Here is a 70,552-nt window from a genome sequence, read left to right on the forward strand (position 1 = left end):
TTGTCAATTTAGTTCTTATAGTTTTAAATATTAGCCAATTACGTCCCCCCGTCTAACGGCATCCAACTATGCCGTTAGTTTAAGGGGTATTTTTGTCTTTCTCCTGTTTATTTTTAGTTAATGGTCATTTTCGTCCCTGTGGTTTGATGTTTTTGCTACTTCAGTCCAAAGTTTGAAATTTTTTCAATTTTATGTTTAATTTAATTCAATTTTTTTTGTCTATAACCCCTAAGGGCATAATCCAAGCCCAAAACCATTGAGCATCGACCAAAACAGGTCTACATTTACTTTGTCGACAACAATAATTATACCCCCCCCCATTCGTATTTAGTTTCTAGGCATTTCCTAAACTCTCCCCCATGGTGGAATTTATTGGTAAAGTGATCAAGGTAATTCCCTGAAGCCGTACTATACCGATAAAACTAAAATCGTTTCTTTGGTTAATGCATAATAGTTAGGGTTTAGAGATTAACATATCCTAGCAAGTATCTTGGTCAAAAGCAACACCAGGAGGTCGAATATCCCGCATTTTCATGTTTGCTCAAGAAATCGATGCACTAGATCATATGTGTGTTCTTCAAATCATGGTGTTGTTCTTGAATTCTTCAAATCGACAACTCTAGGGTTGAACTCGGCGAATTCAAGAACAATACCACGATTTGAAGAACACACATGCGATTTAGTGCATCGATTTCTTGAGCAAACATGAAAATGCGGGATATTCGACCTCCTGATGTTGATTTCGACCCAGATGTTTGCTACGATATGTTAATCTCTAAATCCTAACTATTATGCATTAATCAAAGAAACGATTTTAGTTTTTTTGGTATAGTTTGGTTCTAGGGAATTACCCTGACCACTTTACCACTGAATTTCATCATGGGCTGAAGTAGCAAAAAAAAAATCTGAATTAAATTAAACATAAAATTGAAAAATTTTCAAACTTTGGACTGAAGTAGCAAAAACATCAAACCACAGGGACAAAAATGACCATTAACTAAAAATAAACAAGAGAAAGACAAAAATACCCCCTAAACTAACGACATAATTGGATGTCGTTAGACGGGGGGACGTAATTGGCTAATTTTTAAAACTATAAGAACTAAATTAACAAAATTTCAAACTTTGGACTCAAATAACGAAAGTAGCAAACCACAGGGACGAAAATGGCCATTAACTCTTTATATAAATTAATGAGTATGTAGTATGGAATACTAGAACCACTATCCAATATAGGATAAAATGGAGATTGATGAGCAACCGGCATCGGAATTGATGTGAAATAAAAGATAGAAGGAGATAAAGCATCCAAATAGAAAGATTTATTTGGTTTTAATCAAAACTACGTATTTTTGAGTGGTTTCGCGTCTAAGTTGTATATGTGACAGCCTCATATTCACTTTCCCCATTGTATATACATGTATTGCAGTTATGTAACTGCATCGTAGTGTAATTACACTACATTATAATTACACTTTCCCCATTGTTACAGTATTTGGTTCTTACAATTAGCACATTAATTTAATTTGCAAATAATCCAAACTCTTATATACCAAATACCACTATTTTTGTAAATATTTTTTCCTCCAAACCTATTTTTGTTTAATTATTGAATGTTTCTAAAGGATAATACTTTCTGCTGTCACATTATTTGTAATGAAATAGTCCAATTAATTAATGCTAATTAATTTTGTAATATTAAATATAAAGATATCAAAAGATTACATGGGTTATAATGATAATATGATTAGGGTTTAATTCTGTCTTTTTTTTACTATATATGTGATATGATGCTTAATCTCATTTCCAAGTTCATTTCACGGCTGCTGCCGCTTGACAAGATGAGATATAAGTGTCCATGTAAATAGTTCTCGTTTATGTTCTTCATTTCTTTATCGATTTTGAATTATAATCTTTTTATACATGTTTCAAAATAGCCGCTAGCTTGTTTTCAAAAGTGGACGATCTGTGGTTTTCTTTTGGCTTTATATTTGATAAAATTTCATTTTTGGTGTTCACCGTATGGATTTCATTTTGGTATTTGCTGAATATAAACATCAGTTTTTTTTTTTTTGGTTTTTTTAATTCACCCTTAAGGGTTTTGTGTTTGGAATGTGTTCTGACCAATTTTTATGTTTGAATTGTGTGTTGTCTAAATATAGATCTCTGTCTCCGATCTATGACGATCGGATCATATCATTATGACATGTTGATTGTTCATAGAGGCGCTTGTACGTGTAAGGTATGCGAAAATGGTTTTTCTTGTTAAATATTTTTCTGGATTCTGAATGTTTTCTATCTCTTCTATCAGGAATGAAAATTGTTGTTTTGGAAAATGTTTTTTATCTTATATTATTTTATTTTGTTGCAATGTAGATGTTCTAAATCATAGAAGAGAAAACTCTAATTTTTGTTGGTTTTGTTTTCTAATTTTAGTTCTTTCCTGCCATTTTCAACGCGCTAGAGATGCATTTAAGGCTAAATCTGTTGGATGCTCCTAGAGATACAGGGCTGATGTTTATGCAAACACTTCATCTGCGGTTAGAGGCGCTTGTACGTGTCAGGTATGCTAAAAGAGTAACATGTCTATTCTTGTTGAATATTCTTTTGGATTATGAATGCTTTTAAGTGTTAAACATTAGTTTTATCATATACTTGTTTAGTGTTGCTAGTTACCACATTAACCTAATTTGTGCCATTCGTCAACAGGTTGTTAAGATTGCGGGGAGTATAAATAAAACCGTTTTGTCCAGAACCACCATATGTGGAAGTGGATGGTGCCTCATCATCTTCCTCCGAGGTGATGTTTGTTTGTAAGTCCTAAAGAGCTGAGATTAATTTGGCCGAAATGATAATTGTAACATGTTGGTTGTTCATAGTGTTCTTGTAAAACTGTGATTGTAACATGTTGATTGTTCGGTGCTTTTTATTTACCCTTTAATTTGAGGCTGATAATAGTAATATTTTGTTGTACCTTTTGTTTTATTCATTAAGTATGATATATTGATGACTTCGAAAACAAAATAATTGCCTGCAACTTACAATATATTAAGACCCAATCATTGGCAATAACTATATAAGACCATGAATTTCACCACCATAAACAAACTAAAACACTAAAAGACTAAACTATTCCAATGGTCATGGTTTAATAGCGGAATAGGTCATGGTTTAATAGCAAGGGCAAAGAGGATATCAATTGACAAGGATCTACTAAAGAAAATGATGAATAATTATCCCCAATTATTCCTCACTTGATCAATTTTGCAAATAAATTTCTTTTTAAGGGGTGGAGTTGTAATACCCAGAAAAGTTCAAAAACCCTCCTCCGTCACTTTTCTTACAGGTGACAAATGATGATTCATTCCATTCATGTTCTTTGTTTATTATTGTATTATGGTTATTTGGGGATCTGGTTATAGTTTGTTAGATCGTTAATAGTCATGTGTGTATGCGATACACTGGATATGCTTAAGGTGCTACAAACACCCTTGGGGCTCATTTGTCCTTGTTGAATCTTTAAAAACCGAGGTTCTGATACTAATTGTTGGGATTTGATGTTCAAAATCACCATTGATTCGATTATATTAGAAAAATATGCAATGGAAGTAAATCAGTAAGATTAATCAATAAGAACACAATGCATTCATAGCAAAACAAGGATCACATATTAACATAAAAAAAATAAATTTGTACACAACGAGCAACTCCCCCTCAACAGATGAATACTAGCTAATCTTGAAAGAGAGCCTAATTAGTTTGTTTTTAAATGCTCACTACTCCAATAGTCCAAATCCAATTTGTGTGACTCGGTGACTGAATTTTTGTTTAAAAACCATCTCTAAAGGAAGATTCCTTCCATGTTTTGAAACACATTTATAATAACTAGGATATATCCCGCGTAATACATGAGTGGTTAAAATATAAAACAAAAAAGTTAAATTTAATAATAAACGTAATAACATACCTTAAGGATTCATAAGATATAAACAATGATAAATAAAATTTTTTAAATTTATAAATATCTAAAAACCTCATTTAATACCACATTTAAAGTTACATTTGTAACTTTATTAGTAATTCTATAAATGATAATAGTGTTAGTTGACATCCTATTTGACTACTTTAGTTAAATGACATGTGAAAGAATAGCTTTGCTTTAAATAGTATAGGTATATTTGATTTATAAATTTCTAGTTTATTTATACAAACTAGAATTAGTTTTTTCTTTATATAAAAATTCATGCATTCAGAAGTGAATTGTAGCTTCATGGTTATGCTTGATCATCAAATCTCAATTTTGCATCCTTAGCTTTTGTCATTGTTAAAACGATATTGCGTTTACCAGTTTTAATTGATTTTCATCAAAATGAACATGAATTACACATTCACTTTAGTATTTAACGTATACGTTTGAACTTTTGACATCATCAAAATAAATATTTTATAATGAGCAATATGCATCACACGAGTGAATAAGAAGAATTGTATATCAGATTTAACCGTACATGGCTCGCCACCCCCCACCCCCATGCGGGGAAAAATCATGCATTGCGAATAATTAATGTGTCCATAAATTTATGTCCGCTAGTGACTCTCACTATTATATGTGTTACGATATAGTGAATCTATCCATTCGCTAGGGTTTTGGTCCATTAATTTGTAATCCATGCAACTCAATTTGCTACTAGTGCACACTTACTACCTATAGACTTACTGCATACTAATGTAACCGCGTAGTGGCGAGCACTTTTGATCGCAAAAAAACATTCAACCAAACGTTGTGAATTTATCTATATAGAAAGATCAATGGTTTTTTACGTAGGTTTTTCTCGGGTATACTCATTCTTTGTTTCTCTATGAATTATTTGATAAAAGATTTTGAAGGTACCATAATAATAATTTAATCAGAAATTGATCCACACACGATTCAAGGACATATCAAGGCATTGCCAGATAATAAAAGGTACACTCTCGATATTATTTTCTTCTTGGGTTGTTTTTTTAACGACAAATTTCTTTTAATCCTTGTCACCTTTAAGACTTGAACCCAACCCTCCGAAACTCATGTGTTTAAAGGTTCACCAACCTCATTAATTGGTTACATCTTATTGAGTATGTAAACGAAGAATAAAATTGTCCAATAATGACAAATGTTGTATATCAGAATCCTCGTATAATTTTATTGCTCGAACATAATAAAGTGATATATATATATAATATGAATGTATGATGACAAGAAATTCAATTTTCAAGGTAGTTAAATTAAATAATTAACTTTATTCATTAATTACCATTATATTATTTTTTACATTCAATTTCAAATTAGAAGTATACTTCGGGTTTAATCCACGTTCTTATCTGTATATATATAAGATGCTTAACTGCATGATCAAATGCCGCTGCCATTATCACAGGTTTAATTAGTAAGTATTTTTCTTTTATCTTCTGTAGTTATGTATCAAGCTGATTTGTGTTGGATTATAATATTTTCAGACATGTTTCAAATTAGCGCACTTGTTTTCGAAAGTCTATATTTCATTTTGATGTTAACAAAAATTAATGTAATTTTATGGGTTCCGAATTTGATGTGGATAAATCTTACTTTGACGATTTTGTGTTTTGAACATGTTCTAATCATTTTTATTATTTTTGAACTTGTTATATTATTTGTTTCTTGCAGTATACCTTGATCTATCTCAATTGCACACATATAACAAACTAAGGACACCAAAATGGCACCGGAAAAAGAGCAACCAGATCCAAATCCTTGCCCAGTCTGTAGAAAGAATTTGTGCCATCCTAAGGCAGTAAATGGCCATTTGAGGATGCATACGCCTGCAGAGTTCTAGCAGTACTGACGTTTCGGATGAGGATGTGCAAGTGCCAGAAACGTCTAAGAAGTTCAAGACCCCCAATCTCAACAAGCCACCTCCGAGGGAGGACGATGATGATCAATGATCTTCTTGTTTGCCTTTTTTTTGCAATGTATTTTCTTTTGTGCCTTACCCGAGCTTGTAGTTGTAATTCGTGTCCCCTTTTTTTCAGACGTTAAGCTTTCAGGTAATAATGTAATGTAGTGTTGTTGAATTGTTATCTTATATGTCGATCAAACGTTTTAGTTTCAATATATAAGCAATGATAGTTATTATAATCTCATGTGCAAAAAGATCATTAAAATACTAAAAGAGACAGTCAATCAGTATTATCAATATACGTTTGTGATTGTCTTACTGAGAGCTTGCACTTAAGAAAAAAAAAATAGGAATGAAGAATTGGACAGTTTACATCTCAATGTTGTGAAATAAAAGAGTTGCTAATATTCAGATGTCTTTCTATTATCTGTTAATTAACAATGATATTTGTAATAGGAAAACCTGAAAAGGTAGTTTTTTCGGATCTTGTTAATGTAAAGGTCAGGGTTGCCTTCTTGGTTCCTATTATGGTAAACAGTTTTTTAACAGGTTGCGAGTTTTTGTGTGAAGGGCAGTTCAACCTTTTTGGATTCTTTGTTATAACGACACTCCAGATTTGCATAACACAAAATTGGGTATTTAGGTGAAGAACAATCAAAGGGTAGAACTGAATTCCTAGTGATCAAATTAGGTAAAGAACTATAGTACTTTCCAAATAAACCATTACAAATAATTAGGCTTTTTTTCTAATCTTTGTTATAACGACACTGCAGATAGATTGCTTGGCACGAGTTATATATAGCAATCTGTCTTGGCAAAAATCGATCGCTTCAAAACTAGAGTCCACTCGCTAAAAAAATCATAGATTCTCAATTACTTACACAAGGCACAAATAAAATTTCTAAGGATTGACAGATAGATATATAAATAACAGATGTGGATGCAACAACAAATCCTATTTCTACCAAAATTTGCAATTCCCTTGACTTATGCAGCATCATATTTTCCCTCAGGGTAGTTTTCCAAAATATATTAACCATGTTATAACTGCAAAGTAATAACACGATAATGTGTCTATATATAATAATTGTTTGTAGAATACACAAGATTAAAAACCTGCATAATTAAAAAATTAAATGAATACCATTTCAAGATTCAGGTGATATATTGTAATTATTTAGACTAAACATTGATATTACTATTAATATTATTATTATTTGTGTATGCTAGCTGAGTATGTAATTATCGTATAAAAGACTAACATTTAGAACCGACGGTTAGCACAAACACCAACAAAAGGGGGGTGTTTGTTTAGACGGCGTCAGTTCATATACTATTAGAAGGATCGATGTAAAAGATTTGTAGCGTGTGGTTTAATATATGTTAAGTCTAGTTCGTATGTTATTATATTTCCAGAATTACATAATCAAAGATATTCAATCTTTTCGTATTTTTATTTTATCACTTCTGTAGATTCCAGATAATTATTGCGAATCCAATAATCAAAGATAAACATTTAGAACAAAGAAGATGGGATTGGTCCTAAAAACATAATTTAATTAATTGAACCAGACTGATCGACTAGCAGATGTTTACAATATAGATCAGCATTATATATATATACCGATAATACATGTCCACGAAATGCTTCACCAAGTGTCACGACCCTAATCTAAACACCGTATCAATTCAGTTATATATGTTAAATATTGAACTTGTTTAAAGTATGTTATTAATTATATATATATATATCTATACTTGTGTAACATTCGAATAATCGTGTTATCATATGCAATAAATTAGGATATGCAACACTTCATCCGTGACAACATAATTTCATTCTGTTAAATGTCTATTACACGATACAAAAGATTGCAAAAGAGCTTAAAAAAAAACCTAAACGAATACCATTTCAAGGTTCAGGTGATACACTGGAATTATTTAAACTAAACATTATTGTTATTTGTGCATGCTAAGTATGTAACTATCATATAGTAGCTTAAACGACTGATCATAGTTAAAACCGACGGTTAACACAACCACCAATCGAAGGCCGGGATGTGTTGGTTTGGATGATGTCGGTTTATATTCTATTATTAAACTTATGCCTTAAACTAATGTTATGTACACTTATGATATATGTATAAGAGTGGCAAATGGGTTGGGTTGGGTCAAAATGGGTCATGGGTCGGAACGGGTTAGGGTTGAAATGAGTTAGGGTCGGAATGGGTCAACTAAAAAAAAGGGTTGTTTTGGTTTGGGTCGGAACGGGTTATGGTCAAAAGGTTCGGGTCAGAACGGGTCCGGTCGGAATGGGTCAAGGTCGGAACGGGTCAAAACGGGTTTCGAAACCTAAACCGAACTCGTTCCAATCCAAAACCCGTTTCAACCCGAGCTTGCCCCTTTTCCTTAAGACACTAACCCACATCGACCCATTTCTTTAAATTTGTCGACCCATTTTGACCCGAAAATAAGATGGTGGAATTTCAAGTGACCCATTTTGACCCATCTTATTAAAATCTATGACTCAAACCAACCCATATGATTTTTAAAACAATCCAAATTGACCCATTTGAAATTGTATGGGTCAAGATTGCCACCTCTATATATGTATTGTTATGTAATACACTTAAACTAGTGTATTTATACCAGTGTATTTATGTATTTATACCAGTGTATTTATACATTGTATCGAAATGAAATAGATTGTTATATTTTATCAATCATTGTTATCTTGTTTGTGTTTTTGTATCTATTCTTAACATTTACTATATAAAATATATTTTTTTTATCTATTCTTAACATTTACTATCAGTGTTATCTTGTTCGTGTGTTACTATATTTCCACAATAACAAAAATGAAACCCTATTCAATCTTTCCATATTTTCATTTATCACAACCTGCTCATTTGTAGAACTTCTCGATACTCAACTAGGGATGGCAACGGGGCGGTTTCGGGGCGGGGAATGCCAATCCCATACCCGCCCCGGTTTATAAAACTCATTACCAAAACCGTCTAAAAACCCGCGGGGACTAAACGGGGAATCCCCATCGGGGATTCGGGGAAAACCGCGGGTATTCGGGGAACCCGTCTAGCATAAATGGTTTTTAAACGGGCTAAATTCCCCGTGGGGATCCCCATTTAACCGTCGGGTTCACCGTTTAAAACCCGATTGTAAGAAAATGATACAAAATTACAATACAATATTAATACACAAAAAGTTCAATATCCAAACACATTACACATACAAAAGACATTATTAATACATAAAAATGTTTATTTCTCCCATCACAACGGAAATTAACTTCATGATTGATCCTTCTTACACGTCCATACCGCACCCATTCAACCATTCAAACACTTGTCACGCCGGATTGCTATGATAATCAAACATTAACATATTAATTGGAAACTATATAAGAATCAATGTTAAACCATATTAAAATGTAAACGATAAACCATATATATATGTATTACCTCAATACCATCGTCACAATCATATTCAATAGTTTGGCAATATGCCTCGGATTCTTCTGAACAAGTTGCTATATTCATATCACAAAAGTCAAAAGTTTATATAGTAGCTAAGTTAAAAATAAAAAATAAAATGTTTGTTTACCTTTGATTTCATTCAACAACCAACTTTGGGCGCACATTAACGCTTCCAATGTTTTTGGATGAAGACGGCTACGATGTGGACTTACCAATCTACCACTTGTACTAAAAGCGGACTCGGAAGCAACGGTAGATATTGGAATCGCCAATATATCTCGAGCAATCTTTTGCAACCTTGGGTACTTGACACCATTTGTTTTCCACCAAGCTAAAAGGTCAATCTCAGTTTCTTTTATCCAAACTTTCTCTTGTAGATACAAATCAAGCTCCGTTGTGACACCTAATATATAAATAAAGTTAATACAATTAATGAATAAAGTTAAATTAATGTAAATAATAAGTCATACCCGAATATAAAAATTATATTTAATAAATAATATATTATATATAAATATAAAAATTATATTTAATTAAACGGGTTTTAAACGGGTATACGGGGCGGGTATACGGGGCGGGTACAGGCTATACCATACCCGCCCCGAACCCGATTAACTTAAACGGGGAAAACCCGAACCCGGACCCGTCCCCGATTAAGTGTCCCCGAACCCGCCCCGTTCGGGGCGGGTTTCGGTTTTCCCCATCGGGTTTGGGTTTTTTTGCCATCCCTATACTCAACACGTGCGAAGGTTAAGGATCCAAAGGTACGTTCAAGAAGCAGTCACATGGAAGGAAATTTCAAGTTCGTTTTCCGGCAGTCTCAAACATTGTGGATCGCATTCCAGTTCAGAAAGTACTTGATCAAATGGAATCAAAAGACTAGAAGGACAAGCAAATCGTTGGACATACATCATAATCGAAGGGAAAGAAAGAACATGATTTTAAAAACAAAGATATGAGGCAAAACGAATTTGTGTTGTCATCTTGAATTCGTGTTTAGTAGAGTTCTTGAAGCTTTGTATTTTTTTATTGAATTGCTTAAGATCATCCAAATATATTCATATAACTCCTTCGATACGAGCATCCTCAACTCGTTTTCTAAAAATATGTGAGTGAGATTTTCAAATTATATGGTATGGTTATGAATGGCTGTGAGTAGAGGAGAGAGAAAATGTTATATCGAAAAGTTAAATTTAGGGTTTCATTGTTCATACCATATAAACTTTTTAATATATTATGAAAGTGATTGTGAGTGGAAGCGAGAAAATATAATGATAAAGGCATAAAAAATGTTATTTAATTGAACAGAAGAGAAAAAATTACAGTGATTTTTAGTGTAGTTATATAATATATATTGATATATTATAGGGAATGGGCAAAGAATGCTCTAAGATCCTTATGTTTATCAGGCCCTACGTCTATATCCAGCCCAACCATCCACCGAGCCACTTTTTCATTTATCTAAATGTTGTCTCTCTTTTTTTTTTCATTCTGTTTCCACTGGTTTTATATTTTTAGTTAACTAGTATTGAGAACCGGCGCGTTACAGCTGACCCATAATCATATGCGTAATTTAGGTATTGCATACTAATCATATACTAATACACGAATTTATGTTGATACATTTATCTATTGTATGTATCGTTAAAACATCCATTATGATAGAACTATTTTTTTAACTTACATTGATGCTAAAACAATTAGTTTGCCTACATGAATATGGATATATTAGTGTAATAGTGTAGTCCATGAATATGGATGGGGCCCTGTGGGTAATTCTGTATGAAAAGTAAGAGAATGGATTGGAAAAAGCAAAAATATGATTTGTATATTAAGCATGAACACTTGTTCCTTCAAAAGGAATAGTAAAATTTGTGAGTGTAAAAATGTAGTGGTTAAGATGATAAAGCATTAACCATTGTATACTTGTATGTTATGCATTAAAGCATCCTGACCTGCAGAGTAGTAAACTTCTCTCACATCATTATTCTTCTTTTCAATATATAGCATAATGAAGCTTATGGTGGGCTTTTCTTTTGTGCACATGGGCAGTGCTATCTAGAAGGAAACTTTTTAATATAACCAATCAGCCTACTATGTACGATATTTGAAGGATTGAAGGAAAAACAATAGGCATTGTAATCTCATTTCATACTAGACTGTAAAAACATGTCTCATAGATACCTAGATACTAATTACTAGTTGGATGTCGGGACCCAGTTACACCCTGGAATTCTTAGAAGCATGTCATACATTCTAACTTATATCTATAACAAATTCAAAAAATATATGATAAATTGCGTATCCTATTACCTAATGAAAACAATAAAGTAAATTTTATCATGTATGGTTCATGTTTGCTAGTTTCAAATAATCGAATCGTGTAGCACCTGATATCGAACCGAACCCCAACCTTTTGTTTTCCCCAAATTATTTCCCATCCACACGTATTGGTCTGCACAATTGGTTCAATTCGATTATGTGGGGCTTAACAATAACCGAGTTCAGTTATAGAATATTGCTTAACCATAATCATAACCAAATAGTCTATTAGCAATCAATTCCAGCTAAGCACGGTTAATTGTCCAATGTGTTTTTTCATTATTGTTTTCGTTTGCTCCCGTTGAAAACGGTTTTGTTATAGTGTTCCAAGCACAATTATAAAGTTTCGAAGCTGAAATATGCTGGTTATAGACAGTTGCCACATGACAAATGATCGAAGCTGGAATAAGACCGACAATATAAAATTTGGAAAAACATAAACATTGATTTCAGCTAAAGTTAGTTAACGAGGACGCATTAATCATGACCATAAGTTTGTCCGGTTTTCCTCACCCGTGTCCACACCCATAATGGAAAGAGTACAACATCAAGTTGCATACCACTATCAGTGATTCAATCAAACGTATCTTTTCACACCCTGCACTTTCTATAAAGTATCAAGCAGCTGAGATCACTGCTTACTCCTTTTGTCTCAAATTACACAATAATAATACTAATTGCGACCTGTCGTGGCTAATTCTCATTCAAGTCCTTCAATTCGACGCCAATTTTGACTTCAAAACTCTGCGTACAAAGGTATTCTTTAACCTAACATACTTCAATCGAGTATTTAGCTGCTGATCCAGAATCCTTATTGAGTTTATTGTACAACTAAACCGAAATTTACGTGGTAAATAATATTATAACCTATTGTTATATTTGGTAATATTCGGATCTGATTTTTTTTTTTTTGAAATTATTATTACGATGTGGCGATGATGATTATTGTGTAATAAATAGGAAATAGGAAATGGATATATTACGATTGATTGATCGATTGCTGATACCTTGTTTGCTTTTATGTGGATTCAGTATATTAATCATGTCACGGAAGATGCTGAATGACGGTGATATTGGCTCTAGTGATGAGAATCAGTATGATTTTGATTTGTTTGTCATTGGTGCTGGTAGTGGTGGTGTTAGGGCTTCTAGGTTCTCAGCTCAGTATGGAGCTAAGGTATACATACATACATACCACTTATTATAGCTTAATTATGTAATAAATGTTATTTATTATTAATCTTGTTTTATAAATGTTATTGTAAGGTTGGGATTTGTGAGCTACCGTTTCATCCGGTCAGCTCGGAAACTATTGGAGGTGTAGGTGGAACGTAAGTTGTTAAATCTTTGTTTTGAATGGTGTCTTTAGTGGTGGATGTTATAACGTTTACACGTGTTGCAGGTGTGTGATTCGTGGGTGTGTTCCGAAGAAGATTCTGGTGTATGGAGCAAACTTTGGGCCTGAACTTGAGGTATATTGAGCTTCTTCTATAAAATTTATCTGTGCTAGTCGTAGTCTTGCCTTAGCGTGGTCTTGGCTTATGGTTTTTTTCAGGGGTGTGTATAGTTACGTGAAAGGGGGTTAGTGATACCTTACTTGTGCTGTTATTAATTTAATAAAACCGGTGTTTTATTCTTATAATCTATAATCTTTTTTTTTGGTTTTAGTCTATGTAATTTTGTGTTAGGCTCTTTTTTTAAAGGGTGTTTTAGGTAAATAGGACACACTGTGAAGGATGTTGTATATCTAAATGACACTAGTGCCCTTATTAATGACGAAGTTTATATTTCTCTAAATAAGTTTTCTGTATAAGTACAATGTTTATTGATAAATGGATATATTTATCTTTATTGAATAGATATAAATAGTCTTTGTTAGAGAGGAATCATATAAATATTTTACTCATCTCTGTTTCAACTCACGTAGGATGCAAGGGAGTATGGCTGGCAAGTGAATGACAAAGTTGATTTTGATTGGAAAAAGTTACTTCACAAAAAGGTTCGTTGTGGAAAGTTTCTGTTGTGCTTTTTTAATTCATGTTTTACCTCCCGTCATGAATTTTACATGGGTTAAATAAAGTTTCTGCATTTGTTATATAGCCATCGTGTTCAGTGTGTTTTTCTAACAAGAACCAATATGCACAATGGAACATTCATCTACAAACCTCTTAATATGTGGAAAAGCTAAATTATATTTGTCTCGTATAAAGATTATTGCAAGATATAATTGGTGAATCAAGTTAATATATTTAGTTTAAATTTTTCTAAACATTTTTTCTTTTGTATCTTAAATTTGTCATTTGAATCCCTTATCTAGAATGAATGAATGAAATGAAATTTGATGCTATTGTCATCCCTCACACATTGGAGCTTTTTTGTTCAGGTTTTTGTATATCTGCTCTGTATATGAATTTCTAGATACTTTATTCCATATTTCAGTTGTATTTATTTCATTCTTGAAAACTATTCTTTTTAGATATTCAGTGGCAAAAATGTTTTAATTCTTATGAATAGCATATGATAATGAAATGTGGTGATACAAAACTGACAATTTTCAGCCACATTGAAATGGGCTGGGTCAGTTTGACCCAAAACCCTTTCTACCTGTTTGCCATTTTGTGTTTTCATCATATATCTTTTTTATCGTAGACTGAGGAAATATTGAGGCTAAATGCGGTATACAAACGCTTACTCTCAAATGCGGGAGTCAAACTTTTTGAAGGCGAGGGAAGAATTGTGGGCCCCAATGAAGTGGAAGTTATACAGTTGGATGGCACCAAACTGTCCTACTCAGCAAAACATATACTGATAGCAACTGGTAGCAGAGCACAACGTCCTGATATTCCTGGACAGGTATAAACTTTAGGTAATATTATCAATGATTTCAGTTTATTATATCTTGCTCATTTTATAGGAGTTAGCTATAACATCTGATGAGGCTTTGAGCTTGGATGAGTTACCAAAGCGTGTTGTTGTACTTGGTGGAGGGTATGTTGACTTTTGATTTTGAGTTTTCTGTCATGCAGTTTCTGTATACAAGATGACAATTGTTGTATTTAATCAGGTATATTGCTGTTGAGTTTGCTTCAATATGGCGAGGGATGGGGTCCACCGTGAATCTATGTTTCAGGAAGGAACTGCCATTAAGGTAATATATATATTATATAAATAATTAACTTCATCTCCATGAAATATCAAACTGACATTTTTGGTGAAATTATGATTGCAGAGGTTTTGATGACGAAATGAGAGCTCTGGTTGCTAGAAATCTTGAAGGAAGAGGCATTATTTTGCACCCACAAACAAATTTGACACAGGTAATTTTTGTCTAATTATTTACTGATTATGTTTATATCTTTAAATGATTTAAATTAAGTGCATACGTTTCAGTTGGTCAAAACAGAGGATGGCATTAAAGTTACTACAGATCATGGTGAAGAACTCATGGCAGATGTTGTACTTTTCGCCACTGGTAATTTTAGACCTTCATACAAGATAGTTGTTAGTTAAAATTCAACCTTTTTATATAGTTTCTTTTAAAATACTACATGCTTCTAAATTGTAGCTGGTTGATTGGAATTGATCCCTAAATCCTATCCCAATTCTTACATTTAGGCATGTAAAAACCTGCACACACATAAATTTGGGTCAACCCTCACCCGAGCACGACCCAATTAACCCATTTATCAAAACAAAATTGACATAATGAGTAATATGAATAATTTTTTTGAAATTATTAGAAATCTTGAAAATTAATTGAAAATTACAAGTGTATCTGCAGAAAATGGAAAACAGAAAAATCACAAATAAAAATATAATTATAGTGTTTGTTGACCCGAAACCTTTTTTTTTTTTTTTGTATCGGGTTTGGGTCGTGTCAACAATTTTCGCCCTGTGTCTCGCTCATTTTTTGTTTGTGAGCATTCGTTCATTTAAGTTCGTTTATGTTAGTTAGTGTATGTTTTTAAGGTTGTTCATTGGCGTTCATTTGTATACATTAAAATCTTTAGGGCCCGTTACAGTTTGGTCTGGTCTTACGAAATTAAAATATCACTCATTCCAATTTACCGTAGTTTTATTAACTATTTTTCCAAACCCAACAGATTGATGTTCACGCTTACTTGAACTGGTGTTCGCTTAGTTATGTTCATTTATATTCGTGCAGTTATGCTCGTTCTTTTATGTTCGTGAACCATTTGTTTATACTATTAAGTATTAGCGAATGAGCATACACAAACACAATCATTTTTTAATAGACAAACACAAACAAGAAAAGAAAACCCTGTTCGTTTGACTGTTCATGTTCGATCGTTTGTCCGGTTAAACTTAAAAGAATGAACAGACATGAACTTTTCTTTTTGTTGGTCACAGGGCGGGCCCCAAATACAAAGAGATTAAATTTGCAAGCTGCTGGTGTTGAATTAGACAAAACAGGAGCGATAAAGGTTACCTTTTACTTCATTTCCCTGTGTTTATATTTTAATGTTGCTTGTAATGCAAGTAACAAGAAAACGATTGGTTTTGGATTAAAACAGTATGAAAAGGGTAAATTTGGAATTTTGCAGGTTAATGAGTATTCTCAAACCAATGTGCCTAGCATTTGGGCCATAGGTGATGTTACAAACCGGATGAATCTTACTCCCGTTGCTTTGATGGAAGGAACTATGCTTGCTGTATGTGATTTCAACTTTTACTCTGAAGTTACTGATTATGATTATTATTATTATTATTATTATTATTCCATTTTATATCTATAATACATTTAATACTTTTATTATTTTATCACGTACAGAAAACCGTCTTCGGTAACGAACCTAGCAAGCCTGACCATAGCAACGTACCCTGTGCCGTTTTCTGGTAACACACTATTTTTTTGAAGTTTCTTTTTATTTATTTATGTAAAGTCAGTTTTAATGTTTTTTTTTATTAAATTTATATTTTCCATTTCAGCATACCGCCTCTCTCTGTTGTTGGATTAAGTGAAGAACAGGCCATAGAGCAGGCTACTGGAGACATTTTAGTGTTCACATCAACGTTTAATCCAATGAAGAACACCATTTCTGGGTATGTAAATAATTATGTTAAATTGTTAATATTAATAATAATAATAATAATAATAATAATAATAATAATAATTAAGATTTAAGAAACAAAATGGGTTAAAGTGTAATCTCACTTGATCCAAAGACCATCTGTGAAAGACTAAAAGTAAACAGTGCTCATAGGGACCAAATCTGTAACTTTTAAACCATGAGGACGAAATCAATAATTTGGACCAAACCACAGGGTCCATCAATGTAGTTTACTTCTATATCATTCTACAAAATGGAGAAAGGTGTCTTTAGGGTCAACTATTAATGATATGCATTAAGTTTAAGTAGTAATCTGCATTTCTATATTTCCATAGACGACAAGAGAAGACACTGATGAAGCTTATCGTTAGTGCTGAGACCGATAAAGTTATCGGTGCCTCGATGTGCGGGCCCGATGCACCAGAAATCATGCAGGTAAATATAATTACTCTTAATCCTTTTGGTAAAATTTAAATGTAAACCTTTTAAATAATTTTTAAATTAAGACTGCTATTGCAATAATGTTTGTATTCACAATCGTGTATAAAGAAAAATTGTGTACATACTCTTTTTACCACTCGTAATGATGCTCATATTTTTGTTAGGGTGTTGCTATTGCAATCAAATGTGGAGCAACCAAGGCACAATTTGATAGCACGGTTAGCTTATGTGGATTTTATAATTTTTTGTTTCGTGATATTTTATTTGTCGTTTAATTGGAAAAGGTTGGTGCTTTTTCAGGTCGGGATACACCCATCAGCTGCAGAGGAGTTTGTTACAATGCGATCAGTTACAAGGCGTATTGCTGCTGCTGGTAAACGGAAGACCAATCTCTAAATTTGTTTTTTAGTTGGTTGGTTGTTCTTCGTACCTCACGTCGAGATGTGTGTAACATTATATTTTATTCATAAGTTGCAACATTGGTTGGTCAGTTGTTATGTACTATGTGCTTATAGATTTTTGAAATAGAACTGAATAATGAACGACGGTGGAAGATTAGTAGTTTTGGGTTTTAAAATGTTATATGTATCTATATACATGTTCTTTTACATTTTCATTAATGTTGTGTAAAATAAACCGGACATTAAACATTTAAAACGACTATGTTCAGTTTGATGGTTCGCATATAGTTTGGGCAAGACCCAGAAAACAGTTGATGTCATAATAATCAACAATGGAAAAGAAATAATGTTTTCATGGTCAATTGTAATACGCGTGTTGATTCCAATTCTAAGTATATAAAACACCGTACTTAGGCTATGGGGTATACGCAAAGGGTGGGTGCAAAGGGTGCCGATGTGGCATTGCGGATAGGGGTGAGCAAGATAAGGGTTAGACCCTTGAAACCCTTTTACCCGACTCGTAAAACCCTTAATTATACCCGAATATATAATATGGGTCGGGTAAAGGGTATTTAAATTTCACCTTAAAGGGTAAAAGGGTTTCAAGGGTCTGACCCTTTTTCAAACCCTTGACCCGTTTACTAGTTTCTAGATAGATATACATCAGATTTGCAATTAATCTGAAATGTAGGAGAGGTTTGTATTTTATATATGATTCATCATAAATTTCCCAACTACTAAGAAAAATAAAAATAAAAGGCCATACTACTGACTGGAAACATATATATATATATATATATGAAAATAACTGAATTATTCTCTATATGTAATTTGTGAATGTGAATATTTTTTTCATCGGTTCAAATGGTTGATAAACTTTAAAAGTTAGAGTTTACTGTGTTATTAAATGAAAATATAATTGTTCTAGGATTCATATATTAAAGTCATATATGAGATATGCAACTAGTAAATGCAGAAAATGAGTTGCAATTACTGTTTTAAAGGGTAAAGGGTTGGACCCCTGAAACCCTTATTTATACCCGACCCTTTTATTGTTTAGAGGGTAGGGTCTCGGGTCCACATTTCTTCCTAAAAGAGTAAAGGGTCAGAATATAATATTAGATAAAAAGATAGAGTCTTACCCTTTAAACAATCCTAATTGCGGATACGTACCGGGTCCAGGTCTACACAGGTCATGGTTTGTTATCTTGTTCCTTTTATTTATTTAGTTTGCGTGTATGCATTTCCTACCAAATAAATAAAAAGGTATTTGACTATTTGTTTATAGAGTTTGGTAGTTATTTACCAGATTCTATTTGAATGGTTAAGAAGCAGGTCATCTATAATACCAAATCAAATTGGTTTTGGTCCCACCTTACATATTCTTTTTTTTCACAACCTAAAATATAAATAACGAAGGTAAATAAAAATTCGTTAATTATATAAGAACCAAACAATACCACCTTTTCGACTTTTCATTATATTTCAATGGATGGTTATGTACTTACGTATCATTCCATGTATCTCAATTGCCTGTTGTTTGTTCAATGATCAAATGCTGCCGCGATAAACAAATCGAGTATTCACGTGCAACTAAACATGACACGTGTATTCATAGGTGCAACTAAACATGACATGTGTATTCATAGGTTGACAGGCATGCGAATATTTACACACCAATACTTTATAATTGCATATTTACAATAACAACAAAAATAAGAATGTGTTCAAATATGTTTAAAGTATAAAACTAATGCCCCTCTCTTTCAAAACTATGGTATAAAATACCAGACCAATTAAGTTATGGAATAAAACGTATTCTTTAACAAACAAATGTATGATATAAATGGATCACCTGTGGATCCACACCAATACTAACCCAGACACATTTTAAACTAAACCTGAACTCACGAATTTAGTGTTAGATTCGTGGTTAGAATTTCACACACCTGAATTAATGACTAAAAAGGTAATCCTTTTAATTCCTAAACATTTCTCATTTTAAAATTCTTTGGTTGCAATTAGACAATGTCATAAAGTAGGAAAGGTAGGTTACCTATGCACAACACCTCATGAAGCCCTGAGTTAGCTCAGTCAAACCAATCACCCTATATATAGAATCATAAATCCTCCATACTCTCTCAACCAAACCCTCAAATCTTCTTTCAAACCAAACTAAAAAAATAAAAAAAGAACACCAAAATCCCACAAAAACCCAAATGGCACAACATCAAAAAACCAACACAATATTTATGATCCTAGTGATCACAATGGCTGCCCTATATAGTGGCTCAATGGCTCAGTCTTCAGGTTGCACAAGCGCTCTAATTAGTTTGGCGCCATGCCTAAACTACATTTCGGGCAACACGTCGACACCATCATCAGGATGTTGTACCCAACTTTCTAGTGTGGTCCAGTCACAACCACAATGCTTGTGTCAAGTTCTTAATGGTGGTGGCTCGTCTTTGGGACTTAATATTAACCAAACTCAGGCTCTTGAGTTGCCTAATGCTTGCAATGTCCAAACACCACCAACCAGCCGATGCAATGGTAACTAAATATACTTTCATATTTATATAATTAGAAATTATATGAAAAAGTCACCTCAGACCCGAGAAATGTCAACGGGTGATTTTCTGGATTTTTTTTTCTAAAAGTCCATATATTAGTTGATTCAAAATTTATTTTTTTTTAAAATAGTTTTCATGTCAAAATGGGCGGATGTGTGGGTGGCCCTATTTGTACATAATGAAACGGCACAGTTCATTAGAAACACATGCTATTTAGAATAATATATTCGCGCAAGATTTACACACATCCTATGTTGATGTGGCGCATGATTGTTTTTTAAATACTTTGGCGCAAGATTCGCAAACATCATGCACCGATGTGGTGCAAGATTGGCTTTTTTTGGGACACTTGTCATCCTACTATCGGATGGACTTTTTGTAAAAAGAAAATCCAATGGCTATTTTGTTAATATTGTACGTCATGGGTTTTCTCGATTTTATTTTATTAATGTCTCAAATATGCTTAGAAATAATATTATTTTAGTAACAATCTAATTTTATGAACAATATTGTACTTTCCCGTATGAGTCGTTAAAAATAAACATGACCCAAATTAGTTTAGTCAAAATTGTCACCTCCAATTAAGAATTTCTTTTTCGTAAGTTGTCATTTTCAAAACCAACCAATTCAAATTTATGAACTTATTCATTGTTCTGTGTTTTAAAATTGTGCAGCTGCTTCTCCAACCGACTCTCCTTCAGGAACAACACCTACTTCTTCTCCAGGATCGCCTTCAGGTAAAGGAAGTGAAACAAACACTGTGCCATCGACTGATAATGGTTCTTCAGACGCTACAACAATAAGATTCACAACCATTCCTATAATATTTTCCGTATTCGTTGCCACATATGCCATGGGGATCTAAGTTATTTACAACTATCGCACACGTACATCATTATGTTATTGTTCATCATATTCACTCATTTTCCTTTGATACTCGTTTTTTGTTCTCTTGTTTTACTTTGTGAGATTATTTGAGGGGCATTCTATGTATGAAATTCTTTGTGACCAGTATTTGTATTGCTTTGGATAAATATATATGATATTTTTTGTACAATATTGTTATTGTGTATTTCATGTAAACACAGCCAGCATAGTTGCTAACTGCCATTCAAATATCATCAATCAAGAGGGCAATTGACTGATAAAACACAGATTAACAAAACATTGAACCTTCAATTACAATCTACTTATTATACTATTAAAGCAAAACAATGTTGCTACATGGCGTTTAACTAGGACTGCCACCTATGCTGTCAACTAACCCTCCAAGAATTAAAATATGACGTTTATTACCCTCAACATCTTATTAGTCTAGCGATACTCTTCTTCAAAGACTTGACCTCAAGGATCAAATTGAGTCGACGGGTTTTTCCACAATGTTGGGTTTTCTCCTTTATGGTGTCCTAGTATGAGTTAGACCTGGAACGTCAAATTAGTATGAATGGTTGAGATACTATTTTCGGAAGGCTCAATCAGCTATTGTGAACGGTTCCAAACTCTGAAAAAACAAAAAAAAAAAAAAAGAATTAAATAATAATTAATAAATTTTATAAATTTAAATAATATAATAAGTCTACACTAAAGTAAAAGTTGTATTTTATTTTATTTGATTGGAGTAGTTAATAGTTTGTTTAATTCTCAACAGGGGCGGATTTAAAGTGTAAACGGGTGGTTCCGAGTTTCGAAATAATAGTGTATTGATATATAGAAAATATTAGAGGAACCACCTTATAAATTAGAAAGGGACTACTCTATTTGTACTAAAACCATTGGACTAGCTGGTAAGTTGCTTGTTTTGTAAATGGAAGGTTAGGGGTTTGATTCCATGTAGCAGCAGAATTTTTAAATTTTATAAAGTAAGCCTTATATCAATTTAATATTTTATAAAGCACACACCTAATTCATTTGTTAAATATTTAATTGTTCTTGATGTAGTTATTTGTTAAATTTTAGTTTTAATTTGTTAGTTTGTAATGAACTTTACCCGAACCTCAAACCGACCCGGAATTTTTAATACCCGATTCTATGAAATTAAAGCAGATAAAAGTAGTGCACCACCTGCAAAAAATTTCTGGATCCGCCGCTTATTCTCAACCACTCCAATTCCCAAAACTAAATATACTATTACGTTGCTTTCTTTTACGAAACACCAAAGCATCCGATCTTGGTCTATTATTAAACCAACAAATTAATTGTTGTCTGTGCATTTGAAGGAAGGCAGAGAGAAGAAGAAGAAGAAGAAGAAGAAGAAGAAGAAGATGAATATATTCAGATTGGCAGGTGACATGACACATTTAATGAGTATTCTAGTGTTACTTCTCAAAATTCACACCATCAAATCATGCGCTGGTACGCCCTATATATATATGTCACGCATTACCTTTAATTTGTTATGATGTCATGATTATGTCGAATTCGAAGGCTAAAGAAATTAACATGCATGCAATATTGCAATTAATTAGTCAGATCTTAATCCTTTGATACAATAGATTTGCTGTTGCCTTTCATCACAATATAAAACCCTGGTTTTAACTACTGTTGTTGTATCTGTTACAATCGATTAAAAGGCCCCAATATGTATATAATAAAATATATGTTTCACTGGCCTCTTGATCTTCCAATTGACAATGGTGTTTATTCTAAAATATATGCTCACAAATTCATTATAATTTTAGTGATGTATTATTTGAATACATTACTATTTAAATTTTAAAGACCATAAGTTGGTGCAATTGTCTTTGATCTTTTGATTTTTGATACACATGCACTCAGGGATATCACTGAAAACTCAGGAGCTCTATGCGCTGGTGTTTGTGACTCGCTACTTGGATGTGTATACTAATTTCTATTCGATATACAACACTATCATGAAGGTCATCTTCCTAGGTAGCTCTTTCTCTATTGTATGGTACATACGACACCACAGCGTTGTTCGTAGATCCTATGATAAAGATCAAGACACCTTCCGCCATTATTTCCTTATGCTTCCTTGTTTGATTTTGGCCTTGCTCATTAATGACAAGTTTACTTTCAGAGAGGTATATATAATAAACATATTGCTATATATTCAGATATTATTACATATTCCCTGAGATCGGTATGCTAAAAGCATGAAACAAGCCGAGCTTAACTCTAGTCAGGCTTGGGCTCGGCTCATTATGCCCATTTCCTTTTTGGTTTTATGATTTGCTAATATTATTTGCAGGTGATGTGGACATTCTCTATATATCTCGAAGCAGTCGCGATACTTCCACAGCTGGTATTGCTACAAAGAACAAGTAATATTGATAACCTGACTGGCCAATATGTTTTTCTTCTTGGGTAATACATTTTAGTTTCTGTCTTTTTTCCCCTTTTTCATAATTTAAAAATATATTTAATAAATAAGCTAAATGTAATAAATGGTTCAAATCAAGCTATGTATGTAATACCTTCTGTCAAATACCTAATAATAAAATTGCAGTTACTAAATTTTATTGGTTTTTGCAGAGCATACCGAGCTTTATACATTTTGAACTGGGTCTATCGTTACTACACAGAAGTGCATTTTGTCCATTGGATCAGTATGTCTTTAAAGCACATCAAAAATATTAAATATGCTTTTGTGTAAAGAAACTCTAGTTTTCAAAAGACAAGTAAACAACTCATGAAATTTGAATGTCTGTTTTCGGTTTTGTAGCTTGGATAGCAGGGTTAATCCAGACGTTGTTATACGCTGATTTCTTCTATTACTACTTTGCAAGGTAACTAATACTCAATTTTAGTTTACTATTGATGATATTTTGTGTGATTGTTTTTGGTATACCATAAATGCAGCTGGAAGAACAATAAAAGGCTCCAATTACCTCTTTGAACTTGTTCTTTGGCAACGATCGGATGAGAGGCGTCTCATAGGGTTGGGCGGTGATTTCGATTCTTTTAGTATTTTTTTTAATGACCATCTGGTTTTCGTATACTCATTGAAAGTGGCGTTGTAATTTGTAACACCCCCAACTGGACAGTATGAGTATGATCATGAGTGATTATACGATATTCCTCTTTTGTCGTTGTGCCATATCATATCTTCAATATGTATAATGCAAAGTGCTTCCCATTAGAGATGCCATTAGAGCATCTATAACGGGACGTCCTAATAAAATGCTACATGGCATACCTCTGTGTACAAGCTTTGCAAAGGATAAAAAAATCATTCGTATTAAAGCATCCTAACATAAATTAGTTACAAAAATTCATTTAAGTTAGTACATACCTTTTGATACAAAACTTTATCTTTTATATTAAAGTCATTTGACTAAATCAACTAAAGTTTGGGGGTATGGTCTATTATACATGATTGGGTCAAACTACCTAAACGCGCCAACTTTGACATGTTTGAGGAGATGCTCGATTACCCAGATAACTTAATAGAGAACAAAGAGAAATGTAAAGCGGTGCAAATCTATCTCTGCAGTTACTTGCTGGATGATATGGAAAGCGGTAAACAACATTAAGTCCGCTTCCTTCTTGTGGGTGAAACATCGTGGCAAGGTCTCGAACCTTGATTAAAAGAAATGGTGCAAGTGTAGCTTCATTAATTTCTTCTTACAGGCCATTTTGTACTCGGTCTTAACTTCTTTTAATTGTTTGGGTTTCTTGATAGTGGCCCCCCTATTTTTAATATGGCAAATTGAAAATAAATAATCCAAACTTTTGTGTATTGGCCGATAATAATCCCAACTTTAAAAATCACTACCAGCGGTTCCAACTTTCAACTATATTTGTCTCAATGGACCTCCGTTAAAAAATACTTAACGTCGTTAAGTTTTTTTTCTGAGTTTCAAACCGATGTTTTAGAGCTTTTGATTGGAAGAACGATACGATTCAACTGATATAAAACTTATCACGGAACGGTAATTCAGATGACTTGATTTTTGTTAATTGGAAATTCAAACACCTGAATTGAGACATTGTTTCATCGCTTGGATCACCGTTTCATGATAAATTTACATTATTCGAATCGTATCGTTCTTTCGATCAAAATTCATAAAACATCGGTTGAAACTCGGAAAAAAACTTAACGACGTGAAGTGTTTTTTAACGGATGTCAATTGAGACAAAAATAGTTGAAAATTAAGACAGTTATGGTAGTGATTTTTAACATTAAAATTATTATCGAACAATACATAAAAGTCATTTATGATTATTTATTTTCAATTTGTCCGTCTAATATTATTGGTCTTTGGAAAATAAAATAAAAAGTTTTGGGGAACATAACATAGCTTGGGGAAGAAACAATACCAAACACTCGGGTCGGGTCAACGGATACCATATAATTACCTGGTGACTGGTAAACGAATCCCAATTACGTAACCACCGGATACCCATCCATCGCCACCGTGGAAGAATGGCCGGAGTATCACTCAAGTGCGGCGACTGCGGCGCCTTACTGAAATCGGTAGAAGAAGCACAGGAGCACGCGGAGCTCACGAAGCACACTGACTTCTCTGAATCCACCGAAGCTGTTCTTAACCTAGTTTGCTCCACCTGTGGCAAACCTTGCCGATCCAAAACTGTAATTAATTCATTAATTATTCATTGTTATCTATTTATATTATATCATCATTTCATTACTTAATCGATTAATATTTCAATTTTATTATTAATTTTCTGATGTTATTATTTATTTAGGAGAGTGATCTGCACACAAAGAGGACTGGTCATACTGAATTTTCCGATAAGACGTCCGAGACTACGAAGCCGATTTCGCTTGAGGTTCCGAAGAGTAGTGATGATGTGGATATGGTGGATGCTACTACTACTGCTGAACCTGAGAGTAATTGTTATTTGATTATTATTTGCCTCTTTTGTTATTCATTGTATTCTGTGCTATAACGTAGCGGTTCGAGCTCGTGAGTTGTTTTTTCAAGTTCGGGCTCGGCTGTATGTTTATAATCATTATCTTTTTATATTTTGAGAAATGCCTTAAATGAGCCTAGGTTCGAGCTAGTGTAGTACCTAAAACGAGCCAAAGCTCAGCTCGAGCTCAGCTGTGCAGTGTGAAATTAATACATATAGGTCCAAAAGAGGTCAAACTTAAGATGAGCCTAAATGAGCTTCCCATACAAGGCTTGAGCTCCGCCTTGGTAACGAAATGAGCTTTATTTGAGAATCGAGCTTGAAAAAGCTTGGCTCGTTTTGAGCTTTTTATCGATCCAATCTCGAGTAGCTCGCGAGCGGCTTGGCTCGCTTGCACCCCTAGCTATACCTCAATTTTCTGAAATTTTTTCAGTTGATGTTGAATCAATTCAGCCTGGTTTTTAAATTAAGAGTTAGTTGATTACTTAATTGTTTAGATCTTTTTATTGATCCGATCTCGAGTGGCTTGGTTCATTTGCGCCCCTAGCTATACCTCAATTTTCTGAAATTTTTTTGGTTGATGTTGAAGCAATTCAGCTAGGTTTTAAAATTAAGAGCTGGATGATTACTTAATTGTTTTGATCTTGTTGTCTAGTGAAATAGTGCTACGATTTTCAATTTTGCAGTGATGTTCTTGATATTGGATGAATAGATGTATGACGGTTTTTTTTCTTATTCTGAGCGTTTGATCTAATGTATGTGTATGCTGTAGAAATGGTTGTTCCTGATGTTGACTCCAAACTACTGGAGGAGCTCGAGGCAATGGGTTTTTCGAAAGAAAGGTCAACCCGGGCTCTTCATTTCTCTGGTAAGTGTGTACCTTGTTTGGATTTTGCATGGTATGGGTGTTGCTTTTATTTAAGACTTTTGTTTGCAGGTAATTCTAGTCTTGAGGCTGCTGCTAATTGGATTGTTGAGCATGAGGATGATGCTGACATAGATCAGATGCCCTTGGTATTTTAATCTTCTTGTCTTCATAGCTTACTCACATGTGTGTTTATAATGTTTTACTAGTAAATGTGCTTAATCCAAGAATTGATATATTAACATTTATTGCATGCATTACTTATTAATGATTGTGCCTCAAAAGAGATTGTGGATTTTTGTGATTTTCGGGTATCGGTATTGATGAATTGTGTAATAAATTATTAGTACTTCTTTCCATTATCTGCCAAAAAATGACTTTTTTATATGTCAACTTTTAGGTGCCTGCCAAGAGTAAATCAGAGCCTCCCAAACCTTCTCTTACTCCTGAAGAAAGAAAAGCAAAAGCGCAAGAACTAATGTATAATTTTTATTTTTGTGTATTTTATATTCTGCTAATTAGTTGATAAAGTAATTAGGATACTCAGTTTTGACATAATGAGAAGCTGATCTATCTTTTTTTTTTTAAATTTATTTAACCACTCATGGTTTGGCTCTTGTTATATTTAAGAGAACGGGCTCGCAAAAAGAAAGAAGAGGAAGAAAGGAGAATGGAAAGAGAAAGGGAGAAGGTAACCGCTTTGTTTATTTTAAAGAGAAATGATAACAAAAGTCATATTATATTTGTAAAATGCATAAGCACTATTTGGAATGTAGCATTTTCTTTCAACTAAGTAGAATATATTTATATCTCAACTATTTGGACTCATTTAGTTATATTTGAACATAAATGTTGTTTATAAAGTCTTACAGAGTATCTTCATTTTATGCTTTCACTAGATTGGAACAAGCACACTTTAATATTATGCATTTTTATTTATTAGTTAATGGCATTCTCAATTGTATAATGCTAAGGGTTTACATTCAAATGTATCCATATATGATTACATAAGAGGTTGGTATGAAGTAGATATAGATATATTCTGATCATATTCATATCTTATGAACTCTTGCAACTTAATTTATTTCTGCAGTTTGCAAATACTCAAAGCAACATCATAATCATAAATTCAAAATGCACGTAACATAAAATGAACTTATTTTCAGGAGCGAATTCGAATTGGTAAAGAACTACTTGAAGCAAAGCGTATGGAGGAAGAAAATGAAAGAAAACGGTAACATGATTATTTTTTCTCTTTTCAAAACTAATTTTCTGTATAACCTTTGTCTCAATTTTTGGTATCTTGCAGTATTATAGCATTGCGCAAAGCAGAAAAAGAGGAGGAGAGAAGGGCTAGAGAAAAAATCAGACAAAAGTTGGAAGAAGATAAGGTCCTGAAAATGCTTATTTGACCTTCAAAATACATTTTCTATTTATAATAATGACTTTTCTGATAACTAACTCTTGCATTGCTTATAAAGTGTTGATATTATCTATGTTGTACAGGCAGAAAGGAGGAGGAAGCTTGGATTACCTGCAGAGGATCCCAATGCTTCAAAACCACCTCCACCTGTAGTGGAAGAAAAGAAGGTACTGTCCTATCTAATCCCCTATAAAATATTGTTTTGTTATGGATTATAAAGAATTTGATTGGTCTTTGTTACAGAGCTCATTGCCCATCAGGCCTGCTACCAAAGCAGAGCAAATGAGAGAATGTTTAAGATCTTTAAAGCAGAGTAATAAGGTAAACAAATCATCAGCTTTTAACATTATCTGCATATCTTCTTTCTTGTTACAGTTTAAAGAGTCAAAACAAATCCTTTTTAGTGCGGGCCATGTTGGGTTGACCTGATTATTTTTTCTTTTAAATGATTCAGGATGATGAGGCAAAAGTGAAGACAGCATTCAACACCCTTCTGACTTATGTCAAGAATGCTGCAACTAAACCGGATGAGGAGAAATTTCGCAAGATCAGACTTAGTAATGCTGCGTTTCAGGTCAGAACGACTAGACTCAATTATTTTGTGGGTCCATCTATGTTTAGGGGTGTAAACAAGCTGAGCCGAGCTTGACTCGTTTAACTTAAAAAAGCTAGAGTTGGGCTCGTTTCAATCTCTATGTGTAAACCTCGAGCTCGGTTTGTTTATTCTGTAATTATTTTGTATTTATACACCTGTATAATTATATATGTGTACATGTATTTATAATTTTTATATAACATGATATATAATTAGTTATTTATATGACAATGATATGCATAATAATACTTATATGTAATTAGATATCTATTATATTAAATAAGAAAATGTTGTTACAAAATATAAGCTCTTTACGCTCTTGGTTCTAATCAAGTTCGGTAGAGGAAGCTTGTTCCCGAGCTCATTTATTAAATGAGCTCCAGTTTAGGCTTGGGATTGAGTTCGTTCATGCTTGAATCTATTTGAGCTTTTAGCAAGGCGATTTCGAGCAGCTCAATGAGCAGCTCAGCTCATGCAAACCTAATCTATGTTCACATCTTTGCTAACATGTCATATCAGTTTGGGTTGAAAGTTGAAACAGTCCCAATCTTAGTAATGTACTACTAATTTCAAAAGGGTCCAGGATTGTGCTTAAGTTTTCATTTCTATGAATCTAAACAGGATAGAGTTGGGAAATTGGAAGGTGGGATAAAGTTTCTTGAGCTTTGTGGATTTGAAAAGGTTGAAGGGGACGAGTTCTTGTTTTTGGCCCGAGACAAGATTGATAGAGCTGTGTTAAATACAGCTGGGACAGAGTTGAACAGTGCCATTAATAATCCTTTCTTCGGGGTTCTTTGATCACATATATGTTACCATGTTTTAGTCGTGCTTTTCTCATTTGTCTTTACTTTTGTCCGTCGGGTCAAAGGTCAAATGTAGAGAGGCCCACAGGTGTGTACTGAAGATCCGTGTTTCTTTTTTGTTATTGATTAACAATTTGAGTTGGATGTTTAAGAATAACTTGCGTTTATATTAATCTTTAATGATAACCTGCTTTGTACTGTTATAAACCAAGACAATTTATACTTGTTGGTGGTTCATGGTTTGTTTGAGCCGTGTAGGCGGGTCCTTAAGGGTTTTCCCCGCAAGCACTTCTGCAGTCTCATAGGGTCTGTTCTTGGTTTGACTCTTTAGTGTTAAACCATTAGTTATGCATAACATTACAGATTTAACAAACACAATTGGTGTTTCTTGATGGCTCATGGTTTGTACTTTGTATGATTCGTGTTGGTGGGGTTCTTAAAGGTTTGCCCTTGGTTTGATATATCAAACCATCGATGATGCATAATGTTAACAACTAAAGCAGCGCAACGGCGCTTGTTGATGGCTTATGGTTTGCATAATCTGTGTTATTCGGATTTATACGGGTTGTTAGGGTGATTCCTTGTTTAATTCTTAGTGTTAATCCACAAGTAATGCGTAATAAAGGGGAAAGGCATTACACGCGGTTACGAGGCTTACACAAGTACCATGTAAGTCTTTCATTGACAAAATAAATATTGGATTTTGGTCCATGTGATTGGAAATCCACAAACATATAAAAGTGCGATTTATCGCAGTTAAAGCTACATAAACAACTATATGAATAAATACACTATAAACATATGTTCGGAAGTGTTAAGTGTTATTCTTATCTTCACCTTTAGAAAGTGCTTATTGACTTGTGGTTTTTTTCAAAAAGCCAATAAAGTGTTTGATTTTGACATAAGTGTTTTCTGTTCAAACTTTTTGGTTTGGATAAAAGGCTGTTTTTGAGAAGCCACAAATCATGACTTTTGTTTCTGTTTTTGGCTTTTATACTACCAGATTACAAATCTACCCATCCTTCCCTTTTGTATTCATTACTCTTCAACTCGCTTTTTGTTCTTTTTGATCATTTTACTTTTTTTTTTTTTGAAAAACAACTTATGGTTTTTCCTACAAAAGCTAATTTAAACTCTTTTTGAAAAAGTCGTAAATCAATGAACACTTAAAAAAGACTACTTTATCACTTCATTTATTTATAACTTTAAAAACTAGTTAATTAAGTTCAATATCTGATTGGTGAAGAAGGAAACAAGAAACCGATCTTAGCTCAGTTGGTAGAGCGGAGGACTGTAGTGTGATCATGGCCATCCTTAGGTCGCTGGTTCGAATCCGGCAGGTCGGATTTTTTTCATTTTGTTATAAAAACTTAATTTTTGTGTACTTTTATTCTTTAATTTTGTTTGCAGTGGTTGTTCTTGTATGTGAGTGACTGAGAGATCACATCAATCACGGAGAAACCATCAATTGGATCCATTATTATTATTATTATTATTATCATCGTCTTCTTTCAACATATTATGGTAAAATTTAACCTAAATCGATTGAATCCTAACGCTGCATTCTCCAATTGTTGTTGAATTTGATGTGACAACAACAACAACAACAACAACAACAATAATAATAATAATAATAATAATATGTTGCTTTGTAACTCTTATAGGCGAGCTCAGGGAGGTTGTATCTGGCTTGCATTCGGAACACTCTAGAGGCTGCAATGTGTTTGCAGGTACACAAAACTAAACTAATTAGCATCTAACATTCTTGTTCATGTTCATTCGTTAACAATACAAACTTGTTTCTGCTCGTTTATGTTTGTTCCTTAACTGTATTAACACGCAGGAACATAGATGAACAAACGTAACTAAAAGGTTATTAAAGCTAGGCTAAATTGAAATGAATGTTTTAGTGAACTTAAACAAACGTAAAGCAATGAATTAAATGAATGCAAATTGCAAACGGACGAACATAAACGGATTTGAATGAGTGAACGTTAACGGTTCACGGACATAAATGAACAAAGGTGACATGTGTTCATGTTCGTTCGTTTATTATATTAACGAACATACCGTCAAAAGGTTCATGAACGGTTCACTGAACGTCTGGTTCGTTTACAGGCCTATCGTGTCTACATTCTAAAAGCTTATAACTAATACAAAATTACACATCATATATCCTAATTATCATGTTTAATCGTTAGTTGTTAATTTAATTACAAATTGTTTGAATCTCTTATAAAACAACCTAATGCAACCTTGAAATTTCATTCAATAATATCATATGTCTTATCTTTTTATCAAATATGGTTATATTCCTTTCTGCAGAACTTTCCTTGTCAAGAAGTTGAAAGACATAACAAACCTGAAGTCTAGATGAAGTATGTAGCCTCTGTTTTGATGCTCATTTTATGTCACTTATGCACCGACTCACACATGTTAATTTTTTCTTTTCCATTTTCAGGACCAGCCCGGAACTTATACTCAACCCGGTAAGAACATATTGTTGATCATGATGATATAAATATTAAATACTGGTTTTTGTAGTTGATTGTTTATATCTTTTCTTTTTATCCTCATTTACTGCATACCGTCGGACATAAATGTTGATGTTTTCATTTCAGGTTGTAATTTGTCGAAATGAGGCTGAAAAGTGTTTAATTGAAACATCTATTAATTCACTGCGCATAAGCCTCAAGGTAATTGCAGTAGATGTTTAATCCATCAAAATATTTTAAATTTTCATATTTTCCCATTTCATCAAATGCAATATTTAATATGACCGTTATGTTTTGTTTCTCCTTGCACGCCATACTTTCATATCCTAATGCAAGTTTTTAAGGAAAGGGTATAAATGTCATAAACTTGAAATGGGCATATTTGATATAATAATTTTATTGGGTAAATAAACTTATATGTATTAATTCTTCATTTTGGGTTCATGTATAGGTAAAGCAGGCAGACGAGTTTGAAAACATTTTAACCAAAAAGTTCCTTCGGTTTTTGTCAATGAGAGCGGAAGCTTTTCAAGTCTTAAGGAGAAAGCCGGTCCAGGTGTGTAACGCCTTTTTATCTAAACGAGCTGATCCTATCTTCGTTTTAAACTTTCGAAAAGAACAAGTTTTACTTGAAGGACATAAATGCCTGCTTTTTCATTCAAGATTGATAATTTTTTTTGTTAGTTTGTTAATATTTGTGGATAATATGTGTGCCAAGATGGAGGTGATAAATAACAACTCTTTTTTTTTTTTTTTGGTTTTCAGGGTTATTATATTAGTTTTCTTATCACTAATTATCACTGTGAAGAGATGTAGAAGCATAAGCTTATTGACTTCATTGTCCAATTCATGGAAGTAAGATTTCAATTTACTTTAAAACACTTTTCTATAAACAAGTTGTGTTACATACACAAAAGATGGTTATAAAAATTTTTTATGGCATTTTGTGGGCGTTACTTGTATTGGTTCCGCTTACTTGATTTGCAGGATATTGACAAAGAGATAAGTGAACTGAAATTGTCTATGAGCACAAGAGGAAGATTAGTTGCAACAGAGTTTCTGAAGCAATTCATCTGAAATTTTAACCGAACTTGACGTTTAGTTTGCAATGTATGCTCTATCTAGTGTTTTTTGTCGACTTATTTCGTTTAAGAGTGTCATTTTGGGAAAATTGCTGCAATAAAATCACACTAATTTTTGTTTATTGTTACAAGATAATAATCCCCAAACAGTTATTGCTTATACTTTGTTAATTTGTTAAATATTATGATGCTAAAAGAAACAATTATCTGTTATATTTTCTTTATTGTTTTGTTGGATATTAAACAGCAAGCCGACCTTAGCTCAGTTGGTAGAGCGGAGGACTGTAGTGTTAACATGGCTATCCTTAGGTCGCTGGTTCGAATCCGGCAGGTCGGATATTTTTTTTGTTGAATTTTTTTTTTAAATCAATATTTTATACTTTTTAAAGCTAGTAATAATAATAAACATGTAATGAAGAGTTGATGTGAAAATTGATGCACTTCTATAACATTTTGAATTGCAAACTTATCTGATTTACAAAATGTTTTTATATATTGGAGTAACTTATCTGATTCAAACATGTGTACTTAGTTTAACACCAACGATTAATTTTACCATTCAGGTTGATATCATAGATAGAACTATACTTCTATATGTGACATAACTAGAAGAATTATACTTATACCTCCATCTCTGGGATGATCACATCCTTCTTGATGATGTAAATTTGGAAGTTAAAGACACGCATGTATAGAATCATGGGGCTTGCAGAGGCAGGCAGGCGGGTAGCTGGAGATTGAATTAGATAGGTTTTATAATGATGAGATGGGTGGTGAAGTTGATATGCAGTTTAAAGAGATGTGAACTTAATTGAAAATTCGGGGTAATTGTCCGAGTGTATTCATATTTGTCCAGCAAATGAATAATAACCAGCAAGAGGAAAGTTGGTGAATAATGTGACTTGGTTTTGGTAACATGTATCAAGATTGAAATATTTTTTGTCAAACATAATCAACCCAACCCAAGCTTAAGTATAACATATAAATACAAGTTAAATTCTATATAATTTCAGGGTAGTTGAAAAGAAAATGAATCGTCAAAATTAGCAGAGATCAGGATAAGAACTCGCGCATTCGAATTGGCCTTTTGACTGCATTTGTGAAACCCTGCATTGACACCAAGATATCTATCTGGTCAAGCATGGCTACTAAAAACAGAAATATTAGAATTTTAAACAGCTAGTAACGGTTACCTCGTTAAACTTGAACAACACAGGGCGTGAATCCCTCTCCAATGTTGCTGAAACTTTTTTCACAGGCTCGGTCATTTGAGAACCGTTGGCACTCATTTTTCTAAACCTGGTTTTATTAAAATGACAATGACCCACAATAAAGCAAGTTACTGTTAGTAGACTTGTTATTAAGTTTGTAAATGAGCCAACCTCATAGAGATTGGCTCACTAAAAGCTCAAAGTGAGCCGCACTTAAACAACCGTTAGCCCTATAGGAGCATACTTAATAAACGAGCAGGAGCTCAAGCTTCGCTTATCGAGCTCCACTAGCTAGCCTATTATTAATATTACTTTTTATTAATAATTAAACAAATTTAGTAATATATAATCCGTTATATATATAATTTATAGTTATAATACATAAAAATTGTAAATGTTTATAAATAAGATAGATAGATTATTATAAATAAACAAACCAAGCTCGAACTTGGAATACTATTCACGAGCCAAGCTCAAGCTTGGCTCATTTGCACCTCTAGTTATGGAGCTCCAATCAAGTTGAGACTCAAGAGTAAAGATGCTTAAAGTGAAGCTTTTCTCTAGACATATTTTTAGTTAACTGATTACAAATACTTTGCATTAAAAAAACTAAAAAATAAAAATGTTAATCAGCAAACCCCGGGCGACCGTCAAAAACCTAATAAGGTTTAAACTTAAATAAGGCAAAAAAAAAAAGAATAGGTTTACCTTTCAAAGAAGTTGAATCCAGATCGCTTCTTAGTAGTTTCTGAAGGTTTTGATATCTCACTGGATGGCGTGGCACTTCTACCAGACGCAGTAGCTGAGACTATAGTATTAACAGTATTACTAGATTTCTTTAAGTTGCTGATGTTAGTTTTGGTATTTTCTGGTGCAAGGGCAGGTTTACTAGATTTCGGTTTCTCAGAATAATATGTACTTTCATTTCCGTCCTTTGATTTGTTGATGCTACTTTGTAGTATCTTTTGCTTTTCAACCTATAATTAGAATGTATATATATTTATAACAATTTGTAAATAAGATATTAAAAAAAAGATTTAAGTGGTACTTACCTCATGAGATAAAACCTGCTTCACAGCTGGGGCGAGAATGTAATAATTTGAAATGTAGTCCTGCATGAATTACTGTGAATTAGACATTATTAAAGTTATACGTAACATATTGTTATGCAGAGTGAATGTGAACCTTAAAGTTTACAAAGTCGTCAATCGGGGGATCAAATGAGAGAATTTGGATGTCGGTTGAGGCTTCATGTCTTAGTTTCCCGGGTAAGGGGTCAATTTTTTTGCTCTTGTATGTTACGGTATAGGAAACCATGGTCTTCACCAACTGAGCCATTTCATTTTTATCTTTTTCTGATAATAAATGTGAAGCCACCCGAAAAAGTAGCATAGGGGCCATCAACTATAACTTTTGAAAGAAGCAAGAGATCATGATATGAGTATTATGATATACATGTAGAAAATAGTGTTTACAACTGACAGAACTGTCCAAACCAAAGCAAGATTTATTTGGTTTGGTTTACAAATTCAAAAACCCAGATTTAGGAGTTCAGTTCGGAACTTAAGACGGGTTGTGTAAAAGAAACCAACGTTTTTATTATTTGTTTTTTCTCCAATTTTGGAATATGAAATTATGTATATCAATAATATTTAACCATCTTAATCACTTTAGAAACTCAGTAGAAAGTTCCAAACTAACGTTTTGAAAAGAAATAAAAAATCAACTGTTCAAATTTGTACTCAAATCATACTACCATTTCACCAAACTTACTCTATGTTTTATTGCTATGCGCGACACACATACATTTTAAGAATATAATTATGAAAAAAGACGGTGCATAATAGCAAAATCTCTTATAAATAGAAAAAACTCTTTGTAAATGTGTATAGATGCAATTGTGTACATCCTCATAAACCAGTTTTTCAAAATCATATAATACAATTCCTGAAAACATGTTTCAAAATCTATAAATATGTAAGAAAAAACTGGAAAAAGGTGTCTCAGTCAGGCAAAAACAACCCAAGTACCAAAAATCGTTTGGTTTCATCCGTTGCCCAATTTATGCCACCCGTCCATTTTGTCACCTCCAGTAAACATTTTGCTACTATCCTACTTGGTTACTTTATTATTTTAAAGTCACTGTTTATAAAATAAAAGTTGAAAAAGAGTAAATTACCGGCCGTAATGTAGGTGGTGACAAAATATGCAATAACGGGGAAACCAAGTCTGTAACAAATGATTTAGTAGATATGTGTCTTGAGATACATGGTGGTATTTTGTTGTGCCATGTGTGCAATGCCTCCACTTTGTCAATGAGTGATGTTCTGTACCTGTATTTTTGAGTAAAAAACATTAGCAAAAAATGTAACCAGACTTTCTTTCTAAGAAGCGCAAAGCTCTAAATTAGTTTGCATACCTATGAAAAGATTTTGGCCACTGAATATTAGGTTTTTCAACTTGAGATACCACGCCATGTATGGAAACTGCAATAGCAGGCTGATAAACTACAAAAAGATATTTTATCAGTTACTTAACTTCCACCTCAGCTCTGGGACTTATAAATAAGCCTGTAAACAAACTGACGAACATGAACACGTGTCTCATTCGTTCATTTATGTTCACGAATGTTCGTTTATTTAAATTTGTCCGTTTACATTCATTAATTTATGTTTGTTTATGTTCGTCCATTTGCGTTCATTAGTATATTCATTTAAACTTTTTTATCCCATTACAACTTAGTTTAGTTTTAATATTTTTTTTGCTCAACACATTGTTTTGCACATTACTTTTAACTATTTTTACCTCAATTATATTCGTTCATAAATGTTCAGTTATGTTCGTTCGTTTACGTTCGTGAATCATTCGTTTTACAATTATCGAACAAACATAAACGGGCACGAACATGTTCATTTTCTTAATGAATGAACACAAACAAGAAAACCCCGTTTGTTTACGTGTGTTCGGTTATAAGGTTAAATGAACGAACACGAACGCACTCCGTTCGTGTACGTTCGGTTCCTTTACAAGCCTATGTATAAATGCTTGTAAACATAGAAATTAGAAACACTACTACCTTGAAGAGACATTTTTTGTGTTCGCATTAAATATTGATGAAGTATATCAGAGACCTCAATATTGTGCAAACACTTGACCTGAATAATGAAAATTATTTTAGGCAAATGCATACCAACTAACTGTCTAGAGTTAGTTACTCATGATATGAATTAGAGTAAAACTTACAGTTTTTTCCATCACCGGATCATGATAATTTAGTTTCAGGATGTTCTCATGAATCCCATCTAATATTAAATCATAGTTGCCACTGAAAAGTCAAACAGTCAACACAATAAACAAAGTGGGATTTCATACAAATAGATGTCTTATGTCACCATTTTGAGATATTCGAGCGTACCAATTAGAGATCAAAGTGTGCAGGGATGTAAACTCATTTAACAAGCTTCCACATCCGTCCATAGACTTCCTTACCCCCTTTAGTCTTCTCTTATGAAAAATCTTTTTAAAACAAAAAAGGCAGGTGTCAGCACTCTAAGTGAGGATGTCAATAACTAACAGATATGATAATAAGAGAACCACTGGAAATTGAATCACACCTCTTTCCATATATCAAAGACACTTTTTGATGTATCCTTTCTACCAATCACTTGAGAACTGATGTCCAACTACAAAGCAAAAAAAAACAGTACTTTAAACAAATAACAAGTGTCCAAAAGAGTAATGTTATTTTATGTATGACAATACAGAAAAATAAGATCAAAGCAACATACCACATTCAGCATTTCCTTCTTTTTGTTGAGGAACTGAAGAGTATTCAAGCATGCCCGTATGTCACATTCTAAGAACAAAAAATGTTATTATTTATATTTAAGGTGAAGCTCCTTCACATTAATAATATATTAAGACCAAGAGGTGTAATTATAGATTTAGATCAAATTTATGTTTAACAAGATATATAATGAAAGAGCAAATCACTTACCTGTGTATTCAGCCAGTGCAGTAAGTGCAATAGAACTAGTTCTCATTCCTTCCTTGTTGCATATATACTTTAACCTAAGTATTTGGTTATAAACTTATGTTAGGTGCGTACATAATACAAAAAAGGTTATAAAGATGCACTTAATAACAAGTGCACACCATTAACATATTAATCAACTATATGCTTTGACTGGCATTCTTACCCCTTTCATGTTTAACAATATAAAATTGTTCAGATATGGGATCTCCGTATCATTCATGATGTGTTTTACATTTAATCGCAACATGAATCAATGACATGTTACATAGTAATAAAGTAAAAAGCATCACCTGTTCACAATACGATTTACTGTTGGCTGAACAAATACATGAACCCTGAAAATGTAGAAATTTAATGTCAGGTTAAACTGCCTCAAACGTTTCATACTTGCATTGTACTGAGACAAACAAAAAAACAAACATTGCAAAGTCGATATTTTACATGTAGCCACATTTGCTAAGCCAATAAAACAAGAAACAAAAAACAAAAATGGTGCAAATACAGAGCCCTATACAATTAAGGTTCTTACTTTGCCGCGTTACGCAACGGTCTTAGGGCAGGCGCATATAGATCATTGCAAATGCAAATCACCTATGAAAACAAACCATAGGTATCAAATAAAACCAGGTTATCAAATATTCAGTGTCAGTTAAATGGTCTTACAGGTCTTAAAAGTGATGTGTCCTTTTTCTTCTTCTTTGAGGATGTTTTTACCGATTGTTCTGAGTGATTAATATTTTCTGTCCCGGTGTCAGACTTCTTATCAGCAGAGACCTGCATTGATAATAGTAAGACATTATTACCTAAAATCAAACCTTCATCAGTTGTATTGTCTAACCAGATATTACTTATGTGAAAGACTAAACAAAAATATATATATATTTAACTTTCATATAGGCAAAATACAAAACAAGGTCTTGACAGAATATCATTTTATATTAATAAGACAGCTAAAGTTTTGTGCTAATACTTGCATGTATGTCGCCCATCATATAAATTCTTTATATGGCAACTAGTAGAGTGTATAGATAAATATACAAAACTTATATATCTGCATACAAAATTATAAACATACTAACAAGTGGTAGATACATATCAAACTCACACATAGAATGTTTAAGCATTGCAACCTATAAAACATCCAAAAGTTTGTTTTTCTGCTTTGTACTGGGGCATAACAATTAACAAACACTACAAATCATAAACGCTATTTAAAACAATATTGATTATTATGAACATAATTTGTTAATAAAGTATGCATATTAAGTCAAGAAAAGGCAAAATTACCATTTTCAAAATTACATCCACTGCGCCTTTTCCATCCCAAGAGCTCCATCAATTTCATCAATTACCTACAAAAGTCATTTCAAACTGTATACCCGTAACGAGAAACTGTAATAGTACTGTGTATGCTAAGCGGAACTTACCAAACACTTTGGCCTTGAATCAGCCATGACAGAGTTCATCTGAACTACATCAAGAATTTTGCTTTCAATTGTTGAGGATGACCTGTCGTCGCTGGCGTTAATCTGTAGAGCAATAGACATGATAAGTATACCTGTCAAACATAACATGATTCCCAGCAAATTGCATTATATAAATCTTGTTTTTTCAGTACACGGATCAAGATTTGCTCAGGCTACATAGGTGCAAGTGCGAACTAATGAGTTTGTCAACAAAACATCTATGCCATATCAATGATCAACTCATCAAAGTATCAAACTCATTATTAGAGGCAACAAGTTTAACTAACAAAAGAGTAATATATATATATATATATATATATGTCAGCAACATAGACTAGCTTAAATAGCATCCAAAATACCAGTGTACTCGACAAAACAATAGGATTTCAAAAGTTTTCATGAATCAAAAAGATTACTGTCTCTTTATGAACCAAAAAAAAATTATTATTTCAAGATATACTAGAGTTTGTCAACAGAACAGATGTGCAGTCTCCTGCTCAGCATCTTAACCTAGATCCAGCATTATATGTATCCAACGTTGCTATAGGCTGATTTACATGGCTCAAAATTCAAAGACCGAAGCTATACCTTCTAACACTATCATGTTTCACAGTCTAATCCCGCTTGAAATGAACAAAATCAAGTATATCATTCTATGTGCACACCAGATGGTTTAGCTTATATCAAATTAATTAAACCAGATAATCATGAAACGCTAACTGTGTATAAGCTTGTGAGAAAAAAAAAACAAATGACAACCTCCACCACACGGTATCCACAGTGTCTGGCAGCCACATGTGCAAGTGTTGTTTTCCCAAGCCCTGGTGCGCCACATAGTAGAAGGATCTGCATAGGTTACACACAGTTCACGTATAGATTTACAAACACCAAAACATTAATATTGTGGAGTGAGAAAACACAAATTAACTTCACAATGAAACGAAAGAAAATTATTCGACACAAAGTTATGTCACAATGGTTGGATGATAAAATGAGCACTAGAAACAGCATCAAACAAGTTCTGAAGGTTACCTTCTGTTCTGGTGGGCCAGAAACCTTGGTCTTCTTGTTTTGGAGTTCTTGAATAGTATGAGAATCATATTTTTCTTTGTGAAAGTGATTATGTTCTCCAAAAGTTTTACCATTAGATGCAAATTCTTTGTTCCTCCCAAAATAATTCTTGCTAAAACTCTTTTATGTTCAGAAACAGAGGAATGTCTTTTTAAAGCAGACAAAACGTCATCTGTTGTACTCTTGACTACAGTGCCAAAAACAGAAGAATCCCATTGTTTCAACCACATAAGCACCTGCAAATTACAAAAATTATAAGAACCAACAGTTTTAAGTTAATAATAAGTAATAAGTTCATGGCATATGTACATCTCTGTTCGTGTGTTCGTCACTGAGAAGCTCCACAAAAGAATTGGGAGAATATTTATCAACCCACAGTTGTTCAGTCACCACTGGTGTTTGCAGAAGATCTGTACCAATCTGACTAGAGACACTTGCTTCCAAAGCCTACACACCACAGTAACAAAGGTAATGTAAATAGTTATTAACACTTGAATTTCATACATTAACATGCCAAACTTTAATTACAAATTTATGAGCTTTAAAACAATAATCATTCCAAAATTTAAAAAAAAAACAGTAGTAATCTCAAAAACACAAAACACTAAAAACTCCACTACGAATTAGTAACGGTGCTATTAACTGCAAGAAACAAAGATAGCATCTGATACACAATCTTGAACAGGTTTAAAATGATAACTACCATTTCAAAGATCACGACCCCAACCATATGAAAATAACTTAATCTTTGGATTATTAGTAAGAAATATAAACAGTGTCAACTTAGAGACAATGCTGCCAGTGATGATTAAATACCACAAATTTCTCAAGCTTACAAAAAGCTTGAATGCCTTTTCATGGTGATAGTGAATAACAGACACTAGATGTTGTTACAAGACCTTTCTTAAACCACTTGTTCTACTCTTTTCAGCTAACAAGTAACAAATAATAACAAATTCGCATTTCATACCCCCAACACCATTTCTTATTCAGTATTATCTATCTAAAATAACACCCATTGTGTTCCATATGTAACAATAAACAGTAACTATGACTTGACATTTTGGTGACCAAGTAATCATTAATAAAGCAAGCATACCTTCTGCAACTCAGCTTGTTCCACCTTCTGCATTAGAACACTTATAGATTCCATCATAAGACCTGCACAGTTAATCCATCATAATTAAGTACAAGATATAACATACTTATACCACCATTAAAAATCAACAACATAATTCAACTATCCTAGTACTCAATTAATAGGTTTCTAGTTTACTAAAGGCTAGTAAGTAAAATTAACAGTGTCCTGCCTTTAGATATCCCTTTGACTTCCAACTTTTTCACCTTATCATCCTCCTCCTCCACCTTAACTAACTTAGCATAAACCCTATCGCCATCCAGTGCAGTCACCGGCATAAAATCCCCTTCGATATCATTCGCAAACCGCGAAATAAACCTCTCCTTCTCCTCCTCCTCCTCCTCCTCAACAACCACCGGTTCTTCCCGAGGCGGCGGCGAGTACCGCATCCAATCATCCTCATCTTCAATCACACTTTTATCAACTTTACACCGTTTATCCTCCACCGATACATCAACATTACCAGAATCAAGTGAGCTAGGGTTTAATAACCGCTTTTTCGGCTGCAATATCTCGATTTCAGAATCGGTTCTATGATCGCTCGGGATTGATAAATTAGGTTTAGTTATAGGTTCCGGTTGGCGATGTCCGTACACTTCTTCGTCTTCTTCAGGTAGCGGTGGTTCGAGATCTTCGTCGATGTAGTCGTCGTGGAGATCCAAGTCGGCTTCGAGCCATCCGATATCTTCCGAGTCCATTTCCATCTCCGACAAGCTCGGCGTAGGCGTGTGTGTGTGTGTCTGCGTTTGTGTGTCACGGAGGTTTGATGAGTGATAAACGTGTTGGCGGGAAGAATAGAAAGAGGCGGGAAAAGGTCTGCAAATGGAGCTTCTGAAATTACACTACACTCCCTAGAAATATTTAAAATGTGTATTTAGCTATTTCTTATCTCGAAGATATAAAACAAACTCCTGGAATTCCAATAACCTAAATCAAACTAATAAAACTATAAAATTGATTGAATAGGGAAAATTTAAAAGTGTTTAAAAAATTATATGTTTTATTTTATGTTTGGTGTATATTTATTTATATATTTGTTCATGTATACTTATATATAAAGTAAATTAAAAATATTCGAGCCGAACCAAACTGAGCAGGCCTTTGCTTGTTTCTTGGCTCATTTACAAACCGAACCGAGCAGAGCGGCTCGTTTACGAGCAAGCATTTTCCGAGCAATTTTGAGCGAAAGGGTTTGGACGGCCCTAATGAAAGCTGACTAAGTATGTTTTTGTGTGTTTTTGTATCTCCTTATCATGATTCTCTAATACTTCTTTTGTATAAAACAATCACTTGGAATTTGTTTACGATCGAAAAAACGAAAGAGACAATCATATGTTAAATTGTTACACACTTGCTCGTAGTCAGTGGCGAAGTCTGGGCTAAGTCGTAGAGGTGACTATAGCCACTGAGGGGTGATCGGGCTACATACCTATAAAAACGTTCATATGATATCATGAAAATTTACCCTACAAAGCGAAAAAACGACGATGGCTGGACACCCCCTTCCTATTTAAAGCTACGCCCCAGCTCAGGGTTTCTTTGTTCTTTTTTCTCTCTTAACCGTCACGCTCAGGGTTTCTTTGTTCTTTTTCCTCCCTTAACCGCCACAAGTTACATCGTAACAATCATGTCTCTAAGATACAAAATACTTAAAACGTCTCTCAACCAAACAGTACGCAATGTGTCTATCCTTATAGAATTTATCTTAACATCTTCACGTTTAAATGTTTCCAAATCTAGAAAAGTGAACTTCAAGGATACGTGGAAGACATGCTATCCCATAAAAAAAGAGTTACATAACTTGTTTTTACTATCATAGAGTGATATTTTATTAATTATAGTGTTAATAGTATTTTTATTACAAACTTTTTAATGGTCAACAAATCTTTCAAATAAATTACTAGTTAAATTTATCACATTGGGTTACGCTCATATTTCGATCAAAGGGGAAAAAAAATCAAACTCGAGTCACATAAAATACCAAACATCTCTGGAGAAAAATCAAACTCGAGTCACATAAAATACCAAACATCTCTCTTGCTACTTCACCACCAGCATATTGGCATTCTTATTACATCTACATCTATTTTTAATCTTTATAGGAAAAAAAAAGACAAGATGACATAATGCATACGTCAGAAATTTGAATAACCCGCTAAAATGATCCAACTAATTTTGTGTGTCACAAACAACCCCGCAAAAACGATTGCCATCAAAACTCATCACAGAATCTCACCCTTCCTTTATTCATTCATTATTCCCAACAAATGATGATCTCTACAAGCTTTCGAAACCCAATTCGAATTCATATCACAATAAACGGCAGGCACGAAATTGAATCTGCGAACGCGCGATCAGCCACAATAAACGGCTGATCAGATTTTCAACATTTGATTGCAGTCAGGGTTTTGGAAATGGGGCATAAAGAAAAACCTTTAATCTACAGCTTCGTGGCACGAGGGACGGTGATCCTGGCCGAGTATACCGAGTTCAAGGGGAATTTTACGACCGTCGCAGCCCAATGCCTTCAAAAACTTCCTGAAAACAATAATCGTTTTTCGTATAATTGCGATGGGCATACCTTTAATTACCTCATGGATAATGGATATAGTGAGTTGTTGTTTTTCTTGCATTTACAAAATTATGGGCTAAACGTGCTCGTTTGAAATTGGCTCGTTCTGTAAACGAGTCGTTAATTAACCCGCCTTTTAATATTTTAAGCCATGCTCTTTTAATAAGGCCTGGCTTGGCTCGTGAACAGCTCTAGGTAGATCGTCAGAGGAATTATTATTATTTTTTTTTTTTATTTTTCGAAATCGTTTGTATTAAAATACTAATATGAATATAACATCACATATGAATAACTGAATATTCCAAAGTTAAGAAAAACTAATAAGGCTAAACGCGGTGAGCCGAACCGTTAATAGCTAGACCACCAAAACCTAACAAACTGAACCGCTTTAAACCTTAAACCTGGCCGGTTTAGACGATTTGGTTGGATTCAACCCTATTAAGAATGCAATGATGAACCGTTACCAATTAGCTAATGATGCATTTAAACTTTTGTATTAATTAGATTGGTCAAAATGCTTATTTGGATATTTTTCTTTATTGACCGAAAAATAATAACCTTAAGACAGGTGCATTTACCATTCTATGATGCATTCTTTTGGGATTAACCGAATTGGTAAACATGTTCGTTCATTTGCAGCATACTGTATTGTTGCAGTGGAGTCTGCTGGTAAGACACTTCCCATGGCGTTCTTGGACCGTGTTAAGGACGAGTTTAATAAGAAATATGGAGGAGGCAAAGCTTCAACTGCTGCTGCCAAGAGCCTCAGCAAATCATTTGGGTACTTAAATACATTTAAAAATGTTTTATAACTTTTTTTAAGTGTTAGTGACACTTGGGTGGATTTTAGGCCAAAAATGAAGGAGCAGATGAAATGGTGTATTGCTCATCCTGAGGAGATTGACAAGATTGCTAAGGTCAAGGCACAGGTTTCTGAAGTCAAGGGAGTTATGATGGACAACATTGAGAAGGTAATACTATTCCACAACTATATCAATCTTTTAACTGTTTTAAGTTGGACTTCTACTAGGGTTGCATTTGCTTACATGTGCTAATTCCTGGCATGTCTGGCCGGGTGAGGTAACATGTCACAATGGGTTCGGGTTAGGGTTAAAACGGGCTGTTTTAAGAAAAGATATCAATTTGGTTCAGGTCAAACTGGTTCTAACCAAATTAAACTCGAATTGAAATGGGATGTTTTAGGGAGGTGGGGGGGAGGGACATTATAATGGGTTCACACTGCTATATATGTTTTTATGGCACTAGTGGCAAACATGGGCGAAGGTTAGTGAGGTCCTGGGCCTCTGTTTTTTTGCGCAGTGGTGTAAATTTATCTATTTTCGCTCGAATTTTTTTTTTTGCATAGTGTATATTTACCCGTTTTCGACTTAAAATTTGAGCCCCCCCCCTCCACGTCTATGAATTTTTTAATACATTTTTGAGTCCATCTCCCCCGACGAACTCGTCCAAGCTTCGCCACTTGTGGCAAAAGTGGTGGCGAGTGGTGCTAGTTCATTTGGACATGTTATAAGTTACCTAGTTTTATAAGAGTGGCCGATTTTGACCCATTTTATAATTTATTAAAAACCAAATCAACCCATTTAGCAAACAAAATTTACCCAAATGACAACCAGTTTCTTGAAGAATGAGTCATGATTGTCAGTGTACATACAATTAACTGTTTAAACAACTTAAGATAATATTTTTGTTTATACACAACTAATCATATTGTTAACTACAAAACATGATGTGTGCAGGTTCTTGATCGTGGAGAGAAGATTGAACTATTGGTCGATAAAACTGACAACCTTCGCAACCAGGTTTGCCATTTGTGTAACACGAATGCTTTCGACGATGGATGCAGTTGATTGGTTGGATATATAATTATAAAAGATTCAATAATTGGTTTCTTGTTTTAGGCAAGTGATTTCAAGAAACAAGGAACCAAGATGAAAAGGAAGATGTGGATTCAGAATATGAAGATCAAACTGATCGTTGCAGGGATCGTCCTTATTTTTATTCTGATGGTGGTTATGTCAATCTGCGGTAACATAAGGTGCTTTTGAAGGTCACCAAATACTTCCTTTTCTGCAGGGCTTAATCAGAAGTGTGTAATGTGTTCTACATTGGCTACTTTTGCTATCTTTCTTCTCCTGCTTGTCTTTTAGGAGGTAGGAGATTTTTAAACTTTTTTGCATTTTAAATGCTTGATGTGCATGTTGTAACTTCATATTGAAACTTATTAAACTAATTACCAAATAATATTAAGAGCAGTTGTGCAATGTTTCTGTTTGTGTAAACAGTTGGTCTAAACATGTCATTTCTGAAAATTTGGACCAAAACCATAATATGATATACCACATGGACCATCGACGTAATTTATTCCAAAGTGTCCACGCAGAATAGGCGTGTGGGCAATAGCCGATATAAATCTTAGACATGGTCCCAAACGATCAACACCAACCTATAAAAAATTTTAGTGAAAACAAATTAAAAACAATAAAAAGTAGTGTGACAAATAAAAACATTTGCTCAGATGTGCCTTCTTTACATCAAGTTTAGATGTGAACAAATGGACCCAACAATTGCTAGGCTTTGTTAATCACAGCAAATGATGCACCAGCCGGGAATCGAACCCGGGTCTGTACCGTGGCAGGGTACTATTCTACCACTAGACCACTGGTGCTTGATATTTAGCTTTCTAAGTTAATCATTCATTAGCTGAAGTGCAGATATCTACATCTTTTAGTTTTACTGTAAATTGTTTCAGGTTTAAATATTCAGTAAAGGAAAACTAAAATTGATAGATTGGATTTAAATTATTAAATCATGAACCATTGGCTAATAATCTATTTTGTGACGCTACTGATTTTCTTTTCCGGTACCAAAAGGCAAGACCAATGATGATACCATAATTCTCGTATATTGCCATTTGATTTTTTTCAAAATGATGATTATGTACAAAATGAGAAATGTACAAACGAAATCGAGTATAAATCATACGTAAATCAAGTATAAATATATGATAGGTTGTGTTTCTAGGATTGATTGTCTTTGATACCAGTGTAAAAGTGATGAATGTTATTGGTCAAATTGTCACTATTAATCTATGGGTCAAATATAAAATTATTAAAATCCAAACTTTATTAAAAACTATTTAATAACAGTTTATAGTGTTGAGGACATCTATATTTAGATTTATAACAAGAATACGCTTTAATTATTATTTTTTTTCAAATAAAGAAGCGTTAGAATTACAGAATACAAATTATTGAGTTGTTACATATGTATAATTTGTATTTTATTAGGGGTGTACGTGGGTTGGTAAAAATACGGTTTTTGAGTTTTTTTAAATTATTTGATTTTCAGTTTTTAAGATGTTATCTGTTCGATCTTTATTTTTGTCATCTAGGCTTGAATATTTGAACAAAATTATAAATGTTCTAAAACTAGCCTTGTTACCCGCGCGTTGCGGCGGTGTTATATTTCTTTGGTTACAAACTTTTATTTTGTTCAGTTGGTTATGGCTCGTTTCTTATATTTTACATGTTCTCATTTGCAAATACTTCTTTATAACAATAAGACTTTTTGGGTTCTCATTTGTAAATGCTTTGGATGCACGAACTCTTTTTGCAGGTCAATGGCAAATACTTGTTAAAAATAAAATTTGTATAAATACAATAATTTAACTATTTTATGTCATTTTATTTTGCTTCATCCTATGTAAGAAAATGAAAAAGATTATATACACATTACTTAATTAATTTATTTTTTTTTTAAAAAAAACCCAAAGATTGCAAATAATAATACTGATATGATATAACTATAATGCTAAAAAGAAATTTTATTGTCAAACGGATAATGCTAATATTATCAAAAAAATTTAATGTTGTATCTGATATTATTGCAAAAACGATTATTAAGTTGAACATGTATAAATTATTGCAAAACGAATAAAACTAATCAACGATTTGGGTTGGCGGCAATGGACAGAAAATTGATAATCACGACCAAGAACATGGCTGGAACCAAAAGAATCATCGATGGTGCTGTCAGGAATGGAGTTTGACTCATGCACCGTTCGTTTCCGTATTTAACTTGTTCTGCTTGTTGCTCCGGTGGATGTTAATATATACGATGTTTGGAGGGATGCGGCGGTTGCATGACGGTTATTGCCGTGTGATGAAGAAAATCAACCAACCAAAAGGACAGATCTGAACACGTTCTAAAAAAACAATCATTTTGATGAAAAACAACAAATTAATTTAAGTCATAACCAAATACATTAACATGTTGCAGTTTCACGCCAGAAGTCAGATAGCTTAGAAACCACTGTCGGAACCCTAGAATCATCCGGCCATCGAATGGAAGTTTTATGGTGGCGAGGATGATATATATAGGGTGTGAAATGGTGGCAAACGACGGGGAAGCGGTGGTTTGAAACGGCACAATCCCAAGCGACGCGATTGTTGGCTGCCAACTGCTGTGTAGTAACCGTTTGTTGAAGACGGAAAGAAGAATCACTATCATTTTTCTAATATAATATGTACTTATATGTTATGAGAAAAAGGTTGGTTTCTAATATAATAATTCTATCAACTAATATGTTTAGAGAAAAAGGTTGGAAAATAGGTTTCCAACCAATTTTAAATGTAGTTATTAGAATAATAAATTCAGGCTAAAATAGTTTACAATAAAATCATTATAAACTCAAAATTGTTTTTATTTTTTCGGTTTTGTTGTTTGATCTTAACATGGCGCCATGGCATTTGCCGCCCAAATTTGTTAACAACCAGGAAAGACTTTATTAATAGAAAAAAAGCATAGCAAGACGCTACGCCAACAACACCCAACATTCAATTAAAACCACAAGACATAACCTAAACCTCCTAATACGGGTAAGTAGTAAACCGAATTAACTGAATCGAAACCGAATTAACCGAATAAACCAAACCGAAAAAATCGAACCAAAACATTAACCGACGGCTAATTTTTTGTTTTTTTGAAAAACTGAATTTTCGGTTTCGGTTTGCTTTTCCATTTTTAAAAAACTGAAAAAAACCGAGCCGAACCGATATGCGTTTTTACTTAAATATTAATACATTTTATGTGTGTTTTAGATGTTATGACCGGAAATAAAACGCCAAAAGGATCTACCGTTGATGGTGATGAAGATTATGAAGATGAAGAAGATTGGGAGTAAACTTTGAAGATGAATAAGATGATGAATGAAGATTGGAACTAAACTTTTAGTGTTTTTGATTAAGAACTTTGTTGAATTTTAAACTCTAGTACTCTTGCAAGTTTGTATTCATATGGTTTCACGTAACAAATGCCTATTTTTGTGTTTTGAATCTAATATGCATTTTCATTTTTTTGGAATTTTTTCCCAATGCCTACACACACACACACAAAAAAAAAACAATTATAACCGAAACCGAAAAAACCGAAAACCGAACGATTTGTGTATTTGAAAAACCGACCTTTCAGTTTCAATTTCACCTAAAACCGAACCGAACCCTGCTCAGCCATACCTCCCAAGACACCAACGTAGACCTTTACCTATTCCGGATCCATAAAAAATCAAGAACTTTGATCTTCTCAATCAAGTCTGCCACAAGAACCGGTTTCCCTTCAAACACCAAGTGTTCCTAACCTTCCACAAGCACCATATCGAGATTAAAGTTACAGCATGGAACATCTTAGTCTTCCTTTTTGCAAAACCCAAAAATTTACATTGCTCTAAGATATCCCGGACGCTAAAAGCATAAATACTTAGGATCTTACACCATTGCGAAATCACCTGCCAAATTGTTTGAGCAAGCCCACATGAGACAAATAAGTGTTTGGCGGTTTCCTCGACTTCCCCGCATATCAGACATACAACCGACGAAACATCCAAGTTTCGACTCGCTAACGTGACTCGTGACGGAAGACGGTCTAAAACGAACTTCCACGCAACCACCACCACCTTCAAGGGGGGTCCAATTATTCTGATCGAATGCATACTCCGGAGTTTAACCGTTTGATGTATAAGTTGCTTAGATATATTCAATTAAAGCACCAATGTTGTGACTCAGTAAAACTAAGCATACCAACACAAGATATTTCATTGTATGCATAAGAAAACAGGTTACACAGGAAATGGGAATAGAATTCAGCAAAAGCCTTGTTTAGAAAAAAAGCTCGAGCCTAGTTGAGCAGCTTAGGCTTTGCTCGGCTCTGAGCCTCTGCTGGTTCACAACCAAGTCCTGTTAAACATTTGGACAAGACAAACGCTCCGAACTCATGTCATGTTGCCCACAAAGCCATCAAACGCTCTTGCACCTCGTCTTCATCTTCTCATAAGCTAAGCTTGAAAATGAGCCGAATCTGAGCTCAAAAAACAACTCATAAGCCGAGCTCAAGCTCGAACTTTAGGAAAGAGCTCGAAACAAGTTAAGTTTAGGCCCTCATAAGCAGTGTTGTAAAAATCGCTAGTCGGACGGTGGGGTGGGGACTAGCGATTAGTCATGATTAATCGAGATTAGTCAGGATAAATCGGATCGGACATTAATGTATAATCTTCACTTTTATATATGAACACACACATTTTTGTGTAATTTTTAATTTTATACATACACAAACACATTTTGACAGGAAATTGGCCTGAATATCAATGGAAGTCGCTGATTTTTGCTAGAATCTCGCCAAAAACTGCTGATTTTGGCCGGAATCTCATCGGAAATCGCCGATTTTTGCCGGAACCTTATCAGAAAAGCCGATTAAGTCAAATTAATCATGAGTTTGGTCGGATTTGACAATTGACCGATTAATTGGCCGATTAGCCCAAAATTAACCAATAAAGTGGTGACTCGCGATTAATCAATAATTAATCTACGTCTAGCCGGGATTTTTGCAACTTCGCTCGTAAGTAAAACGGATTTTTTTTTTAAATGGTGTGAATTAGGAAAAAAATTAGGTTAACGGGGAAGTAAAAAAAAAGGATTTTAGTGTATCCGCTATTGAGAATAGCGGATTAGGAGCAAAAGTTTATAGGATCCACTGCTGTCAATGACAGATCACACTAACCAATAGCCGCTGCTGTCAAGGCCGTTCACACCTAATCCGCTATTGAGAATAGCGGATTATGTTATACACGTTCCTAACCCAGTTAACAAACTAACTAACCCCACTAACCAAACTAACCCGCCATTACCAATGACGGATTAGGAAGAATAACTTTTTTATAAAAACCTAATCCACTTTTGAGAATGGCGGATTAGGAAATAATTTTTTTAAAACAAAACCTAAACCGCTCTTGCAAATGGCGGATTAGGAGTTACGAATTAATGGTAGCTTGTGTTTGCTATGGTCATCGTCTTCTTCTTCTTCATAAACAGCTCACACGGGTCCATTGGCAGTAGGCATGTGAAACCTTTACACTTTCCAGCCTTGCATGTGAACAGATAAGGGAATCCAAGACAACCTTACAATAATGGCCTTGCATGCATGCAGCTTTACAGCCTTGCATATGGCAGCTAATGGACACCATCACCATTCAATGTTTACAGCTTTACAGTACAATAATGGATGTAGTACAAGTGTACAACACATATCTCTCACTTGTTCTCAGCCATTTGATATAGTTAGGTTCGTTGTTTATAGTTAGGTTAGTTTGGTTAGTGGGGCTTGTTAACTGGGTTAGTAACGGGTATAACGTAATCCGCTATTCTCAAGTGTGATCCGTCATTGACGGCAACGGATCCTACAAACTTTTCATCAAAATCCTTTTTTTTTACTTCCCCGTTAACCTAATTTTTTTCCTAATTCACACCATTTCAGGCTTGGCTCAGCTCGGCCACGTTAAACATTTGGCGATGACAAATGTTCTGAACTCATGTCATGCCTCACCGTCGTCTTCATCTTCTGCAACTCTTAACCAAAACCCAATCTCTAAAACTAACCCAACAAGCCCATGCTCGAGTCTGCTACCTGGGTCTTCACCAACACCCAGTCATCTCAACACGCCTCATCAACGCCTACTCTCATTCCAACAATCCCATTCAATCTCGAACTCTTTTCAACTCAATCGAACTCAAAGACGTCTGTTTATGGAACACATTACTCAACGCCTACGTAAACAACAACCTCCATCATGAATGCTTCACCATATTTCATAACATGAGTGTTAATTCTTCACCTGACGAGTTCACATTCTCGACTCTGGCTAAAATCTCCGGCGAAATCACCGGAAAATGGGTGCACGGGAAGTGCATTAAGCTTGGGTTGGTAATGGATACCGTGTTAGTCAATTCAATTATGTCGATGTATTGTAAATGTGATAGAATACAAGATGCACGCCAACTGTTCGACGAAATGCCTGAAAGAACTGTTTTTCATGGAATATAATGTTGGCTACTTATGTTAATACCGAAAACCCGTTTTCGGATTGTGAAGTCTGGGAGTTTGTGAAGAATATGTTATCTGAAGGCCGAAAGCCTAACGGGTTTACATTATCTAACTTGATTTTGCTGTGTGGAAATCGGCTCGGCCGGTTTGATCATGGACGGGAGCTTCATTGTTACATTATACGAAAGATGGACCTTGATGTCGACTCGGGTATTCACTTAAACTGTTGTTTGATTGATATGTATTCACGACGTGGGAAAATAAGCTCGGCCCGCAATGTTTTCGACCAAATGAGGTTCGAAAACGTGTTTGCGTGGACTGCGATGATGAATGGTTATTTACAAATCGGAGAACCTGAAGTAACTGTAAACCTGTTTTGTGAAATGCAAAGAACGAGTGAGGTGGAACCGAATGAGGTGTCGGTTCTAACGCTTCTCCCTGCTTGCAGCTTAACTGCAGGGTTATTAGGAGTACAACTAGTTCATGGGCTTTCTGTTAAAACGGGTTTCGTTAATCACACATCTTTATGCAATTGTTTAATAGATATGTACTCCAAGAACGGTCTTTTAACCTCCGCAAGAAAACTTTTTGACCACGATTGTCGGTCAAAAAATGCAATTTCATATGGGTGTATAATAACCGGATGCGGGTTACACGGGGATGGCCAAGAAGCAGTTAATTTATATGATAAAATGGTTAAAAACGGGATCAAACCGGATGCAGTCAGTGTGGTTGGAGTTCTTTCTGCTTGTAGCAAATCGGGCCTGGTTGAAAAAGGTCTTGATGTTTATAACAAGGCGGTGAGTGTTTACGGGGTTAAACCGACGGTTGAGATGTGTTCTTGTGTGGTTGACTTGTTGGGACGGTCGGGTCAACTCGATGAAGGCTTGAAGTATATAAAGTCAATGCGTTTAAAACCGGGACCGAGTGTTTGGGGGGCTCTTGTTAGTGGTTGTGTGGGTGATGCAAACTATGAGACTAGAGTTTTGGGTTATAAATCACTTATTGAGATCGAGCCTGAAAACACGTCTAATTATGTGTCGCTTTCTAATGTTTATGCAAGTAGCGGAAAGTGGGATTGTGTTGGTGATATAAGAAGAGTGATGAAAGAAAGAAAGTTGAGGAAGGTGGCTGGGTGCAGTTGGATTATAGTTAATAGAAAAACTCATAGTTTTTTAGTTGCTGATAAATCTCATCCTGCATGTGACAAGATCTATGATATCTTGAATGAGTTGATTCTAGTGATGAAAAGACCTTGATGCTAAAGATGCGCAAAATTTGTAGTATCAGAATTTGTGAATGGCCATTCATTTTTAATTATTATAGACAATAATGTATTTTTTTTTATTGTTTATATTGATTTAGAATTTGTTTTATTTGTTATGTGTCTTAGAGCATTCTTATCCGGTTTGCTAAATTTTTGTGAGTGAAGTTTGTAAATTATAGGGTGGAGAGAGAAAATGTAGTGATTGTTTGTAAATTTGGGGAAAGGATAATGATTTTTTGTAAATTATAAGGTGAAGAGAGAAAACTATAATAATTAAAGTACAAAAAAATATATTATTTAATTAAACAGAAAGAGAGAAATGTAGTGTTTTTAGTGTAATTATAGAGATACGGATAGAGAACCGGATGAGAATGTTCTGTATGCATAACTGAGACAAATGAAACTATATTAAAAAATTAATTGCTCAGAGTTGCCTTAATTTCATCAATTGAAGATGTAGAGCAATGGACCCAACCATTGCAACGGCTTGATCATCACAGCAAATGATGCACCAGCCGGGAATCGAACCCGGGTCTGTACCGTGGCAGGGTACTATTCTACCACTAGACCACTGGTGCTTGATGGTTAACTTTAGTAGTAAGTTGTATAAAAGTGCCTTTGTTGCCTGTGGATATATCTATATTGAACTGATAACAAAAGTAAAATTTATTTAATTTTATAATTAAAAATTGATGTTAAGGATATCTTTATTTAAAGTTATAACATTTATACTCTTTAATAATATTGAACTGGATCATAAAGAGTATTCTCAAATTATTTACTTACATATTAACAGTTTGGATCATAAGTATTCTTATGGTTTTGTTAAGAAGAATCAATTATGGTTAGGGATGTTCATGGGTCATCCACTAGACCGAAGCCATTTTAGCATGTCGAGACCATCTATTAGAAAATCATGTATCGAAAACTGGATCGTTTATACCTCAACTGGTTCTTGCTCAAAAGAGCTAGAATGCTTAGCATGCACACTGTTAGCTTGTGACAAAAATATGATTATAAAGGTTAAAGAAACTAATCCACACACCTCACTCTATTTTTGTATTGGCACGCAAAGTAATTAGCTTGCAACAAAAGTATGATAACTAGATGAGGCATTGGAAACATCATTATTATATGTTGGTGCAAAAGATTATTACATATAGTAAATTGCACTTTTTTTATGACAATAAGAAATGTTTGCATATGACAAATTGTTAAAAATATAATTATCCATATGTACATAACAATGGAAGACCCGCAATCGATGAGACGGCATGTCCATGAATCGAGTGCAAATGTCTGAGAGAAATTATCAAATCAAACTTCACATTCTCAGTTAACATCATGCTTGCACATCATTGTGCATACAAGGCATGCCAATCTACAAATAATGTGTGCTTAACTTGAAATTTAAGATCGCTTTAAAATGTCCATACTTTTCATCAAGTTTATAAAAAGTATCTTGTATAAATTGAACAAAAGGTTTATAATAACTTTCATTTTATTGAATTTAGGGCTAATAAGAGTATGACATAAAAATTCAAAATATAAAAGATCACCAAAATCAAATTTTATATAATAAAACAAATCATATCACCATTTTTTTATGTACAACATGGAATCTTTGTATATATGAATACATCACATGATTGAACCTTTAAAAACCCTTTTATAGTAAAAACCCTAATTATTGAGGTTGCGGGAACCTAGAACCATCGTCAGAATTGGTTGGTGATGCTCCAGTGGTGGTGGTTGGTAGGTAGTGAGTCGGTTGGTGGTGGCAGCGGTGTTCAGATGGTTTTCAGGTTGAGTTTTCCAGGAAAAAATGTGACTTTTCCGGCCAAAAGCGTTTCTCCGGTGACCTGCAAGTAACGGCGCGGACCGTTGGGAACAAATGCGTTAAAAGATGGGACCGTCAACAACTAATTCCTTAGTTGGGACTTGGGACCAGCAGCGACCAAAAGATGATAGTGAGATTCGTATAACATCAATATTCAAAGCAAAACACATAAATAGTTACAAGAATCCAACATGAATCTTGAATCTATATTGTATCAGTTACCAGATTTTATTAGTATTTGGCCCGTGGGCGCAACATAGGCTTGTCTATCTTGTATGCACATAGGCTTGTCTATCTTGTATGCATTACAGGTTCAACCTCCGGTATAATCATTCATATATTTTCCTAGTTTAAGATGAACTTTTACACCACAATTTTGTTTATAAACTAATTATTGCTTTCGAGTTCTTCATTTCTATGCTTCTCTTTTCCTGCATCTTCCTCTTCTTCGCTTCGGCTGTGATCCACGTGTAGTCAGCAGGAATCAAAAACGGGTCATGATCGTTATCTGCACATGAAGTTGAAACTGAAACACTCGTTGATGAGATGACATGTTGATACGAAGCTTTGATCCACTGAAACCACGATACGGAGCTTGCGCTTGTTGAGAGATTGTGGTCTGTGGCTGTAGGACTCGATGGTGGTGTTGTAAATTCATCCAACGGTTGTAATTCTTCAAATTTTGTGAACGTAACCATTACTCGTACGGTTGGGATCACCGGAATGGCAACCTAAAGTTTAAAACCAAGCAAGAAACATTAGCCGAAAGTGTAAAACCCGAAACCAAATGGTTTCAGCCCAAACCGACCCATGCACACCCCTATCACTTATTATCATTGGTGGGTCCCGTGAGTTTACAGTAACATGTTCCAAGAACATTATCCAAAACATAATAATATTCAAAGAAAGTGAAGCAAACCTTAACAGGAAACGTGCCCGATGGAAGTTTTGTGGTAAGTAATTCTCTTAATCTTCGTATCGCCTTCACTTTATTCGCCAAAATATCAAGCAAAGGCAATATTTCATCGGTCTGCAACGGAAAATCTGGTGAAAGCCATAATATCGGCCTCAGACCTTTCTTATACTCATTCTCGGTCTTTCCATCTCTTTTCTTAGCGGCCCGTTTGACATTGCTATTATCATCTCTTTTAACCTGACCTTGACTTTGACTATTCTTAGTATCCCGTTTTCGCCATCTATCAAACCACCCTTTCTTTTCCTTTCCGTGTTTACTAAACCCATTTTCACGACTAGAACAGTCTTCAATCGGGATATCTATTCGCTCACGAAAACCGGGTTTATGGTTTTCATAATCTTGATCCAAAGAACTGGACTTCAATGCCTCCTCGAGTTGTTTCCGCTCGTCTTCGGTCAAAATATCATTTAAATCTTCACTATCGGTTCCGTTCTCGTTAGAATCTGCAAACAACTCGTCATCCGGTTTAGCACCCGGGGCCCGGCGGGACCTTATACTCACAACAACATTTTGCATATCGTAAACCCTCGCCTTCCAATTCCCGACACTTTCAGTTTTCTCGAACCCTCGCCAAGTCATCTGCGGCACGAGAACCGCTTGGGTCACATCAATCCCGGGCCTAAATATACTACTCCGAGTCATGGCTTGAACCTCCTGGTCCACCTCTGCATCCGTGGCTGACCCTCCCGCACCATCCAACGCATTCATCACTTCTTTATTCTTATGTGAAATCATAATAAGCGAACCGGGTTTAACTTTCCCGTCTTCAGACCCATCACCAAGAAACAAAAATGATTGATCGGCCCTTTGGATTCGAAACCCGTCAAACCCAGCTAGAGTCGTGTCGGCCCGTAAATTAGCCCCACGCTTCCAAATCTTGTACGTGTCAGACGGTGCTATACGCGATATAAACGGGATAACCGAGCTTTCAAACTGGAACGTTATTTCCATATAGAAATCCCGCATCCGTCTCATTGTTGCCAATAACCGCGGTAATCTTCTACACCATTTAGCCCATGCTGCGGGTTGATAATGCTTGATTATTATTTTAGCTATCTCTTCTTCATGGTTACATATAGCTTCCTGTAAAGCACTCCAACCGTGCTCGTTCTGCAGGCTCCAATGGGCACCCGCACGCATAAGCATCTCCGTGGCGGTTACATCACTATTCTTGACAGCTAAATGGAGCGGCGTGTCACGGTTCGGGACATCGCGGCGGTCAATTGTGGCGGATATCACATCGGCTTTCGCTTCCTCCGCAATTGAGTCGGTTTCTGTCCGAATCTCAGACGGGTCAACGAACCGGGGAAGAGTGGATATTATTCTGTTTAGGGTGGTGTAATCTTTGGTCAATACTGCTTTGTGGACTGGACTATGGGCATATAGAGCTATATCTAGGGCTTCCATTGATGAAATTAGGGGTTTTGCTTAATAAACCCTAATTGGTCAATTAACCATCCAAATTAACAGAAATAGGAACTCAATTTGGAAATTGTGCAGTGGATTTGACCTAATTGTAATCCAAGAAGAACAATTAGATTGATCATCAAGTCAATTAAACAGAGCATGATTAAAAAAAATAAAAAATAAAAAATCAAACCTTTGATCCAATTAAAGTTGTTTTTGATGGAATTCAGGTGCCTGGAAACACATGAGTCAAAGAATATTAAAGGTAAGTTTGTGAATGAAGCAAAAAAGGGTATAATTGTTTTGTGTTAGAAAGAAACGAATACTAATTACTAAAGTTGAAAGAAAGTGTCAAAGAACAGGTAGCCTTTATTGAACAGGTCAACGTGTTAAAGATGAAATTATTACAGAAATAAAGATGTCAAAAGTGTAAAATTTGGTTATGGCTAAGTGGAGGGAGACAAAACGTCCTCAAAACAAGTTTTATAAATATATATTTAAATAATAAATTTTAATGACCTTACTTGTTGGAAAAAAAAAAGAGTATTTTTTTAAACGGTGGTTCTTTTTGTACTTAGGCTATCGAACTCTTTAAATTTGGAAAGTCTCGATGATCTATCATGGCAAGACTATACTGTCTTAACATAAAAGTGAAATAATTTGATGTTTTATTCTGTGCATATCTACCACGCTCACAAAGTGTTTAATGGAGTTATGACTGAAGAGTGTGATCGTGTGTCATTGTTACTGGTTGAGTAGTGGTTGTTATGTTCGCTTTGATGATGAAGGCGTTAAACCATAAAAGCTTTTTGAGAAAATCCATCATGCGCGCCAACTATTTTACTTAATTCTTGACTCGTGACTACTCTTTACCGTCCCATGTTGCTTCAAATGTCTAAATTACATCATTAGATCATACAATAAATTTCCGAATCATATCCTTAAGACCATTTTAACAAACGCACGTCAAAATACCATTTTTGTAAAAGAAACCGGTCAAGTTCATAATTTTTAGTTAACGGGTCATGATTAGCATTTTTAGAAAACATATCAGGATTACCATTTTTATATTGAAATTTGATTTTAGTTTCAAATTGTTACTATTTGAATATACTTTTTGCAGCATGTAGAAGTTTCATGGCATCCACCACTTCTTCTCAAATTGTATATTTGCTTTTCAGATTTTGAAATATCTTACTGTTTTGTTTTGATACTTTAAGAACAGATGGACATGCACAATTTGGATGAAATAATGCAGGGTTAGTTCTATCCCATTCGATTCAGATATGTTTATTGATTTTTTCATTGTTTATTGTTCTTCGTTTGATTTACTGTAACATACGAAAAATTCGAATCAAAATAATAATAATAATAATAAGCATGATTGTTATGGTCACTTTGAACTGAGAACGTTAATGATGAATAATCAACACTTTAGATATGAATGTTATAACTTATCATATAATAATTATATAATATATAACCTGAATAATAATAATAATAAGAAGAAGAAGAAGAAGAAGAAGAAGAAGAAGGGTGGTGGTTATAGATAAAATTGAAATAATAATATTTGAATTTAAAAATCTCGTTTGAAGCACATATTGATAAGGAAGATATTGAATAAAGATGTATCTGCTCCAACGAAATCATTGATAACTACCGAAAGAATTTCGCATTATCTCTAATGATTAATAAACTATTTAAACGGTTGCAAACCCTTATTTTGGTTACAAAACCTCGACATCTGCTCTCACACCTTGCCTATCTCTCTCCGCGTGACCCGACTCCGCTGTTGCTACACATTGGCAGCCGGCGACACCGCTGCCGCCAACCCTCACAACTGACAGTATACCATCACTTCCCTCCTTGCAAACCTAGTGTTTCTATTCGCGACACGGTTCAAATTCCGACGATTTCGCCACCATCATCACTCAACGTGTACCGCCACTGTCGTTTTAACCTGCGGTTTCGTCCCGACTCCGACAGCCTAACACCGTTTGAGCCCTCGCTTTCGAACGCAACTGTTTAAAGAAACCGATACAGTCATCATCGTTTAACGCAACGCGCATCACCTTCGTTGTCTCCGTTTTCGTTCTTTCAGTCCGACCATTGAGGTAATGTATCTTAGCCTATTTGGTGAACAATTGTTTGATTACGTTATTTCTCGTTCCGACGGCTAATAAATAGATAATATATGTTGAATTGGGTTGCCACAGACTCACGGTTATGAAGGTTAAATGAGAACCTCATGTTTTAATACGTATAAATGAATTTTTTTTTTTGCATGATAATAAGAGAATTTTTATTATTTTGGTTTATTATCTAAATTATATAATAACTTATTATAGATAGTTTTACCTTTATAAATAATAACTTATTTATCTAACATAGAGTTTTGAGTAGCCTAATTGTTTATAAGTTAACTAACTAAATCTACTTGGTATCTTTATTAGTTTTATGGAACAAAAATGCCATCATTATTTTATTATTATTTTATTAGTATTATGAAAAGTAATTGTGGTCACTAAATGGTTTACGTGGAAGTCATAACTCAACAAAAGTTATTTAATGAAATATCTATTGGTATATTATATAAAAGTTTCAACATTAAAGTCTTGTCGTCGGAAGGTCAATAACTCAACATGTCGCATAAGTAAGTTTAGTTTCGTCAAAGTTAACTGATCCATAAATAAACCATAGGTCCTCATAATTGTTGGAGACAAGCCAATTTATTTACTTTTGCTTAGCAAATAAGGTACGGTTTCTGGTTTCCTTCACTCATAGTTTAATTTTATTCCGTTACTTCGTAGTACGGATTCTGGTTTCTGTCACTCATAGTGTAAATTATATTCTGTTACTTCGTAGTACGGTTTCCGTTTTCATTTACTTATAGTATTGACTCTATTCCGTTACTTTGTAGTACAGATTTTCGTTACGCGTCGGTTATATTTTGAGTTCAGTTATATTATATAATATATTTTTGTAGCATGCAATAGATTATTTACTTTGTACTCCTTATTGCAAGTTCCGGTTTGAATATGTTTAGTTATATGATTTTAGTTTTTGTACTCTGTTACCCGAGCAATTTCTGACTTTTCGTTGGGGCGTCAACGGCATGGCACTTGTCGTGACAGTGCGTAATTAAAGTTCACGGCGTCTCTAACTAGTACTTTTGAAGTATTAGGGCCACTTAGGAGCGTATAGATCGATCTTAGCTCCGACTCCTGACTCCTGACTCCTGACATGGCACTTATCGTGACAGTGCGTAATCAAAGTTCACGACGTCTCTGAAAGTACTCATGTAGTACCTTGGCCACTTAGAGGCGTATAGATCGATCTTAGCTCCGACTCCTGACTCCTGACTTCTGTTTGAGATGGAACAATGTGTGCACGCCACCCACACCGTCTCCTTGGTGCATGGACTAGCTAGCTGTGTACCCCTCTGTTTAGGCTCTGGGTGCTCCCGTATTACACGACCTATTTATTTTAACATCATCGTCGTGTATATTAGTAATTATATTTTGTTTCGCTATATTTCTGGTCCGTTTTGATATGTGTATCTGCATTTGATTAAATTTGAGTATATTCAGATTACGTCCCGATCGTGTATCGGATTATGTTTCGCATCTAATTATAGTTCGGTCTAAAACGTGGTTTTATATCCGCAATAGTTTCAGTTTTATTTCAGTATGTGTTTTGTCTTATGTATGCCTTTACCTGTACTATTGTTCTCTCCGCTACTGGGCAAATTTTGGCTCAGCCGTATTTTCTTGTTTTGTTTTTTTCTTATTTTGTTTTCAGGTAATTCGGGACTCTGGGAAATTAGTGATGAGAGAGAATAACGAAGTTCAAGCTTTTAGGAGTAAATTCATTTTGGTCTAATAATATGACATAGGTTGCATTGATTTTTGTTGTATTTTGGATTGTGGCACTGATTTGATATCGGTAATAGTGACACGTCAGCCTGCTCCGGGTTGGGGTGTTACAGTTATGGTATCAGAGCAAAGGCTCTTTCCTGTAGAAAACTTAAACCTAAAAGTAAAACCTGTGAGGAAATGGGTAGACGTTGGGTTAGGGTTTCATGTTTCCTGTCATTATTCATCATTTTGTGATTTTCCCAATGTCAGTAAAAAACCCGTCGTTGTTAGCAATAGGCGTCTTTTTAACCTTATAAATTAGTCAAGTACAATGAGTTAAGTTATTCTGTCTTCTCCACCGCTTGCGCTCTATGACTTAAGAAGTGACTTCCGAAGACATTGTTTGAAGCCACCAAAGAGATCATGACTTTGACTAACCCTCTTTACACTCGATTTAGACCTTGCTACCTCGTATGCCTCGAGACATATTCCGCAGGACCTATAATCTAAATAAATATGAGACTTGGTGTTAGTAAACACCTTTAAGTAACCGACATCTTTCATAATTTGTTTGTCATCGCAACGTTATTTCTTTGTAATCATAGCTAGGACTTTGAGATGCATTATGGGTGGACAATTAGGACACTACTGTAAAGTAAATTGACGATTACACTTGATCAACGTAATGGTGAATTTACAGTTACATATGTGTGCTATTGAATCCCTATGATGTAGATTAATGTTTTTCTGAATCCGTAAAGACACTGTAAAGTAAATTAACGATTGCACGTCGCAAATGTAACCGTGAATTTATACGTACGCATGAGTGCTACTACAATCTTATTTTGCATATTAATATTTCTTTGAATACGCCAATCTGACCTTGTCATAAGTTTGCCATTATATAGTTATAGGTTTATACGACTTTATTAATATAAAACCACTTTGAATGCAAAACTCATGTTTGCGACCCCGTTCCAATATTTTTTTTATTGTTTACGTCATAGTACCCCGTAATCCGGCTAAATCGGTTTGATTTTGTATAAATTTTGATTTCTCAAGTTCAATCTCTGTTTATCTGTCGTTTCAGGAAATCCGAAGTTTTAGTGTCTTGTATTCGCATATCTGAATTTATGAAGTTTACATTCGGTTCGGTCTTCGTTATATTTGAATTTACTTGTTTCCATTATGCAATTTCGAGGACGAAATTCTTTTAAGGGAGGTAGTATTGTAATATACTAAAATTCGAAACAATAAAAATAATAAATGTCGATTGTTAGAAAATTTATAAACCGATGAACCGTTAATAAACGAAAAATCATGATTTACATATAAATTATATTTAATATAAAATAATAAATAATAAATTGATATGATAATCTAATTGAATAGATATTAAGTAGATTGTTGGTGTATATATATATTTTTGAAGGGGTTTTCAAAATATAAATATATGTATTTAAATAAATTAAAACAGGAAAGGATAATAAAACAAATGAATTTATTAGAGTGACAAATATTTTAAATTCTTGATCGATATTCGAATTCTCAATTGTTATCATCAAATAAATTTAAATTTTAAGTTAACTTTTAGTGTACGATTGGGAAAACCCTAAATCACTCTGCTCATTCATGCCACACTCTTTCCCCATTCAAAGACCCATACCATAACCTCCACCACCACTGCATATTCCCGCCACCATCTTCTTCCGCTGCAGCCGCTTGCCACGCCACTACGGTCGCTGCGTACTGTCACTATTGCTCACCGTTTGACGTCGCGTTCCGCTTTTTAGCTGCCATCGCGCATCCGTATTCTCTCACCGCTCTCGCTCGATCTTTGATACGTTCGGTTCGGCTATATATTTATATATATTGAGCCAGCGCTGTTGGTCGTTGGAAGGAAGGCCGCGCGATTCGCTGGTGCCGAAACTAGTCACCGCAGCCCTTGCAACCCGCCAGAGAAGTCGCCGACACCGCTGATAGTCACGCACCACCGCTCGCCTCCGCTCTCTGTGTTTCCGCATTAAGCCGCTATGTACCGCCACCGTGAATCCCCCACTTTGAAGTATTGTAGGTTCTCGTGACGTTCGGTTTTAGTACTTTAAGATTTTGTCACTGTTTTTTTTTTATATTTGTTTGTTAACACAAGGGTCTTTTCTTCTAAGCTTAGTTAAGTCTTTAACATGCATACGAAAGGACAGTTAGGACACGGTCATAAGATAAATTGACGATTATGGTCGCGAACGTAATCGTGAATATACAGGTACGTATGTTTGCTACTAAAATCCCTGTGTGCATAGTAATATCTCTCAAATACTCCGACACGACCTCGTCATAAGTTTCCATTTATTTCTTTTTACAAATGTTATGTGCCTCTTATATTTTCATATATTTATTTGTATATGATTTAAGAAATGTATGTTAACATACACTTTAGTCATTAGTTTCCTGCTATATATATTAGTATCCGCTTCAATAATTTTTGTGTTATCAGTTAATAGTTTACCTATTAGTTATCAGCTTTGGATACATGTGGTCAAATAAATTTTCTTACTAATTTCTACTTAAATCTCAAGTTTTCACTTAATAATACAAGACTTCTACAAGTTATCTGTCTCTAGATATTCGTTATTCCATATCAGTTGTTAGTTATTTGTTCTTCTATTGAAGCCTAAAGTAATGTTTCATGCATTGAAATAAAATAAAATAAAATAAAAATTGTTACTTGTATTTATCAAATTTCGAGGACGAAATTTATTTTAAGAGGGGATAATTGTAACATACGAAAAATTCGAATCAAAATAATAATAATAAGCATGATTGTTATGGTCACTTTGAACTGAGAACGTTAATGATGAATAATCAACACTTTAGATATGAATGTTATAACTTATCATATAATAATTATATAATATATAACCTGAATAATAATAATAATAATAATAAGAAGAAGAAGAAGAAGAAGAAGAAGAAGAAGGAGGGTGGTGGTTATAGATAAAATTGAAATAATAATATTTGAATTTAAAAATCTCGTTTGAAGCACATATTGATAAGGAAGATATTGAATAAAGATGTATCTGCTCCAACGAAATCATTGATAACTACCGAAAGAATTTCGCATTATCTCTAATGATTAATAAACTATTTAAACGGTTGCAAACCCTTATTTTGGTTACAAAACCTCGACATCTGCTCTCACACCTTGCCTATCTCTCTCCGCGTGACCCGACTCCGCTGTTGCTACACATTGGCAGCCGGCGACACCGCTGCCGCCAACCCTCACAACCGACAGTATACCATCACTTCCCTCCTTGCAAACCTAGTGTTTCTATTCGCGACACGGTTCAAATTCCGACGATTTCGCCACCATCATCACTCAACGTGTACCGCCACTGTCGTCTTAACCTGCGGTTTCGTCCCGACTCCGACAGACTAACACCGTTTGAGCCCTCGCTTTCGAACGCAACTGTTTAAAGAAACCGATACAGTCATCATCGTTTAACGCAACGCGCATCACCTTCGTTGTCTCCGTTTTCGTTCTTTCAGTCCGACCATTGAGGTAATGTATCTTAGCCTATTTGGTGAACAATTGTTTGATTACGTTATTTCTCGTTCCGACGGCTAATAAATAGATAATATATGTTGAATTGGGTTGCCACAGACTCACGGTTATGAAGGTTAAATGAGAACCTCATGTTTTAATACGTATAAATGAATTTTTTTTTTTTGCATGATAATCAGAGAATTTTTATTATTTTGGTTTATTATCTAAATTATATAATAACTTATTATAGATAGTTTTACCTTTATAAATAATAACTTATTTATCTCACATAGAGTTTTGAGTAGCCTAATTGTTTATAAGTTAACTAACTAAATCTACTTGGTATCTTTATTAGTTTTATGGAACAAAAAAGCCCCATCATTATTTTATTATTATTTTATTAGTATTATGAAAAGTAATTGTGGTCACTAAATGGTTTACGTGGAAGTCATAACTCAACAAAAGTTATTTAATGAAATATCTATTAGTATATTATATAAAAGTTTCAACATTAAAGTCTTGTCGTCGGAAGGTCAATAACTCAACATGTCGCATAAGTAAGTTTAGTTTCGTCAAAGTTAACTGATCCATAAATAAACCATAGGTCCTCATAATTGTTGGAGACAAGCCAATTTATTTACTTTTGCTTAGCAAATAAGGTACGGTTTCTGGTTTCCTTCACTCATAGTTTAATTATATTCCGTTACTTCGTAGTACGGATTCTGGTTTCTGTCACTCATAGTATAAATTATATTCTGTTACTTCGTAGTACGGTTTCCGTTTTCATTTACTTATAGTATTGACTCTATTCCGTTACTTTGTAGTACAGATTTTCGTTACGCGTCGGTTATATTTTGAGTTCAGTTATATTATATAATATATTTTTGTAGCATGCAATAGATTATTTACTTTGTACTCCTTATTGCAAGTTCCGGTTTGAATATGTTTAGTTATATGATTTTAGTTTTTGTACTCTGTTACCCGAGCAATTTCTGACTTGTCGTTGGGGCGTCAACGGCATGGCACTTGTCGTGACAGTGCGTAATTAAAGTTCACGGCGTCTCTAACTAGTACTTTTGAAGTATTAGGGCCACTTAGGGGCGTATAGATCGATCTTAGCTCCGACTCCTGACTCCTGACTCCTGACATGGCACTTATCGTGACAGTGCGTAATCAAAGTTCACGGCGTCTCTGAAAGTACTCATGTAGTACCTTGGCCACTTAGAGGCGTATAGATCGATCTTAGCTCCGACTCCTGACTCCTGACTCCTGACTTCTGTTTGAGATGGAACAATGTGTGCACGCCACCCACACCGTCTCCTTGGTGCATGGACTAGCTAGCTGTGTACCCCTCTGTTTAGGCTCTGGGTGCTCCCGTATTACATGACCTATTTATTTTAACATCATCGTCGTGTATATTAGTAATTATATTTTGTTTCGCTATATTTCTGGTCCGTTTTGATATGTGTATCTGCATTTGATTAAATTTGAGTATATTCAGATTACGTCCCGATCGTGTATCGGATTATGTTTCGCATCTAATTATAGTTCGGTCTAAAACGTGGTTTTATATCCGCAATAGTTTCAGTTTTATTTCAGTATGTGTTTTGTCTTATGTATGCCTTTACCTGTACTATTGTTCTCTCCGCTACTGGGCAAATTTTGGCTCAGCCGTATTTTCTTGTTTTGTTTTTTTCTTATTTTGTTTTCAGGTAATTCGGGACTCTGGGAAATTAGTGATGAGAGAGAATAACGAAGTTCAAGCTTTTAGGAGTAAATTCATTTTGGTCTAATAATATGACATAGGTTGCATTGATTTTTGTTGTATTTTGGATTGTGGCATTGATTTGATATCGGTAATAGTGACACGTCAGCCTGCTCCGGGTTGGGGTGTTACATTTACCTTCATGTGTTATACGTTGTGATGTTTTGAAATCACTATTAGGGATGGATTCAGCTCGTTTTAATTACTTTTCACAATTGGTTCGGTCCGGTACACAAAACCTGTTTGTTCACCTCTAATAAGCAACAAATCAAGCACAATTATTGGTATTCTTTGTTATGTCTATAAGAAAAAATTGTACATATTAATCACAATTTATTTGATAAATGATACAATATTTCAATCACAATAAATGGCATATACAAAAGTATATTTTCCATATTCACAGTTTACAAAAGTATATTTCCCATATTCACACTTAGAGTTATTTCCTAATATGTGTAGATGAAAAAAATATTTATTCATTTTGGTGTACTTTAAAAAGTATTTACCAAATTGATGTAGTTGGAAAATATGTTTTAATGTAACTAGTAAGTACTTTTCAAAGTACACCAAAATGGTAAATGTTTCAATATGGTTATTGATTTAAGTTATTGAAATTATTTTTAAATCCAATTTACTTATCTCTTTATTTTAAAGTTATAAAATTTAACTTTAGCAAATGTAACGTAATGCTTAATCTTTTTTTTAAAACAGTCAAGCATTCCATAATCTCTCACATACTTTGGTTAAAAATTCTCAACTTCTCAAGATGTGACATTTAAAGAATAAAATATTACCAAATGAGGATTGAGATTTTTTTTTAAACGGCTAACAAACATATAATGTCTAGGTATTTCGTATGGGGTGATCAAATGGCTAAAGACCACCGCCAGCTGGCCCAACCCAGCCATACGGAGCTCTTAAGTGCCTCCAAGTTATCTCCAGTTTCGAGAAAAACCCACCCGCCCGAAGGTCCAATGGTGGTAAAACCCGGATGCCCTCAAGATCGAACTGGATATCAAAAAAATCCCAGTCTTCCTTCATTGAGCCACCAATGACCCCCCCCCCCCCTCAAATGTTGTAAGTGAGAATTAAACTTGAGTCTCCATTAAAAACTCCAAACTCCCTATTACTATATCACATTAAAAAGGACTGAACTGGTCAATAGATGATTTTAATATATGATATGTGAGTTTATATATTTATTTGAGCAAAAATGTAATATTAGTAGTTTTCTTTAATTAACTACATTAATTTCATCCATGTTTGTTCATTTACATTATTAAATATTATTATTAAACGTGTTATATTCCTAAAATGCCTTTATGTCAAGTAATATGTGCATTAAGTATGTTACAACTTATAATAAATGATTCAACATGATTTATGATCTTGCAGGCTGATTCAACATGATCTATTTAATTTATAGATTCGATTAAGTTTTTTACAGATGCGATTCAATTTACATATTTGATTCAGTTTTTTACATATTTGATTATCCGAAAGTGTTGGGTCATGGGTGGCAATGCTTGTTTACTCTACTTGTTTTTTGTCCCGGCCTTGCATCAAGTAATCTTCTTAAAGCTATTAATTTTAGTATTTCTATAGGTTGTGTTATATGTTGTTACGCCTTGAGTTTCAATTGTACGTTTATTTTTAAAATAGTTTTAATGTTGATTCATACAATTCAAATGCATACAAGAAGGTATTTAAAGAGTTTTGAATTGTATATTTATAACAATGTAATTTTAATTTAATATTATATGGAATTTTTGTTACCATTTATTCATCTTTATTCTTAATTTTAGTGGTATTAATAAAAAATGATTGTAATCGTTTATATCATAATATTTGTTATGAAACTAGCATAATAGCAAAATAATAAGAGAAAGACATGTAGGAAGAAAGACAGGGATTTCATTAATGTGTGTGTCATACAATAAGGTACAATGAGAAGTATATATAGAATAGGAAAATTTGGGGAGAAAGCTAATCTATATTAGGTGTTGATAACCATAATATTAATATATTTATAACACCCCCTGGTTATCAATTTAATACGCTTGGAGATGCTGCCTCATTAAAAACCTTGCTAAGAAAACCCAATAGGACAAAATCATAGCTAAGGGAAAAAGAGTGCAGCGCGTATTGTCTCCCCCTGATTTATATAACGTTAAAATGGTAAATATCAATCTTCTGTGAAAGTTGCCCAAAAATTTTGTAGTCAATCATTTGCATCTTCATCCCTTGGCATGTGAATCCTTAGGTTGAACAATGTTGCATGATCTTCACGTGTAAACTTCTATTGCATCATCCCGTATATACAACTGTATTGATAACTCTGTTGTGTTTCTCTGCATGACAAGACTAACAAAACTTGTTTTGATGGGTTAGTAAAATATAAACACATATCTTTCATACCTGAAATATATGTTTTAACCCATTTTGATGTCTCTTAGCTGGACACATGGCGATAAATATAAATAAAGAAAATAATATTCATATATAGCTAACAATACGATATAATGCGCTTAAGCATTTAATTATGGTATTTTAAAACTAATAATAGTTCATATTCATATAGGAAATGATATTAGAGTGCATTGTTAGACATCCTTTGAATCTTGTATTTAGTAAAATGTCTCAACATCTTTTAGATATACTTTGATGGATTGATAAACATATATTACACATA

General features: G+C 34.1%; 8 protein-coding genes, 4 non-coding genes and 1 pseudogene across 12 annotated transcripts; 9 read left to right on the forward strand and 4 right to left on the reverse strand.

The window, feature by feature from the left end:
* Positions 1-12,746: 12,746 nt before the first annotated feature.
* LOC143625159 (glutathione reductase, chloroplastic-like) lies at positions 12,747-17,812 on the forward strand. Its single transcript, XM_077095592.1, has 16 exons — positions 12,747-12,908; positions 12,998-13,062; positions 13,134-13,203; positions 13,659-13,730; positions 14,381-14,584; positions 14,646-14,719; positions 14,796-14,879; positions 14,961-15,048; positions 15,122-15,203; positions 16,103-16,176; positions 16,297-16,404; positions 16,524-16,588; positions 16,682-16,795; positions 17,139-17,238; positions 17,409-17,462; positions 17,545-17,812. Exons 1-16 carry the CDS (start codon positions 12,774-12,776, stop codon positions 17,638-17,640), a joined length of 1,485 nt encoding a protein of 494 aa, XP_076951707.1. The 5' UTR covers positions 12,747-12,773; the 3' UTR covers positions 17,641-17,812.
* Positions 17,813-19,850: 2,038 nt separating this feature from the next.
* Positions 19,851-21,080, forward strand: LOC143625160 (non-specific lipid transfer protein GPI-anchored 26-like). The gene is made up of 2 exons (XM_077095593.1): positions 19,851-20,195; positions 20,890-21,080. Exons 1-2 carry the CDS (start codon positions 19,865-19,867, stop codon positions 21,078-21,080), a joined length of 522 nt encoding a protein of 173 aa, XP_076951708.1. The 5' UTR covers positions 19,851-19,864.
* Positions 21,081-22,476: 1,396 nt separating this feature from the next.
* On the forward strand, positions 22,477-24,236 carry LOC143625069 (ER lumen protein-retaining receptor-like). The gene is made up of 6 exons (XM_077095524.1): positions 22,477-22,567; positions 22,991-23,256; positions 23,424-23,539; positions 23,708-23,781; positions 23,898-23,961; positions 24,035-24,236. Exons 1-6 carry the CDS (start codon positions 22,477-22,479, stop codon positions 24,069-24,071), a joined length of 648 nt encoding a protein of 215 aa, XP_076951639.1. The 3' UTR covers positions 24,072-24,236.
* Positions 24,237-25,588: 1,352 nt separating this feature from the next.
* LOC143625071 (uncharacterized) lies at positions 25,589-29,905 on the forward strand. Its single transcript, XM_077095525.1, has 12 exons — positions 25,589-25,769; positions 25,886-26,030; positions 26,826-26,921; positions 26,991-27,067; positions 27,319-27,398; positions 27,549-27,609; positions 28,085-28,152; positions 28,228-28,309; positions 28,425-28,508; positions 28,585-28,662; positions 28,796-28,915; positions 29,558-29,905. Exons 1-12 carry the CDS (start codon positions 25,602-25,604, stop codon positions 29,732-29,734), a joined length of 1,236 nt encoding a protein of 411 aa, XP_076951640.1. The 5' UTR covers positions 25,589-25,601; the 3' UTR covers positions 29,735-29,905.
* A 1,084-nt stretch (positions 29,906-30,989) lies between these two features.
* LOC143625072 (actin-related protein 2/3 complex subunit 4-like) lies at positions 30,990-33,436 on the forward strand. Its single transcript, XM_077095526.1, has 8 exons — positions 30,990-31,079; positions 31,404-31,469; positions 32,065-32,117; positions 32,201-32,228; positions 32,361-32,435; positions 32,686-32,790; positions 33,000-33,089; positions 33,222-33,436. Exons 3-7 carry the CDS (start codon positions 32,113-32,115, stop codon positions 33,048-33,050), a joined length of 264 nt encoding a protein of 87 aa, XP_076951641.1. The 5' UTR covers positions 30,990-31,079; positions 31,404-31,469; positions 32,065-32,112; the 3' UTR covers positions 33,051-33,089; positions 33,222-33,436.
* Positions 31,000-31,085, forward strand: TRNAY-GUA (transfer RNA tyrosine (anticodon GUA)). The gene is given in 2 exon segments: positions 31,000-31,036; positions 31,050-31,085. It is a non-coding gene; the product is annotated as a tRNA-Tyr (tRNA).
* Positions 33,437-33,567: 131 nt separating the features above from the next.
* TRNAY-GUA (transfer RNA tyrosine (anticodon GUA)) lies at positions 33,568-33,653 on the forward strand. Its single transcript is given in 2 exon segments — positions 33,568-33,604; positions 33,618-33,653. It is a non-coding gene; the product is annotated as a tRNA-Tyr (tRNA).
* A 716-nt stretch (positions 33,654-34,369) lies between these two features.
* On the reverse strand, positions 34,370-42,973 carry LOC143625003 (uncharacterized). The gene is given in 25 exon segments (XM_077095479.1): positions 34,370-34,423; positions 34,510-34,615; positions 35,236-35,504; positions 35,580-35,639; positions 35,713-35,931; positions 36,707-36,860; positions 36,947-37,034; positions 37,604-37,682; positions 37,771-37,852; positions 37,943-38,043; positions 38,142-38,210; positions 38,316-38,383; positions 38,525-38,598; positions 38,854-38,898; positions 39,093-39,154; positions 39,227-39,337; positions 39,851-39,888; positions 39,891-39,915; positions 39,991-40,092; positions 40,789-40,875; positions 41,062-41,216; positions 41,219-41,336; positions 41,410-41,547; positions 42,200-42,261; positions 42,411-42,973. Coding segments are annotated over 25 exon segments (2,898 nt in total). The 5' UTR covers positions 42,943-42,973.
* Positions 42,974-44,540: 1,567 nt separating this feature from the next.
* Positions 44,541-47,113, forward strand: LOC143625073 (putative vesicle-associated membrane protein 726). The gene is made up of 5 exons (XM_077095527.1): positions 44,541-44,848; positions 45,450-45,591; positions 45,661-45,781; positions 46,568-46,630; positions 46,730-47,113. The coding sequence occupies exons 1-5, from the start codon at positions 44,653-44,655 to the stop codon at positions 46,874-46,876; spliced, it is 669 nt and encodes a 222-aa protein (XP_076951642.1). The 5' UTR covers positions 44,541-44,652; the 3' UTR covers positions 46,877-47,113.
* Positions 47,114-47,425: 312 nt separating this feature from the next.
* Positions 47,426-47,496, reverse strand: TRNAG-GCC (transfer RNA glycine (anticodon GCC)). Its single transcript has one exon. It is a non-coding gene; the product is annotated as a tRNA-Gly (tRNA).
* A 5,198-nt stretch (positions 47,497-52,694) lies between these two features.
* LOC143625004 (pentatricopeptide repeat-containing protein At3g12770-like) lies at positions 52,695-54,460 on the forward strand (annotated as a pseudogene).
* A 515-nt stretch (positions 54,461-54,975) lies between these two features.
* On the reverse strand, positions 54,976-55,046 carry TRNAG-GCC (transfer RNA glycine (anticodon GCC)). Its single transcript has one exon. It is a non-coding gene; the product is annotated as a tRNA-Gly (tRNA).
* A 1,642-nt stretch (positions 55,047-56,688) lies between these two features.
* LOC143625005 (uncharacterized) lies at positions 56,689-58,700 on the reverse strand. Its single transcript, XM_077095480.1, has 2 exons — positions 57,228-58,700; positions 56,689-57,039 (listed from the first exon to the last, which is right to left on the reverse strand). Exons 1-2 carry the CDS (start codon positions 58,689-58,691, stop codon positions 56,689-56,691), a joined length of 1,815 nt encoding a protein of 604 aa, XP_076951595.1. The 5' UTR covers positions 58,692-58,700.
* Between the last annotated feature and the right edge of the window lie 11,852 nt (positions 58,701-70,552).

This window comes from Bidens hawaiensis, unplaced genomic scaffold (genome assembly GCF_021521415.1).
Source record: "Bidens hawaiensis isolate Kalapana, Puna unplaced genomic scaffold, B.hawaiensis_p1.1 tig00004020_1, whole genome shotgun sequence".
Classification (NCBI taxonomy): Eukaryota; Viridiplantae; Streptophyta; class Magnoliopsida; order Asterales; family Asteraceae; genus Bidens; species Bidens hawaiensis.

Coding starts and splice junctions, on each gene's coding strand:
- LOC143625069 (XM_077095524.1), top strand. CDS start 22,477: ATGAATATATTCAGATTGGCAGGTGACATGACACATTTAATGAGTATT. Junction 23,540..23,707: donor CAATATGTTTTTCTTCTTGG/GTAATACATTTT, acceptor TGGTTTTTGCAG/AGCATACCGAGCTTTATACA. Junction 23,782..23,897: donor GCATTTTGTCCATTGGATCA/GTATGTCTTTAA, acceptor TCGGTTTTGTAG/CTTGGATAGCAGGGTTAATC.
- LOC143625073 (XM_077095527.1), top strand. CDS start 44,653: ATGGGGCATAAAGAAAAACCTTTAATCTACAGCTTCGTGGCACGAGGG. Junction 44,849..45,449: donor CCTCATGGATAATGGATATA/GTGAGTTGTTGT, acceptor GTTCATTTGCAG/CATACTGTATTGTTGCAGTG. Junction 46,631..46,729: donor CTGACAACCTTCGCAACCAG/GTTTGCCATTTG, acceptor TTCTTGTTTTAG/GCAAGTGATTTCAAGAAACA.
- LOC143625005 (XM_077095480.1), bottom strand. CDS start 58,691: ATGGAAGCCCTAGATATAGCTCTATATGCCCATAGTCCAGTCCACAAA. Junction 57,040..57,227: donor CGGGCACGTTTCCTGTTAAG/GTTTGCTTCACT, acceptor TTTAAACTTTAG/GTTGCCATTCCGGTGATCCC.
- LOC143625072 (XM_077095526.1), top strand. Junction 32,229..32,360: donor CGGAACTTATACTCAACCCG/GTAAGAACATAT, acceptor TTTTCATTTCAG/GTTGTAATTTGTCGAAATGA. Junction 32,791..32,999: donor TAAGGAGAAAGCCGGTCCAG/GTGTGTAACGCC, acceptor TTTGGTTTTCAG/GGTTATTATATTAGTTTTCT.
- LOC143625071 (XM_077095525.1), top strand. CDS start 25,602: ATGGCCGGAGTATCACTCAAGTGCGGCGACTGCGGCGCCTTACTGAAA. Junction 25,770..25,885: donor AACCTTGCCGATCCAAAACT/GTAATTAATTCA, acceptor TTATTTATTTAG/GAGAGTGATCTGCACACAAA. Junction 26,031..26,825: donor TACTACTGCTGAACCTGAGA/GTAATTGTTATT, acceptor TGTATGCTGTAG/AAATGGTTGTTCCTGATGTT.
- LOC143625160 (XM_077095593.1), top strand. CDS start 19,865: ATGGCACAACATCAAAAAACCAACACAATATTTATGATCCTAGTGATC. Junction 20,196..20,889: donor ACCAACCAGCCGATGCAATG/GTAACTAAATAT, acceptor AAAATTGTGCAG/CTGCTTCTCCAACCGACTCT.
- LOC143625159 (XM_077095592.1), top strand. CDS start 12,774: ATGTCACGGAAGATGCTGAATGACGGTGATATTGGCTCTAGTGATGAG. Junction 14,585..14,645: donor GTCCTGATATTCCTGGACAG/GTATAAACTTTA, acceptor CTCATTTTATAG/GAGTTAGCTATAACATCTGA. Junction 16,796..17,138: donor ATGAAGAACACCATTTCTGG/GTATGTAAATAA, acceptor ATATTTCCATAG/ACGACAAGAGAAGACACTGA.